The sequence below is a fragment of the Triticum aestivum genome, chromosome 6A (genome assembly GCF_018294505.1).
Source record: "Triticum aestivum cultivar Chinese Spring chromosome 6A, IWGSC CS RefSeq v2.1, whole genome shotgun sequence".
Taxonomy (NCBI): Eukaryota; Viridiplantae; Streptophyta; class Magnoliopsida; order Poales; family Poaceae; genus Triticum; species Triticum aestivum.
Genome location: NC_057809.1, coordinates 280688100 through 280760188, shown reverse-complemented (window position 1 = coordinate 280760188; position 72089 = coordinate 280688100).

Sequence of the window (72089 nt, the reverse complement as noted above, 5' to 3'; positions counted from 1 at the left end):
TTTTAAATATTATAGGATGAACGGAAGTGTTCTTACTTGGAGTGGGTTGATCAAGAGTGGCCACAGTCTTTGAAGATGTGCCTAGCAAAGCTTTGGAGCATGTATGAGGAGGAGAACAGAGAAAGGGTTGTCAACGCTGAAGAATATCTGACGATGCGGGATAAAAAGAGGAAGGTGGAGAATGAGCTCAGATTTTTTAAATCAGACTTCTCTAAGATGGTGTTGGCAAAGGACGAGGCACATCCCAGTTGGCTAGTGCGAAACAGGTTCTTACCGAACCGAAAGCAGAGGTGGATAAGACGAGCCTGGATGATCTTGATTAGGGAAATGAAAATATTGTTCGAATATTGTTCTTATGAAGTTGAACTAGCTATATGTTGTACTGTGTTGTTTTCATGTAGCTATCATACTGTGATGTTATAATATATTTATGTGCATGCTATGAAATTGTCAATTAGCTGTTCGATATGAAATGTGAATTTGTGTAATACTGAAATTACTAATTGTAAACTAATAAACCTGCTAAATGTGTCATGGAACTTTGCAAACAGTTTTAGCGGTAAAAGCGCTTGTGATGGATAGCCTAATGCCACACAATTTTCTTCATCAAATTGTGTGTGATGTAGTTGATAAAAGCAAACGGTTAACCAAGGCAGAGCGTGTGTGATTGTTACACCTTTCACACACGAGCCTACACATAAAACTGTGTGGGATGTACATACGAATGGAAACGTTTTCCCTGGATTGACTGTGTGGGATGTACATAAGAACGGAAACGTATTCCTTGGATTGACTGTGTGTGATATACATACCTACGGAAATGTTTTTCTAGGATTCACTATGTGGGATGTACATACCTATGGAAATGATTTGGTTTTGATGCCTCACTCGATAGCACACGAGCTCATTTGGTGTCCCAGGAGGGCCTATTCCCAATGATTTCTGGATCGTGTGGGAAGGACCCCCCTATCGCCCACACTCACTTGGCGACGATTCCAAATGCCGTCGCAGAAAGGGGTTAAAAACCATTTGTATAGCATAGACGAGTACCAGTCAACTCTTAATGTAATATGTAATTATCTCTAGTTGTGCAAACAGGAATCTTCTTTGAAGATAACATATATTTTAGTGGAACTGCACAAGAAGATGTTGGAAACTTTAAAATAACCGAGGAGTATATAGTAAGCATGGCAACCATAGTACATAACAACAAATGGTTCCCGAGAAGTTCTTCATCTGTATGCTCTACACAATAAGCCTCCTAACAAAGGTTGGTACCGGCCCACATATTTCATCCATATGATTGAGCTTTGTCATCTCTATTGATGTTGTGCTACTGTTTAGCTACTGTCATGAGAAAGCGGTATTGTCTTGGAGAAGTGCTTCATCTGTGTTGTTTTAAATATTTCCTTTCCTTTTTTGAGCAAACAGGGATGCTAGCATTTAGTTGTTCTATTGTGTTTGCACAACAGGATCATCCTTTTCATATCAGAAGGAACCAGTTGAAGGATGGTTACATTACTGCCCACAAGAACAAACTAACTTCAGCTCAGAAGGACTCATGGATCTCCATCTTTGTTGCTGTGATGGCTAGTACAATGTTATTTTAGGATTCTTTCCGCTGAATTCCATTTTTTAAATGTGTGCTTACAGATCATGCATGTTGCCTATTTAAACTGTCAATTCATAGTACAGTTTTCTTTATACTAATCACTTTTTTTGTATCTATGCAAACAAGGATGCTCAGCTTGATTTCAATGAGAACTGCAACAAAATGTTCTGATGGTTCGTGCCCTCCATTATACTTCATGCATAATAGATCGAATGTTCTCGAATTATTCATTTTCACCTCCAGCCACAAAATTAGCTACAAAAAAGGAGGTGTAGATATGTTCAAGGTGTTGCAACATATAAAGGCGAAATCATACAAGCTACGCACGAAGTTGGTTGATTTTAGTGGAACTGCACAAAAAGAACAGCTGGTTTATTTAGCACGAGGTGACATGTCAATACCCGAACTGATGGCAAATCCCGCCCATTCCACAATCATAGGCCTTTGATATTTTGGAATGGGGAAACCTTGTCAAAGTTTGCTTATTGATGTACGCAAAGACACATATTTGATATTTTGGAATGGGACAACCTTGTCAAATTTTGCCCATTGATGTTAGCAAGAAGACATGCGGTTGATATTTAAGAATGGGACGCCCTTTGCTGTCAGCAGCTGCTCGGTCGATTTTTCTTTATTCTTTAGTTGTGAAGTAAATATTGGCTCTGACATGTGAATCACTGAGATGCGTAATCATTGATTGTTATGAATGTTCTCTATGAATTTCCAGGCCTGTGAGTTTGATTGCAATGTGCAGGCACACTAAAAAGCTGCTCAAACTTTTTGTACATGTGAAACTGCTACCAACGAGGTGATCACCGTGCGTCCTGGGAATAATGCTAGTACATATTGTTTGGCATGTTCATCCAATGCCAGTGATACAAGAATTCAAACTAATCGAACTAAATTCGTTCATACACATCTGGATTTCATATAAACATGCGGGATTTCATTACATGTCATACATTCTTCAACTAAAAAGGGGTGTGCTAGAGGAATAATTAATTAACCTAATATATGATCTCCGGCTCCCATTTCCCGTGTTGGGCTGAGCCAAACAGATGCTTATTATCCAGCACACCTCTCCTACTCCATGTCGCCACCAAGTAGCTAATCGGCCGTCAATGCTCAAACCGCCAAGATTCGCTTCAACTGGAGGGTAGCGGTGGTGGCATTACTTGGAGCCTTACGGCGGCGACCTACCGTGTTCTACTCTTCCTCGTTTTTTGTGTCGCCTAGCCTCGTTGACAGCGGGGCGGGGCCTCGACGGAGCCAGCGATGTCCTCTCTCTCGTTGCTAGCGGGGCAGCGCCTATGAGGAGGAGGGGAAATCCTCCCCTTCGTTGCTGGCAGGGCGGGGCCTCGGCGGAGCCGGCGATGTCCTCTACCCTTTTGTTGGCGGGGCGGGGCCTCGACAGAGCAGGGCCTTGACGAAGCCGGCGAAGTCCTCCGCCTCGATGCCGGCGGGGCGAGGCCTCGCTGGAGCCAGTGATATCCTTTGCCTCGATGTTGGCAGGGTGGGGCCCCGGTGGAGCAGGGCCTCCCCCAAGCCGGCAAAGTCCTCCGCCTTGGTGCTGGAGGGGCGGGGCCTCGGCGGAGTCGGCATTGTCCTCCGCCTCGTCATCGGTCTCACCATACAATGCCTCGCCGACTTTGTTACCCTTTTTGTAGGCGGTCACAACCTCCTCCACCCGCATGCGGTACCGCCAGCACACGAGGCAGCTCTCGCGGGCGGAGCGGCATGACTCGAGCAGTGCCTCCTACTCTGCCCGCTCCACGGTGATCTGCTCCTCCGCCTGCAGGTGATCCTGGAGGACATGGTCGTTGTAGGCGGCGTCAACCTGTGCCTCCTGAAAGTACTCCTCACGCTTCTGCCTCACCATGTCCATGTATTGGTCATGGGACTCATCGATGGTCATGGAGCAATGCACCAGTGAGGATGGCACGGAGAAGGGAGTTGGCTCCGGATCGTCAACTACCACATTCTCCATTGGGACGTCGTCGTCCTCCGGCTGCCTGCTGGCCGACCAGTCGGCAGCAATGGCGACCATCTCCTTCTGGTCCGTCGTACGACCACCCCGAAGAGCGCTGGAGTGTGAGGAAGCCATGCTGGGAGTGGTGTGGAAAGGAGAAAGGGAACGAAGGCGAATGACTGCGGCTATCACCGTCGCAGCAGTTTATATAGCAATGGTGGGCAACAAAGGGACAGACGGGTGGCGCCGGAGTAGCCTCCTCGACAACCGCCTATCATTAATGTGGGTGGCAGACGGAAGAACGGCACTTGTGTCGTTTGAACGCGGAGCAAGCGCCTGCACCGGGAAGCGGCGTGGGCGGCACTGACCGTTTCGGGCAAAAAGCGCGCGCATGCGAGGTAGGGGTCTAGGTGGGCCAGCGCGGTCAGACTCGTGCTTGGCAGCGGTCTGTTCCAGCAGCCGGATATGTTGGCTCGCCAGCGAGCTTGCCGAGCTCAGTGAGGACAATCAGATGATGGACGTAGCTTCCGACAAGGAGCTGGCGCCACCACCCAAGCCGGTTCATGCCGTGGTCACCATAAAGCAGGTGCGGCTGCACTTCGACGCCCTAATGGTGGAAGAGTACGAGTGCAGGACCTGTACTGCAACCTCTGTCTCCTCAACGAGCACCGGCTCGCAAAAGGACGAATCGCCAGCGAACAAGCGAACGACTATGCCATCGTGAACATGTGGCCCTATGACACAGTAAATGGGCTGAGTAAATTCCATTAGAATTAAAAATGGGCTATACATTATAACAAATCGCAAATGGGCTATATGTTCTCTGCCACAGATGTGATGGTCACTTGTGGGCCTACTAAGTTGACGCGTACGCAAGGCTTTGTCAACTTATAGTCAACACACGATTCTAGTAGCAGTGGTCGTTGGATGTCCATCTAACGTCTGTAGTGCTTCTTCAATCTCGAATATTCATGCTTCAGCCGCCCAAACCACCGCCGGCGGTACTGCCTCCCGTGGCCGGCTGTATTGCCGCGCGGGCCTCACCAGCCCACCCTACTCTCATCGCCGTCCAGGCCATTCCACTACTCACCAACACCTCATGTTATTGTCCGGCGACGACAGCCTCACACCGCAGCCGAACCAGTGACCCTTGTACTCCGCTCCGCGTGGGCATCCACTGTTGTGTCTTCACCGGCTCCGGGTCATTCCTTTCCTAGGCCTCGCCATCGTCCACCGCACTGGTTCTCTCGGCACGGTGTGGTCAACTTTGTCACAAAACGACAGCCATCGGAAGAGGCATGAACCTGGTGTGACTGACAGTAGGGACCCGCATGATTTCTCCCCCTGGCAGGTTTGAGCCACTAGCTACATCTTCGCACGTAGGGAAGTGTTTCCTTTATTACATGGAAAAAAGTTACCTCTCCCTGATAGCTAGGACCCACCAGCTTTATTAGGTCCATTTCACGAAAATATAGATTGTACCAAAGATGCTGAATTGTTTTATTTTTAATCTAACTCGAAAAGAAGAAATTAAAAAAACCCAGAAAACATCTTCGCGCGCAAGGAAGTGCCACCTTATTATGAGCAAATAAATGATTCCCCCTGCTAGCTGGGACCCACCAGATTTGGAGGCTGACTTGTGGGCCAACTAAGTTGATGCGTACGGGCTTTGTTAACTTAGTCAAAACAATTCTAGCTGCACCGACCGTTGAATGTTAAATGAATGGCCATGCTGCGTCTTCAACCTCTGGCCATGTTGCCCCAGCCGCCCAAACCAGGCCCGCCGTACTGCCTGCACCAGCCTCCCGTGGCTAGCTGTGCTGTCACGTGGGCCTCACGGACCGACCATACTACGACTGGCTAGACCATCCCTCAACTCACCCTCACCCCCTATTACTCTCCAACTACGGTGGTCTTACGCCGTAGCCGAACTAGTGAACCATCGTATGCCCCTCTGCATGGGCATCCACCTGCCTTGTCTTCTCTGGCTCCTTATCATTCCCTTCCTAGTCCTCGCCGTTGTCCACCGCCTTGATGCTCTCGGTGCCTTGTGATCAATAAACGACAGCCATCGAAAGTGGAATTTAGGCCGTGAGGCTGATAGCTGGACCCACCAGCTACATCCTCGAACACAAGGAAGTGCCTCATTATTACTCGCAAAATAAAAATGATTCCTCCCCCTGACAGCCGGGACCCACCAGCTATATCTTCACACGCAAGGAAGTGCATCCTTATCCTCCCTGACAGCTATGACCCACCCGGTCGAACCATACGTAGCGTTGTCGCTAACGTGTATGTACATATTGGTTGATCGGTCTCACTACAACGATGAACCGTGGACGAGCAAGTAGCGACACTTGTAGTAGTTGAGCCCCGGACGTAGCAGTTCAGGCAGTACCTTCTAAACTGTGTATACGTGCATACAGCCAGATGCCAAAAAATACGGCCATGTACGTACATACGGGCAGGGTATCAAACGCCTACTCACGCATATGTATGGCCAGGGCTCGTGTACAAGGAGAGGCCGTGGACAGCAGCAATGACATCGTGTTCATCGGGAGCCAATCGGCTTGGATGAAAAAGCCGAAACGAGGTCTAGTGTACCGCGGAACAGAGGAAACAACTTTCTGTTCGACCGCGTACGGTCGATATGGGGTCCTGTTCATCGGGAAGGGTCTGGCGTACCGCAAAACGGAGGAAATGCACTTCTGTTCGAGTGATTATGGTCGAAACGGGGTCATGTTGATCGGGAAAGGTGTGGCATACCGCAAAACAGAGGAATCGAACTTCTGTTGGAGCGCCTAAGGTCAAAATGGGGTCATGTTCATCTACCATCTACTGCCTCGCTCCAGCTTCCATGGGCTACTGTTTATCCACCACTGACTTCCTCCAGCCTCCGCGGGCTACTGTTCATCCTGCCTCCACCGGCTACTGTTCATCTAGCCTCCACGGGGTCCTATTCATACACCCCCAATAGGCTGGGGTGCGACGGCCTCCTCAGGGTCCTATCCATCTAGCGGTAACGGCCTACTACCATGGGGTCCTGTTCAGCAAACTCCCACCAGGAACTATTCATCCACAGCCAACCAACCAGCTTGACTCACCACGTCTCGACTCATTCTACGTACCACGCAGACGGTAGCAATGGTAACTGTTCATCGAGAGGCAACCCAACAACGGCTGGCTACGTCTCGCATAGGGTCTTGATTGGCTTTAGTAAACAGCAGCAATGATCGATTGCTCGGGTTCAGTTAGCAGTAGCAGCGAATGAATCGCTCGGGTTTAGTTAGCAGCGAATGAATTACTCGGGTTTAGTTAACAGCCAAGGGATCGATTGCTCGGGTTCATTAACGTACGATCTCTTAGGTTCAGTTAGCCAACGCCTCACACACACGCGCGTACATGAGAGAAACACGCAAACCTCTGTGCATCGCTCGGCCCTGACAACCCACCGTAACCGGGAACTCCTCGATATTTTCCTCACCCTCGCTTCTACCATGATTTTTTCTATCATGGACGGCCCAAAGAATGTCATGGAGCTGTGTCACCGGCCCGCCCACGACGAAAACCCCATTTTCTGTCATGTTTTTTGGCATAGAAGTAGGAGCCCACCACATGTATGATGATACGTGTTTTTGTCACAATTATCATCATAAAAGTGTCATAAGCATGCCAGAAAAAATTCATTCGACCCAAAATGTCATGGATGTGTCTTGTTTTTGTAGTGAAATGATAAGTACACCTCGTTTACAAGTCCTTACATGCACTTTCAGGGTTTGACGATGGAAGATCCTGTGACGATAGCAATATGCCTACGCTTTCATGGTTTGAAGATGGAAGATCTTGTGACAACAACAATATGGTTGCGCTTTCATGGTCTGAAGACAGAAAATCCTGGGACGACAGGAGCGCCTCCTGCATCTAGGGGCCAGAGGAAATTGATAGAATTAAATCATCATCCTCAGATGGCACTTCCTCCACACTAGACACATCGGCATCTTCCAATGCATCATCGTTGTCAAGCCCTCCAGGCGGGCAATTTTTTGGTAGCAAATCTTCAGAATCAGAACCACTATCATTCTCGGTAATACCGACACCAGAAGATTTGGCATCAAGTATGCTGGCAGCACCAACATCCTCATCAGTAACTTTTCTAGCAACATCACAACCACTGCTAAATGGAATAGCACAAGCCTCTGCTCCAACAGTAACGGCGGCCTCGCGCTCAACATCAGCCATCTGAAAAAACAAAAATTCAGACCGTGAAGAAAATGAGCAAAACTAACAACCCACAAGAGCTGCACAGGCTAACGTTTATAGCTACATGAAACAACAACGAAAGCGGCATATAAATTTAATGCAAGCACACAAAATAAACCTTAGCAGCATCAACAACAACATCATGCAAAAAGGATGGCGCTTCCACCCACCCACCCCTAAACCATAGTCCTCTAGCGATCTCCATAATTCACCAGTAACTTGGTGATCTTTTCCGATCATCTTCTCCAATGCCTCAAGATCTCCATCCTCATACCGTTCGTGATGGGGTCTTCTTCTGGATATAGTCTTGGCATGAAACAATCAATTTTGTCGACACTGGAATGCAAGGATGGTGCTCCCACCCACCCCTAAACCATAGTCCTCCGACGATCTCCAGAATTCACCTGTAACTTGGTGATCTGTTCCGATCATCTTCTCTGACGCCTGAAGATCTCCATCCTCATACCCTTCTTGATGGAGTCTTCTTCTGGATCTTCTCTTGGCTTGGATTTCTCCAAGGGTAGAGTTTTTTCTGATGAGATCTACAAGGCTTCAGGACTCCCCGTTCATCCTACGGAAAATAGGGGAGCCTTCACTCTGGTAGTCTCGTTCAACAGGCATGAGTTTTGGCTCACAGAGGATTCTGTGGCCGCAGCGCTTGAATTTGTGTTGGGAGGTTCTACCATTGACCTCCGGGTTTCATATATTGGTGACAAGGTATCCAGCTTTAATGTCTCATGCAAGGATGTTGGTTTTTATATTGTTGATACTAGATCTTTCTCTTGTCCTCAATTCAAATGTTACTTCCATTTGTGGGGTAATGGGGGACCGAATTGGTATCGGGCGTTCAAAATTTGGAAGAAAGAATGTGATGCTGAATGGATTTTGGTCAGCACTTCCAAGCATAGAGCAGCTTTTGGTCTTTTAGCAATGCATAACCCACCTGTCAAGTTGGCTCTTAAGTCTAGATCTAATCTTCAAAAGAAGTTATCTTTTTGCTACATTTCAAAATTATGATGTTTGCAAAGGGTATAGATATCATGCTTCGGCCGAATGTATTGTTGCCACAAAGAGTGCTGGATATGTGATCCTAGACAGGGAACGTGTTGTCATTCATCCACCTCTACCTTTTGATCTTAATTGGACTATGACCTCGCCGCCGATTGTCTTCGGCACGGTGAGCTCGTTGGTGATCCAACAACATCTTGTTTTGGAGGGTCCTTCCTCGGATCATGTGCCATCACATTCGGGCGGGAATTTAGGATCTTCAAATCCAGCTCTTTTGGGCCCAGATGATAACGGCCAACTGTGTCGGGGATACCAGTTACGGTGCCCGGCCCATCTGAGGCAGCAACTTCTTTTGATAAAATGGTGAATGATATGGTCGATGAAATTGTTACGTGCCAGCTATGCTTAAAGAAGGTTCATCTTTGTTCTTCGTACACGTCAACTTTAAAGTGCTTGGGCTGTTCTCGTGTTGGCCATAGAAGGAGAGACTGTGCCCGTTTATCTAAGAGATCGGGCTTGGTTTGGAAACCAAAGCCCGCTAATGTTGCCGCTTCCGAGGTTCAAGCTACATGGAGCGAGAATATCTCTCTGAAAGGTTCGTTAGCAAACTTGGACTCCTCGGTTTTGATTGCACCGACCACCTCACCCAGTTCCATCAACCATGGCCCTAGAAATCCTTCCAGCACCCTACTGGTGACTCTGCCATCGCCTCCAGAGCCCTCCTCACCGGCCGTGGCTAATTTTTCCCTCGACCCAATACAATATGTCCCTGTGGGGCATCACATCATTGATGGAGGGGATGCAAGGTGGCCACGGACTTTCGTGATGCCGCACGTCCCCATAGTGCGCCGTCATGAGGATTACATGCTAGCTAAGGTGATGCCAGTGCCGCCCGCGAATCATATTGGGGCTGCTAGAGAGGAAATGGTTGATTGTCTTGAAGCCCATGGATATCAGGTTCGTTCTGTGCGACCATGGATTGATGCAGTTGGTCTGTTCCAAGTAAGAGATCTGCCAGTGTGATTTTCCCTACTCCAACTACCTCCTCAAGCTCTTGGGAATGATCGGTTTGTCCATTTTATGAAGCATGATGAGGGTGAGGGTTTTCATGGGGCTCAGGGTTTTCTCCAAGGGATGCTAATGTTTCTGGGTATCCCTTTAGATCTACGCAACACTGAAAATATAAGGGCTGCAGTGAAAACTTTTGGTATATTTCATCATTCGAATAGTGAAGATCCATATCTTGTCAGGTCACTAGTTTTTTCTTCTTTGCCAGAGGATATTCTGGTCCCTAGGGATGTGGTTTTTCAATGATTATGCTGCTTGGGGAGGGGCAAGAGTTTCATGGACTACTCCTATTTATATACTTGGAGCAAATTTTTTTGAAATAAATGCCACAGGATGAGGACTGGATGCCGATCTATGGAAATCTGTCGGATTTCGGGTTCCGACAGACCCTTGAGGTTCGAACACTGGGGTGCGCGCGGAGATTTCGCCTCCTACCTACCTGCACCCCTCCGCCTTGCTAGGATCTGAACTATGGAAAGAACAACACGAGAGACACAGGGTTTTATACTGGTTCGGGCCACCGTTGTGGTGTAATACCCTACTCCAGTGTGTGGTGTGGTGGATTGCCTCTTGGGCTGATGATGATGAACAATACAAGGAAGAACAGCCTCGCAAGGGTCTGTTCTTGGCTGGGGCGATGAACTACTGGGAGGAGCTCAGTCACCTTTCTCTCTCTCTCTCTTCTCTATCCTTCCATCCCTCTCTTTTCTTCCAACCTCCTAGCCCCCTTTGCTCTGTGGGTGGCTGGTCCTATTTATAGAGGCCCTGGTCCTCTTCCCAAATATCGAGCGGGAAGGGAGCCAACAATGGCGGGCTAATTTGAAGGGGGACAGCTAGTATCAGCTATCCTGACAAAAGTAGTCTTCACCTGCACAAAGCTCTGGTGATGACGCCGTCTTGGGCTCCACGGTGACCTCCTTCTCGTAGTCCTCCTGGTCTTGGTCTCGTTGCACCGAAATGGCAACCTTTGCCTGACGCCTCGGTACTCCGCGGCTGCGCTTGCCCCCTTTGCACCAAAGAGGAAGGGAGAACACTGCGCGGGCTGGCACCCGCCTGGCGCCCCTGGTTGTCATGGCTTGCATCACGGGCAACTCGTGAGGTACCCCGCCTTGATCTCTCCGCCTCCTCGTGAGCCAGCCTGACGAGGCCGCGCCTGAGGAAGCTCCGCGTCGTCCGCCCCGCGAGGCTTGGCCCCTCGCGAGGGTCTTGGGTTTGTGTTGGTGAAGATGGGCCGCGCTGGGCCCCCCTTTGAGCCACGCCGCAGGCCGCAGGCAGGCAAGTCTGGGGACCCCCGTTCCCAGAACGACGAAAGTAGCCCCCGGGCCCAAGGCTCGCCCGAACTTGGCCGTGCAGGGAGGCGGAAGGGCAAGAGTGAAGCGCCGCGGGCCCTTACAGCCTGCGGCCTTGGGCGCCATGTGGCGGTTGATTTGACGTGGGCGCCTCCACTTCCCCATGGCGCCTCGGCAACTGCACGGATTGGACAAGTCCCTGCATGCAAAGTGGGTCATGATTACCTGCAATCGTGGAGGTAGGCAGTTGTCCTTCGCCGGCCATAAGTACGGAATAGCGCGCGCCCTTCCAGTCCATCCCTCCTTGCTTCTCTTTCTTCCCGATCCTTGCTCCGTCTTGCCGCGATGGCTTTGATCCGCCGGTTCTCGACGGCAGAGAAGGGAAAGGCTCCCCGAGGGGAACCAGACCCTCTCCCGCCGAATAAACGGCTTGCCCCTCGTGGCCCGGACGAGGGGGCCCTTTAGGTGGTGTCGAGGCGTTGGTGCGAGCGGGTGCCGCCGGGGTTCCCGCTGCCATTGTACGCCCACGTCGAGGCCCCCGAAGGAGCTGATGCTGACCGCCATGGGCGGCGCCGCCGTCGGCGCCGATGGGTCACGAAGGTGTGGGTCGTCCCCCCTGGGGTCCACACCAAGGGCTCCTCCCAAGAGTTCGTGCTCCACATCGCCATTCCTCTGCAGTCTTGGATCCGCCTTCCTCCCTTCTTCGCCTCCATCGTCCCGCAGGGGGACCCATGCGCAAGCATCGTGCCGTTTGGGAGCAGCTTCGTTAGTTGGCGTCAGCTGAGCAGGCAACTAGGTAAAACACATTAGCCGCGAAGGAGTGAATTCGTTCAAATAGATGCTGGGAATGCGGACATCACTGGGTCAGGCCCGAGCGACTTGGGGGGTCATGCAGCCCGAGGGGCGCCCCCAACAAGGTAAGCTAACAACATGGAATAAAAAAGGGATACACGCCGCAGGGACGGACCCACACGGCCTAGGGATAATGCAGCCCTGGGGGGCGCTCCCAGCTGGAAATAAAACTCGAAAGATGTCACCTGATGATGTTGAGGACGAAGGAGCGTTGGTGTAGCAGGCTCGGTGTGCTGCGGGAGCCGATCCTCACGAGCCCCCAGGCCCATGGGCCTCGGGAGGCTCCGGAGGCGCTGGCGGCTCCTAACGGGCCATCTCCATCCCTGCCAGGGCTGCGGAACGCCCTGCCTCTCGTGCTTCCATGATGCCCCTCATGAGGCGCTGGTACGTGTCAGCCGCGTTCAGCAAGCCGTAAGGCATGCGAACGCAGCTGTGGGGTGGACCTCCGCAGCGCCCCACTCGCGAGGGCCAGAGGCGCTCCAGAGAGCTGACTCGGTTGAGCCCTGGTATATCGATGCAAACGCGTAGCCCACCATCCTCGCCTGGATGGGAGCCACTGCTGGTAGGCGGCGGCCGCCTTTCATGACTCTTGACTCCTGTAGCTCCTGAATGGCCTTGCTGACGAACTCCTGAGGGTCTGGGTCTCCTTTCCTTGCTCCTTCTTGAGGGAAACGTGCTTGGAAACACGCCTCCATGTGGTGCCCAAGCGCCTCCCTCATGACCCTAGCTAGGTCGGTGGCCCTCCAGGGGAGAGCCCCTGAGCCCTGCCTGAGGAGGGCGCCGGGCGCGCTTTCCTATGCGATGGAAGGAGGTTCCCCCTGGGCAGGCGCGGGCCCAGAGGGGCCTGCCTCCTGAGTGGTCGGGCCGGACGATGTCTTCTTCTTCTTAGGGGCGGTCTCGGGAGGCCTCCTGCTTCCACGATCCGGGTCTTCCAGTGACGCGGCCTGAAAGGCTCGTTCCAGGGAACACACCGCTTCCTTCTCTTCATAGGGCACCGTGATGACTCCGCCACTTCCTGGCATCTTGAGGACATTGTAGCCGTGGTGAGTTACGGCCATGAACTTGGCCAGCGCTGGGTACCCAAGGATGGCGTTGTACGGCAAGCGAATGTGAGCGACGTCGAAGTCGATGAGCTCGGTGCGGTAGTTGCCGCGTGCCCCGAAGATGACAGGGAGGCGGACCTGCCCAATCGGGACCGTGGAGCCGTCGGTGATACCGGAGAAAGGCTTGGTTGGCTGAAGCTGGCTGTAGGGAACTTGGAGGTTGTTGAATGTCTCTACGAACAGGACGTTGAGCCCTGTCCCGCCATCGATGAGGGTCTTGGTGACCACCACGTTGCTGATGATTGGGGAACAAAGCATCGGGAGGACTCCGGCTGTAGCCGCACACTTGAGCTGAACGTGATGGCGCACGCCGACCACCTGAGAGGGCGCGTGGCTTCGAGCCTGGGGAGGACTGCGCTCACTTCGTGGCGAACTACTTGAAGATGCGCTGAGAGGCTGGGGCTTGTGCCCCGCCCAGGATGCAGGCGATCGCGCGCGGCTCCTGGAAGCCCCTAGCCCCCTCGTCCTGGTGGCGGTCCTCGTTTCTCCTTGGCTGCGGCGGCAGCGGTGGGAGGCCTGCGTTGCCTTACGGGTGATCCTCGCGAGGTTGATCCCTCCAGTCTCCCTCGCGAGGCTGATCTCTCCAGCCTCCCTCGCGAGGCGGGCCTTGCCAGCGATCCTCGCGAGGTTGATCGCGCCACCCTTGGCGTGGGCCACGGTCTTCCCAGCGTCCTGCGTTCCTTCCTCCTCCTCGACCGTAGCCCCGGTCACTACGGTCAGGGCGACGGCCGATCCTTCCTTCTCGCACGGCTCAGAGCTCTTGGCATTCGTTGGTGTTGTGGGTGTGGAGGTCATGGTACACACAGTACCGGCTGCCCTTGGAAGGTTCGGGCTGATCCCTGCCCTACTTGGTGTCTGGTTCTGCCGCGAACATGGCAGCCCCCTTGCGCTTCACATCCTTGGCCTTGGGCTTCTTCTCTTCTGGGTCTGCGGCAGGCAGCTCGAGGAGGGAGAGACGCCCTTCCTCGACCCTGGCGCACTTGGTTGCCAGGTTGAACAGTTCCAAGGAAGTGCACAAGTCTTCATGCATCGCCAGCTCCTCCTTCATCTTGACATCACGCACGCCGTCGGAGAAGGCCGAGATGATGGCCTCCTCAGTCACCTTGGGAATCTTGAGGCGCGCGTTGTTGAAGCACTAGATGTACTTCTGCAGGGTCTCCTCGGGCTCTTGCTTGATGCGGCGCATGTCGCTCACGGCGGGTGGCCGGTCGCGAGTGCCTTGGAAGTTGGCGATGAAGCGGGTGCGCATCTCGTCCCAGGAGGAGATTGTGCCTGGAGCCAGGTTCACGAGCCAGGTGCGGGCCCCGTCCTTGAGTGCCATGGGGAACCAGTTCGCCATGACCTTCTCGTCTCCGTTGGCAGCTTCGATGCCCAGCTCGTAGAGCTGGAGGAACTCCGCAGGGTCAGCCGTGCCGTCGTAGCGAGGAGGCATGTCTGGCTTGAACTTGCCGGGCCACGCGACGTTGCGTAGCTCGGCTGTGAAGGCGCGGTAGCCTGTTGTGGCCACGGGAGGCCTTAGATGACGGGGAACTTGGTCTTGCATGTCCCCACGCGCTGCAGCTGGGAGCAGCACGGGGTCTTGACGCGTGGGAGCAGGAGCATGGTCGCGACGTGCTGGAGCAGGGAGCGCCCGGGCAGCTTCTTGCGGGCGAGGGACTTCTTGACAGCTTTGCTCTTGCTGCGCTGGCGCCTGACGGAGCGGGTTCCGCCCAGGGGCCACGCGCCTTGGAGCCATGGTGCCTTCTTGAGGAGGAGGCGGCCGGGGCGCCGCCGGATCTTCATTGCCCGCGCGGGGCGGGGTGCGGTGCAGCGAAACGGACAGCTCAGGAGAGCCCCCTGCGGCGCGGACGAGCTCGGCGACGCGGTCGAGCCATTCTTCATAGACATCGTCGACGGGACGGTAGCGCAGGAGCTCGTTCGCCGCGATGAGTGCAGCCCGAGCATCCATGGGCGCGCGGAGCGCGCGGGACAAAGAACCAGGTGTGGTGAGCGAGGGAGTTGCGGTGCGGCCGTCTTGCCGCACGGACGGATGCTGGGACGATGCTTGCTGCTCATCCCCTGCCGGGCCGGTGGCGACATTGACGGCAGGTGACGGGGAACGGCGAGGACGCCCGCCAACAGGGGCCGTCTGGGCGACGTGGGAAGCGAGCGCGGACCGGCGCTCAGCGCGGGCCCGACGAGCATCAGACATGGGCGTGATGGTCGGAGGAGAACGGGGTGGTGGAAGACGAATCCCGGCGCACCCCTACCTGGTGCGCCAAATGTTGGATTTCGGGTTCCGGCAGACCCTTGAGGTTCGAACACTGGGGTGCGCGTGGAGATTTCGCCTCCTACCTACCTGCACCCCTCTGCCTTGCTAGGATCTGAACTATGGAAAGAACAACACGAGAGACACAGGGTTTATACTGGTTCAGGCCACCGTTGTGGTGTAATACCCTACTCCAGTGTGTGGTGTGGTGGATTTCCTCTTGGGATGATGATGATGAACAATACAAGGAAGAACAGCCTCGCAAGGGTCTGTTCTTGGCTGGGGCGATGAACTGCTGGGAGGAGCTCAGTCACCTTTCTCTCTCTCTCTCTCTCTCTTCTCTATCCTTCCATCCCTCTCTTTTCTTCCAACCTCCCAGCCCCCTTTGCTCTATGGGTGGCTGGTCCTATTTATAAAGGCCTTGGTCCTCTTCCCAAATATCGAGCGGGAAGGGAGCCAACAATGGCGGGCTAATTTTAAGGGGGACAGCTAGTATCAGCTATCCTGACAAAAATAGTCTTCGCCTGCACAAAGCTCTGGTGATGACGCCGTCTTGGGCTCCACGGTGACCTCCGTCTCGTAGTCCTCCTGGTCTTGGTCTCGTTGCACCGAAATGGCAACCTTTGCCTAACGCCTCGGTACTCCGCGGCTGCGCTTGCCCCCTTTGCACCAAAGAGGAAGGGAGGACACTGCGCAGGCTGGCACCCGCCTGGCGCCCCCGGTCGTCATGGCTTGCGTCACGGGCACCTCGTGAGGTACCCCGCCTTGATCTCTCCGCCTCCTCGTGAGCCAGCCTGACGAGGCCGTGCCTGAGGAAGCTCCGCGTCGTCCGCCCCGCGAGGGTCTTGGGTTTGTGTTGGTGAAGATGGGCCACGCTGGGCCCCCCTTTGAGCCATGCCGCAGGCCGCAGGCCGCAGGCAGGCAAGTCTGGGGACCCCCGTTCCCAGAACGCCGACAAAATCCCCACCCTCTGCCTTGTGTGCCCTTTCCTGAGCTCCCCTAGTTCATACTACCTCAATACCCTGCTGTGACGCCCCAAGACCGACACTCCAGAAGACTTCCATATTTTCGTGACCTCCGTGTGTTTCATTTGTGCTTGCTCTATTTACTTTTGCATTGCATCATGTCATCATGCCATCATGTCATTTAATTTTTTAAACTCAACTAAGTAAATTGCATGGATCTTCAGTCCATTTAAACCGAGGGAATTCACACGGTGATTCTCTTTATAACAAATACTCCCATTATTATTAGGGAGCTAAAATAAATATTCCGTTCGTATGGAATCAACCCAAACAAACTTGCATTTTAAATATCTTTTGGTCCTTATCTCATCTAGAGTCCTTATCTCATCTCTTTTGGTCTCCATTTAAATTGCTTCCAAATTCAAAAAGTTTGAGTGTTATTCAAACTTATTTGAATTTGTATATTCTAAACTCTCTCTGACCTTTTTTTTCATTAATTCTCGATATTTTTCTATCTCGGGGAAAATATGTCACATGTGGGAATTCCACTCCTACCCTTCCATTCTTTTCTTCTAAGTTTTTCCTATTCTAAAAAAATTAAAAAAGGAAAGAATTTCGAGGGAGAGAGAGCAGCACAGCCAGTCCCCCTACTCCCCTCAGCCTCCAGGCCGGCCCATTCTTTTTCCTCCTAAGGCCCAAGGCCCATTCAGCCAACAGGCCCACCTAATCCTAACCTAACCCTCTCCCCTGCCCGATCCCATCTCTCCCTCTACCTCGTCTCCACCCCGCCGCCAGAGAGCGCCATGATCGATTCCCATCTCCCTTGCTCCAGCCACCCCGCAACAGAGCACCAGCGCCGCCCCTACCGTGAGCCCTTTCGTGTCACCTCCTCACCCCCACCTTGCCTCTGCCCCGCCGGCCTACACCGCCGCCGCCAAGCTCCACTAGGACTATGCCGGCCTCTCCTCCTTCTTCACCGTGCGTCTGCCTCCGGCCGCTGCCAGCGAGCAGCTCCCCTACTTCGTCCATGGCCTGCACCACCCCATGAGCTCCAGCCTCACCCGAACTTTGCCGACCTCCTACGATGCCCTCGCCTGAACCGCCGCCATTAGCCTCACGGAGCCCGGCACCTCTGCCTCTCCTCTCCTACCGCCTGCACACCTTCACCTTGCTACATCGCCAGACCTTCCCGCTGCCAGCACCACCGAGCCCCTCCACGTTGTGCCGTCCCCGTCGTCCACGAAAACAAGAAGCTCTAGCTTCCACTCGGTCCTCCTCGAGCTCCTCGGCTCCCTGCATCGGAGCGTCCAACTCCGGCTACCTCCTTTGCCTCGCACCTGCTCGAGCAGGAACGGCGTGCCCTACTTCGCATCCACCTAGGGACGAGCGCGTGTGGCGTTGACCATACTTGGGTCTGCCTCTACCCGTCCAGTGCGCACGGCCGAGCAGCCCCTGCCTCGATGTACGACTACATGATGACGCACCAAGTTCCCCTCCGACCGTATACAACTACTCACGCTGAAGACCGTGTGTACCACTACTGTTGCCAAGTACCTCTCAAATCCGACAAGTACCCCGATGACATGTGTACCACAACGCCCGAAGACCTTGGATGCACCAAATTCCACTACGATATGTACCTCTATGATCATCGAAGACCCGTGTAGCGCAAGCGTCAAGTTCCACTACAGATGACTCGAACGGCTACAAAACGTGTACCACTACCGTCGAGGACCGATAGTACCACTACTTCTACCGTCGTCGCCGTGAACATCTACTTCCACTACCGTCGTCGGGATCGCGAGAACCTCTACCGATGACCACGGAACATGTACGACGACCGTTGTCGAAGACTTGTACCTTTGCCGCTTCCCGAACATGTACCACGACTCCCACGACTTCCGTGAACCGCTACTTCCACGACAGCTGTGAACGACTACTTCCCTTGATGAACTCGATACACTTTGAAAACGCACGCTTTGCAGGTATAACCCCGAGACGACCGTCCGAGAACAATTGCTTGTGTTCTATGAGATGCACCATTTGTCTACACCGTGTCCGTAGTGTCTCTCGCTTCCATGCCATCGACTCGTGGGAACCCGGTAACCGGGATTACCCCACCATCTATTACATGCTCCCGCCACACTTCCTTTTGCACCGCTATCTCCTTGAGCTACCGGAACCTTCCCTCGCACCTTAATGCTGTCACAGGTACATGTCCATGGGAGAATCCCTTGGTTCTCATAGTTTGCATTCATTTGCAGAATTCTTACAGCATCATATAAATTCTCCCGAAGCCAGTTCCTGTTTGACCAGCAAGCGGAAGCCTTTGAAACCTTTAAACGTATTGAAGCCATTCAGTTTGAAGTTCATGGCTACAAAGAAATCAGCAAGGAAGGGTGGCAGACAGCATCGAGGGGGAACATCAAAAGATCTGCCTCATGACCTCTCAGAGCTGTACAAGACAGATCCAGAAGAGGATTACAATCAGCGCAAGACACGAATCCAATGGATTCAAAGATACTGGGCCGAGCAATGGTTCAAGTACAAAGTTGTGACCCAGGAATATGCTGAGAAGAATGCCATCAAGCGACCATGGGGAGACATCCTATACAGAAATCTTCAACCCAAGTCCAGAGATGAAGCCATTGAACAAGGCTTCTATCCCTGCATGGTCCGTGGACCACAGCCTGCGGATGCAGACCCATCGTCATTGCTATGGTGTCATGACGACAATCTGTTCAAGCGCAACTTCCAGTTTGCCAAGAATTCGGCTAAACAAAACAAGAAGTCATTGGGACTAGACTTCAACCCTGGTCCTTCTGCTCCCCGTGCCGATGGCACCCGCGAAGCTGAACCCAATCTTGTTGGACCCTTCTACAACCTGGAAGGTCTCTGTAGGATCGAAAGTATGTCTAGAGGGGGGGTGATTAGACTACTTGACCAAATAAAAACTTAACCTTTTCCCAATTTTAGTTCTTGGCAGATTTTAGCTAATTTAGGACAAGTCAAGCAATCATCACATAATTCAAGCAAGCATGCAAAGAGTATATAGGCAGCGGAAAGTAAAGCATGCAACTTGCAAGAATGTAAAGGGAAGGGTTTGGAGAATTCAAATGCTATTGGAGACACGGATGTTTTTCCCGTGGTTCGGATAGGTGGTGCTATCCTACATCCAAGGGCAACGTTGATGGAGACTTCAACCCACGAAGGGTAACGGTTGCGCGAGTCCACACAGGGCTCCACCCAAGGGCAACGGTTGCGCGAGTCCACACAGGGCTCCACCCACGAAGGGTCCACGAAGAAGCAACCACCCACAAAGGGTCCACGAAGAAGCAACCTTGTCTATCCCACCATGGCCATCGCCCACGAAGGACTTGCCTCACTAGCGATAGATCTTCACGAAGTAGGCGATCTCCTTGCCCTTACAAACTCCTTGGTTCAACTCCACAATCTTGTCGGAGGCTCCCAAGTGACACCTAGCCAATCTAGGTGTAACATCCCAAATTTCAATTTGAAATGTTATACGTTAGATAATCATGCATATCTTATTTTCTTGCTTTTTGGTCGATCCTAGAAATTTCACGCAACTCAAGGACCTTTGGAGAGAGTTGGAGATTTCGTTATTTTCTTATTTGAGAGTTTTCTCGAATTGGAAAAGAGGATCATTTGATTTTTTTATTTCATCTTAAATTATTTTTCCGACGTCAAAAAATATAAGAGAGGGAATAATATGACTTTCCCAAAATATAGGGAAAATGGAGATTTAATAAATAGATCAAATTTTGTTTTCCGGTGTTTGTTTGTTTTTCTTTGGATAGGAAAAAATGCGCGTTTTTGAAAATTGCATTTTAGGTCCGGAGAAAAGTTCATTTTGTTCGACTCATTTTTAGGAGTCGGGGAAAATTTACTTTAGTAATTTTGGAGCCCGTTTAGATTTTCTTTTCTGAGTTTTTCTGCGTGTGAAATCTGTTAAAAAATCCTCAGCGCCTTGGGCCAAAGGCCCAAGCCGCCGGCGGCCAAGGCCAGGAGGCCATCGCGCGAGCGCCCAGGCTCCAGGGAGCCGCCGCCGTTGCCTTTTCGAAGTCCTAGTAGGACTTTTGTCCTACTCCCGTTTATTCCGTTTCTTTTTCTAGATCTTTCCTACTCCTATTCCAATTCCTTGATCCCTCCTCCAAGTAAACCCTCCCCTCCCCAATATAAATACCCAAGCACCCCCCCTCTAAATCATCAAACCCAAAGCCTAGAGCTCCACCACACCCCGCGCCGCGCCACCCCTCACCCGCGCGCCGCCCTAAGCTGCCGCCCGCACCCTGCGTCACCGCCGCCGCCGCCGCACCTTGCCGCCGCCGCCGGAGCCCCTCGCCGGAGACCTCGCCGGAGGTAGCCCCGCGCCGCATCTCTTCTTTTCATCAGATCGTTTTCTTCTAATCGTTCCGATTCTTTTCTTCTCTTCTGATTCGTTTTCTAGATCGGTTTTTCGTTTCGGTTTTCTTCTCCGAAACCCTAGATCAGATTCGTTTTCTTTTCTGATTTAGTTGCCTTTGGACCGTTCGCCGGACCGTTCGTCCTAACGAACGTGATCACCGGATTCTTCCCGGTTAACGACGCCCGTTCGTTTAACCGTTCTTCTTTTTCTTCTCGTCGGATTTATTCCGCGATCGCGATCTCAGATCCGATCATCGTTCTAGTTTATCTTCTCGCTCGTTTATCGGAATCAGGTGATTCAAGCGCCTGGAGTTTCGTCTCGAAACCGCCGTTCCGTCTAATCAACTTGAACAAGTTTTTGCTACTGTAAAATTTTGACCTAGTTTCAACTTGCTAGAACCGAGTTGTTTTCTTCCGTCGTTTGTTTTCCGTCGTTTGTTCGGTTCGTTCTTTCTTTGCAACCGGAGTTCTTAAGTTGAACTATCTGGTTCATTCTCTTATTCGAGTTTTACCTATGCATTAGATGAGTACTTATTGTGTGGTTACTATTGTTTGCTTACGATAGATTGACCGGAGTGTGACGAGTAGATCTATCACGAGTTTTGAGTGCGAATCATCTTCATCAACATTGCAGGCAAGTTCACACTTTGACCATACCTTTTCTACAACCCAGTTTTATTGCATTAGATCAATCCTCACACATTGCATGATTAGGATCTAATTAAACTGTGGGATGGGAAGTAGATGAGGTAGTACCTATTACCTGTATTATTATGAAACCTTTGGGAGTTACTTCTACGTTTGCTTATTATGCCATGCTATGCTAGTAGACGTGGATTGGGTGAGTGATATCCATGACAGATGTGAGTTGATAATTTTAATGGTTTATCTAAGGTGGCAACTTAAACACACATCTGGGTGGATTGAGGCACCTGATGTCTATCAGGACTTGCCTGTTTTTTTTCGGACCGCCACCCAGGCTCAAAGGGATCATAAGATCTTTCATGCTAGAAACTTCCGTGTGCAGCCACATGCTACTATGGGCTCTGGCGTAGTTGACTAAGTTGTGCGAACTCTTACGGGGTGGACTAGCAGATGTAGGGGTTGTAGGTGGTACGGTCTACCCCACATGTAAGGTGCTAGCGCTTCTGAAAGACTATGTCTCGGTCATCCGTTTCTCAAACACCATGTAGTGCGAGAAAACAAACGGAGGCGATCGAGTCATGTGGGGAAAAGTGCGCAAACCTCTGCAGAGTGTACAAACTAATCATGATTAGCCGTGTCCCCGGTTATGGACAACTTGAGTATCTAGTACTTGAATATCATGTGAATCTCATCACGTTACTTCTAATTAATGTTGTTGGGTTTTAATTATTTTTAATTGGGATTGAGAATGCTGTCAACCATTCTCAATGTTTAACAACCACCATGATAGTAAAAAAATTTATTCCTTTGCAGTAGGGAAAAATTGGCTTTACGCAAAAACCTTATAACCATAGAGCTTTTCCACCAGCCAAATATGCATGTAGTGATAGCCTTTGTTCATCATTCTCTATGGTGTGAATTTGCCAGTACATTCAATGTACTGACCCGTTTCGGGCTGCAACGTCTTATGTTGCAGGTTTCTTACGACGAGTAAGTGATACGTTAGGGTTACGATTTCTACACTCAACTTTGTCGTTGGTGTTGATGGGAATCCACAACCTTGTTGCTTCCGCTTTTGGATTGAGGTAATAGTATTTACGTTATTTTATACATGTGATTTACCTCTGTTATAAATCCTTCGAGTACTATGTGTGTCAGCATACCGATCCAGGGATGACACGTAAGCATAGAGACTTGACCCATTCGGGTCGGGTCGCTACAAGATGGTATCAGAGCACATGTTGACTGTAGGACATGACCCTAGAAACTGGCAAGCCCATAGCAAAGATTTTTCTCTACAACTTTACCTTTCAAAAAGATCTTTTACCTCTCTTCTTTTCTGAGCTTATTCAAAAATTCCCTTCAGTGAGACCATATCCCTTTCCCCTTTTGATCACACAAGGATTCGACCGAAGAGATCACTCCAAGAAGTACAAGATATCGGACAACTAAGACCACTTCGAAATGAAGAGTATTTTCCGTGCATCTGAATAATGGAAACTACAATGGTTGAAGACCGAAGACAAGTAGAATTTGAAGGCTCTGAAGAATTCCCAGATTTGTATGACCTAGGAATGGCTACCCTTTTGGAACTTGGCAGACTATGGAAGTTGTCAATGCCCGAGATCAAGGTGTGTTGGAGAAAGACCGGAGCATGTAGAGTTAAGAACTCAAAGTTTTGTCAAGAAAACCCTAAGGTAGGAGATATCAACTATGGAAGATAGCTCATGGAAATGACAAGAGCAGAAACACGGTTATCCGTGATGTCATCACCCGCTAATGCTATTGTCACCGTGCTGAGTTAAGGATGCATGTCATCAAAATGGAATTGATGGAAGAAGGCTGATGGAGCACCTATCATAAGATGAAGTTTTAGCCCTAGCCGGTGTATTACCAGGATCTGGAGTAGTACATCAAGAAGTTTAAGATGGAGCTCCAGGAAGTCGTATTAGATAAGGAAGTATTTCGTGAAGAACTCAGGACCCAAAAGTTGAAAGTAGCCAAGCTAGAGTAGAAAAACCTCGAGATACCGAAGATTCGTTAGGAACGGAAGGACAGTAGTACCATGGTTCATGTGAAGGATGTTGAAACCAGAAGTTTGAAATGCAACTCTGGAATATTAAAGGATGTCACGAGAGACTTCGCGTCAACAGAGATGATCTAGCCAAAGGAGTTGAGAAATACAAGCATGATCAAAAGAAGCCATTGGAGGCATGAACAAGACTTGAAGAGTTTGGCAACGTTGACCTTAGCAGACCAAACCCCTGTTTTATACCTACATTAGATGCGACGTTTGTGAGCTGTCATTTGTCTGATGTTTTCGATAGCCATAATAAAATTTGTCTTTTCAAAACTGTTGTTTGCATTGTGTGTATACCTCTTGATCTCTCTTAACTCACCCCAAACCCATGGACCCAATAGAGGATGAATGGAGATGAGCTTGTATTTTCTGGACCGATGAGTCAGTTGGAGACGGACCGATGGATTCAGAACATGGAGGATCACATGGAGAATAACCCTATAGTTGGACAGGATATGGCCCAACATGCTCTTCAATGCTTTGAAAGAGGTGCTGCTACTTGGTGGAGGATATACCAAACCATGAATGGATGGCAAGGAGTAACCACTTGGAGAGAAGTAAGTTGACTCTGCAAAGATATCACCTTGTGTCCCAGAAGTTGAAGTCTTATGGAAAGGATATAAGGAAACCTTGTGCATGCAAGATTTGTGGAGAAATAGGCTACACCCATAAAGCAGACAAGGATGAATGCATTAACTGTGAAGGAAGTCAGCCAGTTGAAGAATGCCCAACTAGGAAGATTACTTGTTTCTTGTGTGAAGGGACTACCCACTATCCTGCTCAGTGTCACATTTACCCCATGGTACAACGAACCATCCAGCAGAAGGAAGAAGCAATGAAAGGAGCCCTCATGGAAGGTTTAGAAGAACCTGTGATGAAGGAAGAGATGGAGAACACACCTAAGGAGGGCCGAAGTAAACCCTGCACTAAGTCTTGTTATTCATGTGGAGAAGAAGGACACATCTCCCAAAATTGTATAAAGGGGGGATCTAGTAGAATTCCCGACGGAGGAAGTAGAATATGACCCACAGGAAATAGAAGCCCTGATTGGAATGGAAAAGTCCAGAAAGAGAAGTAGATTGGATTCCAGGAAGGATCTGAGTCATGTCACCTGTTATGGGTGCAAGGAGTCAGGGCACTACCACAACAATTGCCCAAAAAGGAAGCCAAGGACCCAAGTAGGCTAAATAACCACAAGGAAACCTCGAATCTTCCCAGAAGTAATATGTTTCCGTTGTAATGAAGCAGGGCACTTTGCCAGAGAATGCCCCAAGGAGAAGGAAACCTGTGCTAGGTAGTTGAGTTTGCAACAGAAGTAATGGAGTAGTAGAAGTGAGAACACTTTCTTTTATATTGAGGTGTTGAGTTGAGACATGTAATGGAAAAGCGAGAGGTTGTAATCATTTGAGAATGAATAAAGTAGCATCGTTGGTACTGGTATGGATTTTATGAGCTGTTACTCTATGAAGAAGGATTTTGACCATTTTGAGGATATGAGAAATATGGTCTATGAAATATTGGAGCATTTTAAGGGTGATAGTACCCTGTAAGAACCGTTGACCCCTGGAAAAGATAAGCATACTCCACTGAGTGGATTTCGGACATAATGAATACGAGTTTTGTCTTGATATGTGTGATACCCCAAGAGTATGTGAGATGAAGTTGGAGGCCGTCAGTTGTTTGGACCAAATGTGAGCAAGGAGTCAGAAGAGAATGTTAAGTTTATTCGAGATCGACTGAAGGTAGCTCAGTCCAGGCAGAAGAGTTATGTAGACTCAAAAAAAACTCAAGGAGGTAGTCTACGAAATTGGAGACAGAGCATTTCTTCATGTGTTCCCTCTGCGAGGAGATAAACGGATTGGAGTTAAGGTAAAAGTTAGCCCCGAGATTTGTAGGACCATACCGAGTTATGGAGCGTATGGGAGAAGTGGCCAACAAGTTGGAGTCATCCGAAGGACTCTTAGGAGTTCAAGATGTGTTTCATGTTTCCCAGTTGAAGAAGTGCCATGCAGAGATGGCCAATATTCCCCTGTAAGGACGTTTGACCGCGGAAAGGATAATGATGTTCCACGAAGTGGAATATGGACTTCATAAGTATAAGTTTTTATCTCGGTATGAGGGATATCCCGCGAGGATGAAGAGATGAATTACTATTGGATATAAAGGAGGTATGATGTTGGAAATATGGATCAATAGAAATTCCATGATGAGTTTGAGTAATCACGTTTTAGTTTGGTGCCAATAGAAGGAAGGAAGACAGTACAATTGGATGGATTTAAGAATACTAGGAAGTTGGAACAATGATCAGTTGCCCGATGATAAGTTCAAGGACTACAAGTGATGAGATGGGCCATAACCCACAGGCCCCAGGACCTGCCAAGAAGCAAACACATTCTTGCTGAAGGAAAAACCCTGGAAGAGGATATGCCCTTATCGACAGACGATCTTATAGGAGTTACGTAAAACCTGAGAGTTGTGAAGGAACGATAGATGGTTGTCTGGCTTGCGGAATCTATGGATTTATCCGAACTTGGTTCGTCGACAAGAGAAATTCTGCAATGCTTGTGAGGATGACCGAGTGTTAGAATGCGAGATTCGCTAAACTATATACATGGTAATGATTTGGGTGCGGGATGGATTGATCACCATACCTACTTACTCTTATTATTCGCCTTGCTATATGGAATGGTAAATCTGAGTGACTTACCTATAGTAGAGAGACGACGATATTAAACCTTGTTAAACCTTAGAATGGTATAGGTATTTTTCCCTTGTACACGACAGCTTTTGCCAACCGTAGGTTATACGGTGAGGATCAACCCAGACCCATTTCCTGCAGGAGAAACCATAAATTGTTGACCACCATGAGATATCGATAGTTGTTTAGTTTTGGCGCCCGACCCATCAGCTAAGAAGACCCAATCTCGGAATAACCTTACCAAGAGGAAAGGACAGAAGAAATGAGAAAAAGGTTATGCCACTACTGGAAGAGCCCAGAGAAGGAATTTTCTCGAAGATCTAAGAAGACCGACACTGTTAACAATATGGATGAAGTATATGAGTTTCGGTGGAACAGTAACCATGCTTCTAAGGGTGGTAGCACCCCAGACCCCTATGATGATCAATGGATTTTGAGGAGACCCCCAAACCCTAACCTTTTCTTGCTAGCCTCTCCGAATCTCGAGGACGAGATTCATTTTAAGGGTGGTAGGTTTGTAACATCCCAAATTTTCAATTTGGAATGTTATACGTTAGATAATCATGCATATCTTATTTTCTTGCTTTTTGGTCGATCCTAGAAATTTCACACAACTCAAGGACCTTCGGAGAGAGTTGGAGATTTCGTTATTTTCTTATTTGAGAGTTTTCTCGAATTGGAAAAGAGGATCATTTGATTTATTTATTTCATCTTCAATTATTTTTCCGACGTCAAAAAAATATAAGAGAGGGAATAATATGACTTTCCCAAAATATAGGGAAAATGAAGATTTAATAAATAGATCAAATTTCGTTTTCTGGTGTTTGTTTGTTTTTCTTTGGATAGGGAAAAATGCGCGTTTTCGAAAATTGCATTTTAGGTCCGGAGAAAAGTTCATTTTGTTCGACTCATTTTTAGGAGTCGGGGAAAATTTACTTTAGTAATTTTGGAGCCCGTTTAGATTTTCTTTTCTGAGTTTTTCTGCGCGCGAAATCTGTTAAAAAAAATCCTCAGCGCCTTGGGCCAAAGGCCCAAGCCGCCGCCGGCCAAGGCCAGGAGGCCATCGCGCGAGCGCCCAGGCTCCAGGGAGCCGCCGCCGTTGTCTTTTGGAAGTCCTAGTAGGACTTTTGTCCTACTCCCGTTTATTCCATTTCTTTTTCTAGATCTTTCCTACTCCTATTCCAATTCCTTGATCCCTCCTCCAAGTAAACCCTCCCCTCCCCAATATAAATACCCAAGCACCCCCCTCTAAATCATCAAACCCAAAGCCTAGAGCTCCACCACACCCCACGCCGCGCCACCCCTCACCCGCGCGCCGCCCTAAGCCGCCGCACGCACCCTGCGTCACTGCCGCCGCCGCCGCACCTTGCCGCTGCCGCCGGAGCCCCTCGCCGGAGACCTCGTCGGAGGTAGCCCCGCGCCGCATCTCTTCTTTCATCAGATCGTTTTCTTCTAATCGTTCCGATTCTTTTCTTCTCTTCTGATTCTTTTTCTAGATCGGTTTTTCGTTTCGGTTTTCTTCTCTGAAACCCTAGATCGGATTCGTTTTATTTTCCGATTTAGTTGCCTTTGGACCGTTCGCCGGACCGTTCGTCCTAACGAACGTGATCACCGGATTCTTCCCGGTTAACGACGCCCGTTCATTTAACCGTTCTTCTTTTTCTTCTCGTCGGATTTATTCCGCGATCGCGATCTCAGATCCGATCATCGTTCTAGTTTATCTTCTCGCTCGTTTATCGAAATCAGGTGATTCAAGCGCCTGGAGTTTTGTCTCGAAACCGCCGTTCCGTCTAATCAACTTGAACAAGTTTTTGCTACTGTAAAATTTTGACCTAGTTTCAACTTGCTAGAACCGAGTTGTTTTCTTCCGCCGTTTGTTTTCCGTCGTTTGTTCGGTTCGTTCTTTCTTTGCAACCGGAGTTCTTAAGTTAAACTATCTCGTTCGTTCTCTTGTTTGAGTTTTACCTATGCATTAGATGAGTACTTATTGTGTGGTTACTATTGTTTGCTTACGATAGATTGACCGGAGTGTGACGAGTAGATCTATCACGAGTTTTGAGTGCGAATCATCTTCATCAACATTGCAGGCAAGTTCACACTTTGACCATACCTTTTCTACAACCCAGTTTTATTGCATTAGATCAATCCTCACACATTGCATGATTATGATCTAATTAAACTGTGGGATGGGAAGTAGATGAGGTAGTACCTATTACCTGTATTATTATGAAACCTTTGGGAGTTACTTCTACATTTGCTTATTATGCCATGCTATGCTAGTAGACGTGGATTGGGTGAGTGATATCCATGACAGATGTGAGTTGATAATTTTAATGGTTTATCTAAGGTGGCAACTTAAACACACATCTGGGTGGATTGAGGCACCTGATGTCTATCAGGACTTGCCTGTTTTTTTTTCGGACCGCCACCCAGGCTCAAAGGGATCATAAGATCTTTCATGCTAGAAACTTCCGTGTGCAGCCACATGCTACTATGGGCTCTGGCGTAGTTGACTAAGTTGTGCGAACTCTTACGGGGTGGACTAGCAGATGTAGGGGTTGTAGGTGGTATGGTCTACCCCACATGTAAGGTGCTAGCGCTTCTGAAAGACTATGTCTCGGTCATCCGTTTCTCAAACACCATGTAGTGCGAGAAAACAAACGGAGGCGATTGAGTCATGTGGGGAAAAGTGTGCAAACCTCTGCAGAGTGTACAAACTAATCATGATTAGCCGTGTCCCTGGTTATGGACAACTTGAGTATCTAGTACTTGAATATCATGTGAATCTCATCACGTTACTTCTAATTAATGTTGTTGGGTTTTAATTATTTTTAATTGGGATTGAGAATGCTGTCAACCATTCTCAATGTTTAACAACCACCATGGTAGTAAAAAAATTTATTCCTTTGCAGTAGGGAAAAATTGGCTTTACGCAAAAACCTTATAACCATAGAGCTTTTCCACCAGCCAAATATGCATGTAGTGATAGCCTTTGTTCATCATTCTCTATGGTGTGAATTTGCCAGTACATTCAATGTACTGACCCGTTTCGGGCTGCAACGTCTTATGTTACAGGTTTCTTACGACGAGTAAGTGATACGTTAGGGTTACGATTTCTACACTCAACTTTGCCGTTGGTGTTGATGGGAATCCACAACCTTGTTGCTTCCGCTTTTGGATTGAGGTAATAGTATTTAGGTTATTTTATACATGTGATTTACCTCTGTTATAAATCCTTCGAGTACTGTGTGTGTCAGCATACCGATCCAGGGATGACACATAAGCACAGAGACTTGACCCATTCGGGTCGGGTCGCTACACTAGGAGACACCACTGTCCAAGAAGTAACAAATGGTGTGTAGGTAATGAACTCCTTGCTCTTGTGCTTCAAATGATAGTCTCCCCAACACTCAACTCTCTCTCATAGGATTTGGATTTGGCGGAAAGAAGATTTGAGTGGAAAGCAACTTGGGAAGGCTAGATATCAAGATTCATATGGTAGGAATGGAATGTCTTGGTCTCAAAGAATGAGTAGGTGGTTCTCTCTCAGAACATATGAGTAGGAATGGTGTGTGTGTGTTCTGATGGCTCTCTCATCGAATGAGAAGGAGGTGGAGGGGTATATATAGCCTCCACACAAAATCCAACCATTACACAGTTTTCCAATCTCGGTGTGACTAAATCAATAAACTCGGTCTGACCGAAGTAGTAAACCTAGTGACCGTTAGGAATTTCGGTGGGACTGACATGCAACTCGGTAGGACCGATTCAGTTAGGGTTTGGGCATAACGTAATCTCGGTGAGCCCGATTACACAAACTCGGTGAGACCGAATTTGGTAATTAGCTAACCAGAGAGTTTGTCAGGCAAACTCGGTGGGACCGATTTGCTCTTTCGGTGAGACCGAGTGGAACTCGGTGAGACCGAAAAGTTACAAAGGGGAAACACTGAGTTTACATTGCAATCTCGGTGGGACCGATTCGCTCTTTCGGTGAGACCAAAAAGTTACGAAAGGGAAACAGAGAGTTTGCAACCCCATCTCGGTGAGACCGAGATCCTTATTGGTAGAACCGAATTGCTAGGGTTTGGCAGTGGCTAATGACAAGTGAAACTTGGTGGCGCCGGATAGGAAGAATCGGTAGGACCGAGTTTGGCTTAGGGTTTAGGTCATATGTGGATATGGGAAAGTAGTTGAGGATTTTGGAGCATATCATTAAGCACATGAAGCAAGAGGCTCATTAAGAAACACCTCATCCCTCCTTGATAGTATTGGCTTTTCCTAAAGACTCAATGTGATCTTGGATCACTAAAATATAAAATGAAGAGTCTTGAGCTTTTGAGCTTGAGCCAATCCTTTGTCCTTAGCATTTTGAGGGTTCCACTTTCACATACATGCCATGCCAATCATTGAGCTTTCCTGAAATAATCATCTTGGAATAGCATTAGCTCAATGAGCTATATGTTGTTATGAATTACCAAAACCACCTAGGGATAGTTGCACTTTCAGTCTCATCACTCATATCATGGTTCAAGGGACAGCCGTGGATGAGCATGCAGATGACGCTGAATCTGATGAAGCGCCTGCTCCGCCATAGCCAACGAAGCTGAAGAAGCCTAAAGCTTCAAAGTCTGCCTCAGCACCAAAAATCTTACGGGCGAAGCCACTGGGTACTGCACCTCCTGAAGATAGTGTGCAGTCTGAAGATCTATCGCGTATCTCCAAGAAGACTGAGATGAGAAAGAATACTGATCAGACACTGACTGCTGCTGCTATTCTGCGCAATGACGCCATTGATCTGTCCAGCGATGAAGATCTTGCAGATGACGCTCTTGAGCAACTGATCAAGAGCAAGGAAGAAGCAGAGATCTTCAATGATTTGCCTCTCTTTGATGTGGCAATCCTCCATAACTTCATTGATGAGTGGTTTGACATGCCCAACCTCAGCTTTGAAGATCTGCAACTTCCAATTGGCCTTAGTGTCGCCTTCCATGGCGCCATTGCTTCTGACCTATCTCTAGCTCAGCGCATCGTTGAACTGAAGCAAAAGATCAACTATGAGAAAGCTCAGTTCAAGAAGCACATGGCCAAGCTCAGCGTGCAAGATGTGAAAAACTTCAAGATTATGCTGCACGAGCTCAAGGAAGCCTTTCTCAAGAAGTGTGAAGAAGCTCAAGGTTCTCGTGAGCGCATGAAGAGCCTGGCTGACAAGTGTGTGCAAGCCTACAATGAGGCTGAGAAGCGCAAGGCTCTTGGTCGTCCTGGCATCGACCCAAGAATGGCTGCAAAGAAGAAGAAGCCCTCAACTGACCAATCTGCACTTTCAAGGCAGGAAGAACCTCGCATAGTCTTCCCAAGCAGCATGACTGGCTCCAAGCCAAAGGTCAGGTCAACCGCTTCAGAACTGAAGAAGACGAGGACTGCCGAGGCTGAAGCCAGAAAAAGGAAAAATCCTGAAGCTTCTGATGTTGCTCCCTCTAAGAAGAAGCGCAAAACAAAGAAGGATTGGGCTTCTCCCACAGAGCCCTTAGTTGTTGAACCTATCTCAATGGTTCGCCTTGCATCTGAACACCACGAGCACCAACTAATTGTTCATGAGCCTGTTTCCACAGAGGCTCCTGAAGCTGAAGACATTCCAGCAGTTGACCCCACCGCTGCTGAAGACATTGGTCACCATGACAATGTTGAAGATGATGAAGTCCTTCCTCAGATCGAGCACCAACAGGTATCATCGCCTGTGCTTATGCACAGCGAACTCATCAGCATTGGTCGTCCTCTGACGCCAACTGCTCAGGATGCATTGTGGGCTTATCACCCACAGAGACAAGACACTCCAAGCTCTCGCCAAGCAACCCCATCAGTGCAAGAAGAAGACGATTTTGACGCCCAGCCAACTCCATCTCCACAGGCGTCGCCACTGCTACGCAGGCTTTGCAAAGGACCAAGGTCTCAAGTCCCTCTTCCGAGCGTTCCAGAAGGAGATGTGCACCACCAATCTGTTGCACGTCAGGTGTTTCCAGTTGCCACTCCTACTATGACTGTCTCTGAGTCTGAAGCCAAAAGTGCTGAAGACAATCCGGCTACATCAGCCAATGACAAACAAGAATAAGATCGCGTCCCTACACCCCCAAACTCTGAAGAAGCTATTCCTGAAGTGAACGTGTCTGTGCCCGACCCTCCAGCTCATCAAGTGGAGGTTGAGAATCTTGAGGCTGCCACCACCAACACAGATGAAGCCAATGACGTAGTCATGGCTGAAGCAAATGTGGAGCCTGCACCAACCAATGTGCCAGAGGCCAATGAAGCCAATGATGCACCTGCAACAGATGTGCAGCCTGACGCCTCTGTTGATGCCACTGCGCCTGTTCTGCCACCAAGGCCACACACTATCGAGCAAGCTTTCAATGATGGCCAACTTATCAATGTCAAATGGCCTATTCTGACTCCTCCGCCTGCTGCTAGTCCTCAGTTTGACTATCACGTTGAGCACAGGCCTCAGGTTCAGAAGCCAATGCCAAGGTTGCCCAGGTTTCCAAGTACTGCATCTGCACCCGGATCTTTTAATATCAGTGGCTTCAAGGCACACAACACCTTCTTTGATAGCGCCAAGAACCCCTACACCAAGGCAAGAATATCTTCTGATCGGTTCTGGAGCTATCAGCAGCGCAGTTATTACTCATGCATTCTATACAATCAAGGTCGCATTTTCCCACATATGCGTCTTGACACTGAAGCCATAACTGGTCTGCCCTGTTTGGAAGAAGCTCTCGATTGCTTTAGAGAGTCTGGCTTGCTGCAGTTCATCACTGATAAAGAGCACTGAAATGAAGAATTGCTGCTCCAATTATATGCCACTCTTCATATATGTGGCTACAACAGGGATCCGAAGACTTGGTTCCTTGAGTGGATGACAGGCAATGTTCATCATGAAGCCAAAACCTTTGATATCATTGAGCTTACTGGCCTGCCCACTACAGGAGATCTGTATGAACCTGGTTGTCAGCTTCACAGTGTTGCTATGGAAAGCATCTTCCACAAGCCTGAGCCCAATATGAGTCAGATTCTTAGAATGATGAAGCCTTTGCCTCCAGATGTTGAATATCCTAAGGAGTTCTTTGTTGAAGACCTTGAGTATCTGCTGCATACTATCTATCACATCATAAGGCGAACTCTCTAGCCCATCAAAGGACATTCTCCACATGCCAAGCTAGAAGGCGCAATGAAGACGTTGGTCTTTCATATTCTTCATGGCAAAAGCTTCAATGCACAAGACTTCTTTATTCGTCAACTTGCTGCATCAGGATCTGACATTTTTGGTCTGAAGTTCTATGCTCCCTGGATTATGCGGCTAATCAAATTACACTCAGCTGTCACCTATCAGCCCTCTGCTCGCAATCATCGGATCTTTCTGCCTGACATCGATATGTCAATTGAAGCCATCTATCCAGAGCTTGCCAAGGAACCCCTTAGTCTTCAAAATGCTAAGAATCAAAGCTTCTCTCAAAACATTGAAGGAGTTCAAGCAGTCACTCGTGTTTATCCTCTAGCTGGTACTACACGTGCACCTCATCATGCCCTCACTGAAGCCACTGAAAGCACCATTTCCCAACGGCCCAAGAAGCGATCTCGTGTTCTCAACGACCGAGAACTTCTGGTTGCCCTTCATCAGAAACAGGATAAGCATCATGACTGACTGAAGCGCCAAATGCAAAGCCTCTTGGTGGACGTAAAAAGGATTCGCAACCTTGCCACCAAGAATGCCTTTGTTGCCCATGAAACCTGTCGGCGTACATGGAAAGGGCTGACGTTTATGTGTGCTGAAGATGATCTTCAAGAGGATGGCTTCTCTGAACACTTCAAGTTTGACTCAACACCTCCAAGAAGGACTGTGCTGCGGCGTACTCCGTCTCTTGAAGACTCTGAGTTCTCCTCCTCTGCGGCAACTGTGAATGCCAGAGTGATCGATGATGAAGACGATGCTACTTCACCGCCCCTACTTCTGCACGCGTCGACACTGCCCCGAGTTCGTCTGTACCGCCTAACAACACCGACGACCCTGCTGCTTCACCTACTCCTCATGGGAACGAGTAGATGCTCCATGTCTTCAAACCTTTTTGGTCCTTACTGACAAAAGGGGGAGAAGCATATGAGTTTGATAGTCTTCAAGCGGGTTCATATGGGCGGTAGCTTTATATTTTTCCTAGTGTTTACAACTCTCGTTTTGATACATTTGGTTCTTTGAGTTGTAACACTTAAACTCGATGGTCGTCTGCTACTTATTTGCTATTCTGTGATGCAATGATAAATTCCGCATGTGCGACGATAAATTCCGCACTTAGATCATTTTGCAGATGTCCATTTTTCATTATGCATGTCATTATCTTCACATACTTTTCATGCATGATAAATTGTCATCATAAGTTGAAGAGGATCTCCACAAGTACAGCCTGCCATGTGCATTTGCATACCAAAAGCAAATTACTTATATGCACATCTTCAGGGGGAGCCTTTGCCACTTATGAAGACAATAACCTATCCTTTACAATTTCACATATTTTATTCCCCGTTGAAAACTTCAACTAGTTTGTCATCAATCACCAAAAAGGGGGAGATTGTAAGTGCATCTAGTGCCACCCCTAGTTGGTTTTGGAGTATTGACGACAAACCTAGTTGAGGGACTAATGTGTTTGTGAGAATTGCAGGATAACACAGGTAGAAGTCCCTCATTGATTCGGTTTTCCTACCAGAGATGACCCCTAAAAATGTATGAAGAATTGAAGTCAGAGGTGGTATGTGAAGACATTCACATTGAAGACTATGATAAGAGAAGACATCACGTGAAGACTATGGAGTGCGAAGACTTAGCAGTTTCGTCGTTCTGTGTTTTTCTTTGATGAGTCATAGGAACCACCGTACTGTTAAGTGGGCTCCAAGAGAACTAGTCAGAATGACTGAAGTGATGCTTAACCAAAAATCATATGTCTTCGAGTGAAGACTATGAGAGCAAATCTTGTCCAGAGTTGGATAAGTCAGCTTTGCTTGTAGCCCAAGTAAAGTTGTCGTGTGTGTTTGAAATCTGATCATTGGAACACGTGTCAGTTCCTTAGTGACCAAGGGTCATTTCGGACAAATCAGGTCGGGTTGCCTAGTGGCTATAAATAGCCCACCCCCTACAACCATAAACGGTTGGCTGCTCAGAGTTAGAGTACGGCTTTTGTCGTTTGAGAGCAACCCACCTCGAAGCCTTTGAGAGAGAATTCCTTGCGAGGATAAAGCCCTAAACACCCAGAGCCAAAGAGTGTTAGGCATCACTTAAGTCTTCCTGTCTGTGTGATCTGAAGACTTATTACACTTGAGGACTGTGAATCCTCCAGCCGGTTAGGCGTCGCGTTCTGAGCAATCCAAGAGTCATTGTGGATCACCGGTGAACGAAGTCTGTGAAGGTTTGGAAGTCTACCTTGAAGACTTACCATAGTGATTGGGCGAGGACTGGGTGTCCTTAGCTCAAGGGGAATAAGGTGAAGACGAGGTCTTCTGAGTTGAATCTCAGCCTCCCTAACCAGACGTATAGTTGTCACAGCAACTGGGACTGGTCCAACAAATCATTGTCTTCAACGAGTCACTGGTTTCATCCTTCCCTTCCCTTTACTTACTGTTGGTCCTTGTGAAGTCATTGTATGATTGCATTATCTTTTGTCTTCACTGAGTGAGTGCTTGTTCTGATTGGCTTCACAATATCTTCCTACCTGATCTTTACTGCCTAGCTGCTATTAGTCATTGTGCTTTCACTTCATTGAATACTTGACTATGGTTTGCCTAGTGTAGTCTACCTTCTGCTGCATGGTAATAGGTTTATTTCTATCGTTTGTCTTCGAAACTTCCATGTTTTGAAGACTTTCATAAAAATCGCCTATTCACCCCCCTCTAGTCGATCACTAGCACTTTCAGGTTATTTATTGTTTCCGGCCTCACTTAAAATTGCCTAAGATGTGTAGTTTACTTTTGCCTCACCTCTTTTCATGTTAAGAACATTTAACCTTGTTGGGTGCTTAAACAAGAGCAAACTAAATAAAAAGGATGTGGTATTTCATCGATATGCAACTCGTTGCATATTGAGCTCCACTTAACTTATATTTTTGTTTGTGCACTTTGCCATGCCATCCCTCATTAAATCGGACATGCATCATACTTGATTGTGCATCATGCCATGTTCACGTGATGGTTGTTTACTGTGTTGCTTGCTTCTTTCCGGGTTGCTACTCTCGTTAGCTTCGGTTTAGTTCCGGAGTTGTGAGGATTCGTTCGACTACCTCCGTTTGTCTTCTTCATGGACTCGCTCTCCTTCCTTGCGGGATCTCATGCAAGATGACCATACCCTCGAAATCACTTCTATCTTTGCTTGCTAGTTTTTCATTCTATCGCTATGTCGCACTACCTACCACTTGTTATATCATGCCTTCCATATTGCCATGTCAAGCCTCTAACCCACCATCCTAGCAAACCATTTGTTTGGCCATGTTACCGCTTTTGCTCAGCTCCTCTTATAGCGTTGCTAGTTGTAGGTGAAGTTAAAGTTGGAACATGGATATGTTGGGATATCACAATATCTCTTATTTAATTAATGCATCTATATACTTGGTAAAGGGTGGAAGGCTCGGCCTTATGCCTGGTGTTTTGTTCCACTCTTGCTGCCCTAGTTTTTGTCATACCGGTGTTATGTTCCTTGATTTTGCGTCCCTTACGCGGTTGGGAGAATGGGACCCCCTTGACAGTTCGCTTTGAATAAAACTCCTCTAGCAAGGCCCAACCTTGGTTTTAACCAATGTTGGGGATATCGCTTATCGGAAACTTATCGGCCGACCCATGATAAGGGGTAAATCGGACAATTTATCGACAAATCGACCAATTTATCGCCATATCAGATGATTTATCGGCCAATTTATCTTATTGATCAGACACCGGTAAGCGATAAATCGACAGATTTATCGAAATATCGGAAGATATCTTGAACCGTGGTTTTAACATTTGCAACGCACGTCAAATGTTGACGAATAAGATTGCACGTGCAACGCACGTCAAATGTTGACGAATAAGATTGGCACCAGTATAAAATAAAATAAATGAATTCAAAATAAATAAATAAAATTGATAGACAAGGTTGTGATGCTACCACTCAAGTTGTTTTCCAAAAGTGGGATATCATTGTGGTCATGTTGTTGCATATATATTGTTTAATTTGTTTGGTGTTTTGATAGGTTGTAAGCGAATAGGAAAGTTAGTTATTATTGAAAAGCAACCAAACAATTGGTCTTAATATCATTGTGTAAGCAATAGATAACTAAAATCTGAGAAAAAGGATCAAGAGATAGTTAGATAAATGGAGAATTCATTGATGAGGTTGCTAATGAAATGCTTATGTAAATCTACAAATGGCCCTAATAAGGTATTATGAAATTTTTGGTACTCAATCACATGTTGCAAATACACATAACTCACACTTGAATGACTACAAAAATGAGAAACACATATCTCACATTAAATATCAATAGCATTTATCCAGTGGCTACATGAATGGAGTAGGCTGGTAACAGTGGCTGCTGGCAATTTGATATTTTACAGTATTTTGAGCGGTAGATGGGACAGTGGCTCCCTAGTGGCTACATGAATGAAGTGGCGATGCTGATGATAACAAATTATCCATGTAGCTATTTGCAGAAAGCCAAAATCCTATAAGAGTTGCTCACCTGCAGATCATTCAATAGTGACGTCAACGTACCAAATAACGTCTTGGTCCCCACATAGTCCAACTCACAAGAAGATAATAGAATATGATACCTTTAGTACATGGCAAGGGTTTCACACTATAATTTCATTTAAAAATAGTTTATCATTTTATTTGATGAGAACTGTTACAGTGATCATTTCAGTCTATCAATTTGAAGTTTGGTAATATACATGCCTAATGAATTGTTTTTAACTATATGACTAATGATTTTGTAGCGCAACAAAGCTTGCCTGGAGCATTTCACCACAATACTATTTTAAGAAAAGATGATAATAAAACTAATAGCCACATTCAAGATGCTTTGCTGAGGGATGAAACACAATACAATAGGATTGCATGGACAGAAGAATGACAACAATCTCTTCCTTCCTCAATCAGGGTGAAAGACTTCAGTTTTTGAATTCTGCTCTGTCATCCATGCCCATTTTTTATCTTGGCAGTCTGCTAGTCCCTCCTGGGATTTTAAACCAATTGGAGAGAATCCAAAGGCAATGTTTATGGAGAAAGCATAGAGATGAGCCCTCCCCATATTTGGTAGCCTGGGACCTAATTTGTAGGCCCAAAAGCAAAGAGGGATTGGGCATTTTGAATCTGGGTGTCCAGAATATTGCCCTCTTACTCAAACACATGCACAAATTTTTCAATAGGATGGATCTGCCATGGGTCTCTCTTATTTGGGATACATATTATCATGCTAGAGTTCCTCGAGGTATAGCAAGCTGTAGTTCTTTTTGGTGGAAGGATATATGCAAATTGCTTGATCATTTTAGGAACACAACATGGGTACAAATTAACTCTCGGGATTCAGCTATGTTCTGGTCTGATAAATGGAAGATTGGTGATTCTGTGATCCCTCTCCAATCAGGGTTTCCAAGGTTATTTTCTTATTTGAGAGACCCTTGGATAACAGTGTCTGAAGCCTTCCAATACAGGATATTGCTCAGATGTTTCACCTACCTTCGTCTGAACTCACATATCAGGAATATATGACAATCCAGAATCTGATGACCAACTGCATAGAGATGTGTGTGCAAATCATATCCGGTATTTGAAAGGGACATGCAATGCTTTCAAACCCAAGTTGTTTTATTCTTCATTGCATTCTAACCTGTCTTTCAACCCTCTGCTGTTATGGATATGGAAATCATCCTGCACAATGATAATTAAAGTGTTTTCCTGGATGTTAATCATGGATAAGCTTAACACTAAGGATATGGTTGAAAGAAGGCACTGGCATTTGGATGATGGAGTGAATTGTGTGCTTTGTCCACTGCTGACAAGAGAGACCAGGGATCACTTATTTTCCCACTGTAATTTTAGTGTGAGAGTATGGAATTATCTTCCGATCTCATGGTCTCATGGGGATGATATGACCACCATTGTGATGCACGCTAGACAAGACTTTGCAAAACCTTTTTTCACTAAGGTGGTCTTTGTTTCTTGCTGGAACATATGGATAATCAGGAATGCAAAGGTTTTTAGGCACTGGTATAGCGAGGTGCTATACAAACGGTTTTTAACCCCTTTCCGTGACGACATTTGGAACCGTCGCCAAGTGAGTGTGGGTGATAGGGGGGTCCTTCCCACACGACCCAGAAACCATCAGGGATATGCCCTTATGGCACACATGCTCGGCAAAATGAGGTCGTGTGCAACCGGCGAGCGCTTAAATACAGAAATACGTATAGTAGAGCTAAAAATTACAATTATACAAGCGAAATTGTTTCCGGTCGCAAGTACATCCCACACAGTCAGTCCCCGCTAAACATTTCCGTTAGTATGTACATCCCACATAGTCGCTCGAAGGAAAACGTTTCTGTTCACAAGTACATCACACACAATTTTCCCCGTTAAATCATTTGTGATAGCGTTGGCATTGCACACGATATTGACAATTTTATCGTTTGCGTTATTGAATGCATCACACACGGTGCATAGAATAAAGTGTGTGGCAAAGGTTGTCCATCACACATAGTTTTTATCTGGTAAATGTTTGCGTGAGGTGGCCTAACGCAAACAAATTTCAAGAGAAGGTCATGTGTGATAGGTCATTGATCCAACATGGTTTATTCCTAGAAACTGGGTGCGTTGCCTGAGGTCATCGCCCATGGTATTTTCTCCATAACTGTTTGCAATAGCAAAACCCAATTAGCAGGCTAATTACCCTATTATTAATAATCCATTTATTAATCCAATTGACATTCTTATTAAGCACAAAATATATTTCATTCCAATATTAAGGAAGCAGGATTTCATAATTGAAATACATCAGAGTAGAACATAATATAGCTTCACCCCTCAGCTTGTCAGGACCCCGATTCTAAGTCACACCGATCTAGCCTGTAACATCTCATACCACTTTGCGGCCTCACGCATGGTATTCCCACAGGTGTCGCCTTACCATGGCCCGGGACCATTTGCGCCTTTTGGCTCACATATATGATAGTGCCGCTAGCATCCATATGACAGAGAACCAGGGCCGACATGACTAGTCGTGAACCCAAAGTGGCACTAACTTACGGGGACAGGCAGACATGAATCAACATCGAGCATGTCGGTCAGCAGCATGTGAACCCGGGCTGTAGCAACTGGGCTAACAGGACTCCGGGAACCCGGGCTGTAGTAGGCTAGGCAGGACTCCGGATATCACCCCGTGCATTTCCCCGAAGGGACAGACACAGGAACGAAGTGAATCACATGCCGGCCAGTCAAGTGTTCGGGAGCAGTAGTGTTGGGCTAGCAGGACTCCGGTGAACCGGGCTATAGCGGACTACTATGGCTCATGGAAGCACAAGACTACATTTCCCTATAAGAGAGGCTACCAAGGATAAACAACTAGGTTGTCGGATCCCACACATACCAAGCATTTCAATCATACACACAATATGCTCGACATGTGTAAGTACAACATGGCATCACAACATAACTATACGACTCAAAGTATTTATTCATTAGGCTCCGAGGAGCAAGATATTACAAACATGGGTCTCATGACCCAACATACAGAGCATACAAGCAACAAGCACATGCGGAAGCTTAACTTGTCTGAGTATAGACAACTACAAATGAAGAAGGCTGAGAAGCCTGACTATCTACAAGACCCTCCCAAGGGTACAAGATCGTAGCTGAGGTAACAAGCTAAACGTCTAAGTCCACGTGGAACTACTAGCGAGACTGAAGTCTCTCCGCAAAACATAAATTAAGCAAACGTGAGTACAAATGTACCCAACAAGACTTACATTAGAACTAACTACATATGCATTGGTATCATCAAAGGGGTGGTGGAGTTTAACTGTAGCAAGCCAGCTTTGACTCAGTGGCTAACCTATACTACGAGTATTAGAAACTTCTTTGAGGTGAGGAGACGCGCACGAGTCCACAAATTCACCATACCAATACACCATTATGGATCCGCTCCTGTCTCCCTGCGAGAACGCCATCCATAGCACTCACACTTATCTTGCGCATTTTAGAGTATCCACTTTCACTTGTCTATGAACTATGCAAGGGGTCCAAGTTCCCATATCTGAGGAATCCGGCTATTCGAATAGATAATGATAACCCTGCAGGGGTGTACTTCTTCACACACGCTCTCGCCACTTACCACCATGTACACGTCATGTATCTCGGCAACCTTCAAGCGGAAGCCTGGTGAGGGAGTCGGCCATGACCTGACTAATCACACAAGTCTCTCGTCTAGGTTTATCACCTATTCGGGTTCCATCCGCAAGGAGATCCGGCCGGGGTGTCGCTCACGGCACCAAATGATGTGAGCAAGGTTCCCAAGCCCACCACTCGGGTGCCACTTGGCACACCGTGCCACTGTGCCTAGTCTGTCCCAAGCCCACTTGTACCGAGTGCCACTTGGTAGACTACTAACACTACCTACAAACACCAGAAACTAGTTGCAACTCCTGGACAGAGATCAGGTAGATTAATAAGTCGAGAGGGGCACTTAAGCATTCCAATGCCTGGTAGTAACTGTTCATGGATCACAAACACATAACTCAGTTCCTGAGGACGGCTGCAATGAGACAACCCACCATGTACTCCTACATGGCCTCTCACCACTACCTTTACCAAATCGTGTTCACACACTTAGCTCTCAACAGTAGGACATGTTCACCACATTCCAATTCATCCCCGATGAATCAGACCTGACTCAACTCTAAGCAGTAGCAGGCATGACAACAAGCATGAATGAGTAGGCACATAAGGGCTCAAACAACTCCTACTCATGCTAGTGGGTTTCATCTATTTACTGTGGCAATGACAGGTCATGCAGAGGAAAGGGGTTCAACTACCGCAGCATGTAACGGTTGAATCGTTGTTGTCCTAATGTAGTAAAAGAGAGCAGGAGCGAGAGAGTGGGATTGTATCGGAATGAACAAGGGGGTTTTGCTTGCCTGGCACTTCTGAAGATAGTATATCTCTTCATCGGTGTCATCGAACTCATCGTCCGAACATACGTCTACCGAGGGGGAACAACCACCGGCAAACAAGAGGGAACAAAATCAATGTAATGCAACAATATGCTGCATGATCATGACATGGCAATATTATGTTGATTGGCCTAATGCAACTAGCAACAGGTTAAATGGAGTTGGTTTGAACACTAGGTTCAAAATCAAACTCCATATGTGCTTTCTTAAATGCCATTTAATTGAACTGTCCTAAACAGAGGATATAAGTTGCTCTAACATTCATGAAAATGCCATAAACAGATTCTTTGGATTTTTCTGATCATTTTTCATATATAAATTATTTCATTTGGAGTTACGGTTTATTTTCTATGATTTTAGAAGTTTAGGGTATTTTCTGAAAATAAATAAATCATTTCTGATTTATTTAGAATCCCAGAAACATATACTGCGTCAGCATGACATCGGGCTGAGGTTAGCAGGTCAACGTGGTCAGCCAAGTCAAACCTGACGTGTGGGGTCCACACGTCAGTGATACAACTAACTAACTCTGTTAGTTAGTGCTAAGTTAAATACTAACCTAACTTAATTAGGGCATGGGCCCACATGTCAGTGATACAGAGTTTAGTTAGCGAGGTGATTAACCTCTAATAGTGGTAATTAGCACTAACTAAAACCTAAACTAACTCTGTTCAGACGCCGGCCCCACATGTCATCGACACAGGGGGCAGTCGTCGTCAAAGTGGGTTAAACCCACTGGCGTTCTGCCGCCGGCGATGCCAGATGCGGCGGCGGGCTTCGGATTTGGTCCTCCATCGACCAAATTGACGGCGGAGAAGCACTACGTGCAGCTAGGCATGGGCCGCATCCAAAGGTGCTAGTGGCTGGACGCGGGGAGGCCGGAAACGACGCCGGCAACGACCTTGGCGGCTGCCGGAGCTCGGGTGAGCTCGGGGTCATCGCTGTGACGCCCGTGGTGGCTCGTGCGGGGCACCTACGTGCACTATGCAGCGCCGGGAGGAATTTGGGCACAATGGCCGGACCATTAGATGGCTGGAGACACGTCGGCGGCGAGCACAGGCGGCGGTGCGTGCGGGCGAGCTCGAGGTGGCGCGTACGGTGCATGAGAGCGAGAACGGGGAGGGGGAGAAGGGTCAGTGGCTCATTGCGAGTGCAGGGGAGCGAATGGCGTGCTCGGGGAGGGACAGGTGACGACGGGAGGTCGCCGGCGATCTCGGTTGTCCGCGGTTGAAAACGACGACGGCGAATTCGAAGCAGGGCGTCCCCGGTTGCGTGGCTTGACGATGACGAAGCAGGGGACGGGACGGAGCACTAGGACACATCAGCGAGGCGAGGGGAGCACGATGGCTGCGACTACGGCGAATGGCAGCGTCGGCTGTGCTCGGTGAGGTGGGGATCAGCAAGGGATAGAGCAGGGGGAGAGTGAGAGAGGTCGGGCGGATCGGGACGACACCGCGGCGTTCACTCACGCGTCAAGAGGCTCGGCGGTAAGCAGGAGGTGGCCGGGCGTGTGGCTGCGCGCGCCGGGCACGCGCCCTCACCTACTGGCGCGAGGAGGAAGGCGACAGGGAGCCCGGGTGGGCTGGGCCAGCGAGCTGGGCCGCCAGGTGAGTAGGCCCATGTTGGCCTCTCTCTCTCTCTCTATTGTGTTTTTGTTTTTCCATTTTTTTGCAGTTTGTCTGTTATTTAGTTTTAACACCAAATCAACTTTAAACTTCATGAAAATAATTGTGATAGCTAAGTGGACTTAACCAAAGCCACACAACAATTTTAAGAATTATTGAACATATATTTATTATATAATAATTATATATCCAATTCAAATAGTTATTGAATTAATTTCAAATGCCCAAAATAAATATTTTCGAGACTCCAAAAATATTGGTTTGAATTTTACCTCTTGCCAATATTTTTACAGAATAACAGGAACATTTCCTTGGACTCATTTGAAAAGATTTTTAATGTTGATTATTTTTGAAGTGATTTCTGAGGGTTTTAACTAACCTCAATTCAACTTTCAGAATTTAGACATGATTCATGGATGCTCTCTTATGCAACTATTGCAAACAATTCTAGGGCTGTGACAACTCACCCCCACTAAACAAGTATCTCGTCCCGAGATTCAAGACGTGAGGTAAGAAGACAGAGGGGACACAAAGCCGACACAATCTTCATGATCCAATTGCTCTTCCTGAATATGTTGATCCATTCATCATCTAGTCTTGACATCTTGCTCCGAGAATTCCATCCAATCATGACAATGAGAAGGAAGGGAAACCCTAAAGAGTTGATCTTCTCGAAGATCGAGCAACTTATGATCAATTCACGGAGTGAGACATAGAAACATCTCGCGAACTGAGACACAAAAGACATATCAAGAGGGATGTAGAGGGACACATGACGAAGGTCCAAATTGGTAGGCAACAATCCCTTGCTTAGGTGAGAAGGTGAGTGAGTGTCAAAGTAGCGAGGAGATAAGTTGCCATGATTACCTAATGGGGCAGCTCAGGGAAGGTGACTCATAGAGCTATTCCCTTAAGTGGTAAAAAGAATTACTTTTGATATAATGATCATTGAAACTCTTTATGCCAGCCTAAGACAATCACAAACGATCGTTCAAGGAGGTTCAAAAGAATGGCATGTATCGACTAGAATGGATGATGTGGACTACCTTGTTGAAGACAACGCAATGGATGATTTTTGCTTATCATCGGAAATGGATGGGACCCATGGTAGGACCACTTTTGTTGATGATCCTGGAAGCAACTGCTAAGAAGGGCAGCCCATGGAAAATTGGCATGATGGGGTGCAAGCTGGGAACAAAATGCAAATGTTGGGAATGTTCCAACCATCATATCTGCCTGAGATTCAGATCTGGTTAGAAACGGGACACTTCAGACTCACATGTATGAAAAGAAGAGTTGCAACACAAATCGACGAGATAATGTTGCAAGACTCTCAGGAGATGAACTACGATAGCAAGCTCCAAAACATGAGTTGGTTCTACTACATACATGTGAACGCGTTGTCCAGACAAGCATGACCACATAGTAGTCTTACAACAAAACACTATCGAGTTCCTGAGGGGAACCATGAATGAGGGTAGCAAAGTCCTAACATGAGTCATGATTCTTAGGAAGGAACTTCTTCACCTTGAACAAATCAATTAGTGGCTTGGTGTGCTAGGAACACATATGTAGTGGAGGTAATTAATCTACCAAACCATAGAGTATTTCGCACGTATGCATGACTGATTTGGGATGATTCCAAGGGAAACAAAACAAACCTTTCTAAAATACATGGCGGCAACTTACACCTAAAGCACGTGAACTTGGAGAAAGTCACTTCTTTCATCCAACCATAAGCTTCATGAACGGAACACGAAGGCATTGCTTACAAAGTTTTCAACACTAGGTTGATGTTCAACATGAATCATGGGGGAGACAAAATGCTGCTGATGGGTTCAACATCAACTCATCAGAATTTCCATATCACTGGACTTCCACCATCATGTGAACACGGTGATAGCATTGGTCAGACCAAAAGATGTAATGGTGTATGCTCGAGGGATTAAGCACTAGTAAGACAACATTACGAACATTGTTGGTTCTGATTTGACTTGACGATAGCGCATACTCAAGTCAAAGTTTTGACAAGACAAATAGATCCAGCAACTGATCATGCGGACCAATCGATGAAGATATCATCTTTCTTCAACACACACACAACACACAAGGATATCCCTTGGGAGATGAACTAAGCGGGACAAGCTTTCATCTTCCAACTCTCCAAGTTGTTCTCTAGCTCAACCAACTAGCTCAGGGATATCCTACATAGGTTCTTGGAGAAGGGTGGTTTATAAGAAAACCAACTTGATCACGAGGTCAACATAACAGTCGGGGGGAAACCTGGTGATACTTCCGAGAAGATAATCGGAAAATCACGAACCACCGATATGTTACTAAGCTCGAGAAAAATCTTGTTTTTTAGACAAGACGATATGATCAAAAGAGCAAGGAATTCAATCCTAACTCAAAGATCAAAGAGTGCACCAGAAATAGGAACAAGGTAGCACGATCAATCCTAGAATAGTGTTTCGATAACCAACACACTAAGAATGATATTAGTGTCCATTAACTACCAAGCAACACGGTTGCTAGGAGTATTGATTTCACACATCATGGTTCATTTGTCGGCATTCCGGTTGCGGCAACACGGGACCAAGGAATGAAAAATGAAGGCAAGAAGTATCACCACGTCAAGAATTCATGAGAGATGGTGCAATTCTCATGACAATCTTGACATAAAGGGGGTAATACTCCAGGGTAGAATAGAGCAAAAGCTAGATTGGCATTTCATCTGCAGAACACAACTACTTTGACCCAATCCTGGATATGGATGAGGTACTGGAGTTTGTTTCTCCTAGTCATTCTGAAATAGAATGGCTTAACGGACCACAAGAATAATAAGCATCGATAACACAGATGCACAATTACTCCTGACTATCAATTGATAGGCGATGGTCGGAATACAAATGAAGAGGGACAACTCAAGAGGACATATATCTTTCTGAGTTGTGGATGCATAGATTAATATGTCGAACCAAGTTCAATAGGTTTCTTCCAGATAACCCATGCAGAAAGGTAGAACTGGCAGATTCACAATGTAAAATGGAGAAATCATCAAGAACACTCTGGTTGTGATCTTTTGGTTCAAAAGAACTTCTGCCATAAGCAGTTCATGGTATTTGGAAGAAGGAAATACCATGGACCTCGAGGACTATCGCAAAGGTTACTAATATCCTAAAGGTACGAGCAACACTATCAACACGAGGTAAGTAGAGTGAATCTTGGGTCAGGAACCCAGGAGTAGAAAACCTACTACTAAATAGCATCGCGGGATGCTCTCGAGAATGGTGGCCAGAATCATCACACTGGGAATATAAAGCATGGCTAGATTATGGGTGGTTCTCTAAGATGTCTAGGGTCATAATAATGGCTCCAACATATATGTCGAGGCAATAAAGTACCTCAACTCACCGATTAGTGTGGTTGAACTGGCCCAAAGGGACATCAGGAACGAAAAGAAGGGATTTGCAAATGCATCAGACTATTTAGAAACTTGGGATGACTTGGACAGCATAACGGTTGTACATGCTCAAAATTATTTGAGACATCCTGCAAAAATGGTGGCATAACCACTCAACATCACAATATCTAGGTTCTGAGGCTAGCTATGAACATATGGAAGTAGTAGGAACTAAACTAAGGCTTTGAACTCAACAATCCTAGGCAACTACGGTTTAGTAACACGTCATCTTGAGAGATAGAAGAGAAGCCTAGTTCTTAACCCCCGTATAAAAGAAGAGGTTGACTCAGAGCAGAAGGGCATAAGGTAAAGGAGTAAAAAGAGCCTTACATTCCCATCCACAATCAATTCCCTTATATAACTAAAGCCTTTCTAGACTCAACTTCGTCCAGCTTGGCTTCGTAATCCTACAGGCAGTCAGGCTCTGATACCAAAGCTGTCAGGACCCCGATTCTAAGTCACACCGATCTAGCCTGTAACATCAAATATCACTTTGCGGCCTCACGCATGGTATTCCCACGGGTGTCGCCTTACCATGGCCCGGGACCGTTTGCGCCTTTTGGCTCACATATATGATAATGTCGCTAGCATCCATATGACAGAGAACCCGGGCCGACATGACTAGTCGTGAACCCAAAGTGGCACTAACTTACGGGGACAAGCATACATGAATCAACATCGAGCATGTCGGCCAACAGCATGTGAATCCAGGCTGCAGCAATTGGGCTAACAGGACTCCGGGAACCTGGGCTGTAGCAGGCTAGGTAGGACTCCGGATGTCACCGCGTGACATTTCCACGAAGGGATAGACACAGGAACGAAGTGAATCACATGCCGGCCAGTCAAGTGTTCCGGAGCAGTAGTGCTAGGCTAGCAGGACTCCGGTGAACCGGGCTATAGTGGACTACTATTTCTCATGGAAGCACAAGACTACATTTCCCCATAAGAGAGGCTACCAAGGATAAACAACTAGGTTGTCGGATCCCACACATACCAAGCATTTCAATCATACACACAATATGCTCGATATGTGTAAATACAACATGGCATCACAACATAACTCTACGACTCAAAGTATTTATTCATTAGGCTCCGAGGAGCGAGATATTACAAACATGGGTCTCATGACCCAACACACAGAGCATACAAGCAACAAGCACATGCGGAAGCTTAACTTGTCTGAGTACAGACAACTACAAATGAAGAAGGCTGAGAAGCCTGACTATCTACAAGACCCTCCCAAGGGTACAAGATCATAGCTGAGGTAACGAGCTAAACGTCGAAGTCCACATGGAACTACTAGCGAGACTGAAGTCTGTCTACAAAACATAAATTAAGCAAACGTGAGTACAAATGTACCGAGCAAGACTTACATTAGAACTAACTACATATGCATTGGTATCATCAAAGGGGTGGTGGAGTTTAACTGCAGCAAGCCAGCTTTGACTCAGTGGCTAACCTATACTACGAGTATCAGAAACTTCTTTGAGGTAAGGAGACGCACACGAGTCCACAAATTCACCATACCAATACACCACTATGGATCCGCTCCCGTCTCCCTACGAGAACGCCATCCATAGCACTCACACTTATCTTGCACATTTTAGAGTATCCACTTTCACTTGTCTATGAACTATGCAAGGGGTCCAAGTTTCCATATCCAAGGAATCCGGCTATTCGAATAGATAATGATAACCCTGCAGGGGTGTAATTCTTCACACACGCTCTCGCCACTTACCACCATGTACACGTCGTGTATCTCGACAACCTTCAAGCGGAAGCCTGGTGAGGGAGTCGGCCATGACCTAACTAATCACATAAGTCTCTCGTCCAGGTTTATCGCCTATTCGGGTTCCATCCGCAAGGAGATCCGGCCGGGGTGTCGCTCACGGCCCCAAACGATGTGAGCAGGGTTCCCAAGCCCACCATCCGGGTGCCACTTGGTACATCGTGCCGCTGTGCCTAGTCTGTCCCAAGCCCACTTGTACTGGGTGCCACTTGGTAGACTACTAACACTACCTACAAGCACCAGAAACTAGTTGCAACTCCTGGACAGAGATCTAGTAGATTAATAAGTCTAGAGGGGCAAGCATTCCAATGCGTGGTAGTAACTGTTAATGGATCACAAACACAGAACTCAGTTCCTGAGGACGGCTGCAATGAGACAACCCACCATGTACTCCTACATGGCCTCTCACCACTACCTTTACCAAATCGTGTTCACACACTTAGCTCTCAACAGTAGGACATGTTCACCACATTCCAATTCATCCCCGATGAATCGGACCTGACTCAACTCTAAGCAGTAGCAGGCATGACAACAAGCATAAATGAGTAGGCACATCAGGGCTCAAACAACTCCTACTCATGCTAGTGGGTTTCATCTATTTACTGTGGCAATGACAGGTCATGCAGAGGAAAGGGGTTCAACTACCGCAGCATGTAACGGTTGAATCGTTGTTGTCCTAATGTAGTAAAAGAGAGCAGGAGCGAGAGAGTGGGATTGTATCGGAATGAACAAGGGGGTTTTGCTTGCCTGGCACTTCTGAAGATAGTATATCTCTTCATCGGTGTCATCGAACTCATCATCGGAACATACGACTACCGAGGGGGAACAACCACCGGCGAACAAGAGGGAACAAACTCAATTTAATGCAACAATATGATGCATGATCATGACATGGCAATATGATGTTGATTGGCCTAATGCAACTAGTAACAAGTTAAATGGAGTTGGTTTGAACACTAGGTTCTAAATCAAACTCCATATGTGCTTTCTTAAATGCCATTTAATTGAATTGTCCTAAACAGAGGATAGAAATTGCTCTAACATGCATGAAAATGCCATAAACTGATTCTTTGGATTTTTCTGATCATTTTTCATATATAAATTATTTCATTTGGAGTTACGGTTTATTTTCTATGATTTTTAGAAGTTTAGGGTATTTTCTGAAAATAAATAAATCATTTCTGATTTATTTAAAATCCCAGAAACATATACTACGTCAGCATGACATCGGGCTGAGATCAGCAGGTCAACGGGGTCAGCGAGGTTAAACCTGACGTGCGGGGTCCACACGTGAGTGATACAACTAACTAACTCTGTTAGTTAGTGCTAAGTTGAATACAAACCTAACTTAATTAGGGCATGGGCCCACATGTCACTGATACAGAGTTTAGTTAGTGAGGTGATTAACCTCTAACAGTGGTAATTAGCACTAACTAAAACCTAAACTAACTCTGGTCAGAGGCCGGCCCCACATGTCATTGACACAGGGGGGCCAGTCGTGGTCAAAGTGGGTCAAACCCACCGGCGTTCTGCCACCGGCGAGGCCTTATGCGGCGGGGGGCTTCGGATTTGGTCCTCCGTCGACCAAATCGACGGCAGAGAAGTGCTTCGTGCAGCTAGGCATGCGCCGCATCCAAAGGTGCTAGTGGCTGGACGCGGGGAGGCCGGAAACGACGCCGGCGACGACCTTGGCGGCTGCCGGAGCTCGGGTGAGCTCGGGGTCGTCGCTATGACGGCCGTGGTGGCTCATGCGGGGCACCTACATGCACTACGTAGCGCAGGGAGGAATTTGGGCTCGATGGCCGGACCATTAGATGGCCGAAGACACGTCGGCGGAGAGCACAGGCGGCGGTGCGTGCGGGCGAGCTCGAGGCGGCGCGTATGGTGCACAAGAGCGTGAAAGGGGAGGGCGAGAAGGGTCAGTGGCTCACTACGAGTGCAGGGGAGCGAATGGCGAGCTCGGGGAGGGACTGGTGACGACAGGAGGTCGCCGGCGATCTCGGTCATCCGCAGTTGAAAACGACAACGGCGAAGTCAAAGGAGAGCATCCCCGGTAGTGTGGCTTGACGACGATGAAGCAGGGGACGGGATGGAGCACTAGGACACATCAGCGAGGCGAGGGGAGCATGGTGGCTATGGCTACGGCGAACGGCAGCGTCGGCTGCGCTTGGTGAGGTGGGGATCAGCGAGGGAGAGAGCAGGGGGAGAGTGAGAGAGGTCGGGCGGATCGGGATGACACCGGGGCGTTCACCCACGCGTCCAGAGGCTCGGCGGTAAGCAGGAGGTGGCCGAGTGTGTGGCTGCACGCGTCGGGCACGCGCCCTCGCCTACTGGCGCGAGGAGGAAGGCGACACGGAGCCCGGGTGGGCTGGGCCGGCGAGCTGGGCCGCCAGGTGAGTAGGCCCAGGTTGGCTTTTCTCTCTCTCTCTCTCTCTCTCTTTATTTTGTTTTTGTTTTTCTATTTTTTTGCAGTTTGTTTGCGATTTAGTTTTAACACCAAATCGGCTTTAAACTTCATGAAAATAATTGTGATAGCTAAGTGGACTTATCCAAAGCCACACAACAATTTTCAGAATTATTGAACATATATTTATTATATAATAATTATATATCCAATTCAAATAGTTATTGAATTAATTTCAAATGCCCAAAATAAATATTTCTGAGCCTCCAAAAATATTGGTTTGAATTTTACCTCTTGCCAATATTTTTACAGAATAACAGGAACATTTCCTTAGACTCATTTGAAAAGATTTTATTGTTGATTATTTCTGAAGTCATTTTTGAGGGTTTTAACTAACCTCAATTCAACTTTCAGAATTTAGACATGATGCATGGATGCTCTCTTATGCAACTATTTCAAACAATTCTAGGGCTATAACACAGCTACCCCATTACACAACTGCGCCAGCAGCAAGTTTTACATGCAACATGTAGAACCTTTTGAAATTAGCATCATAGACGGTATATAGATAGATGCATCTCATTTGGAAAACTGCTTAAGCGGAAGGCGAATATTGAGCCTTCATTCATGTTGAAGGTCTTTGCAACTTTAGGCCACTGCCTGTGGATGATTGACCATCCATTCTTCGTCCTCTTCAGGAACACTTAAATATTGAACCGTGGGTGTTATATGAATACCTTCCTCGCCTCCTGGCCATAGAGGTGGTTTGAGAGGTAATCATCAGTGAACTGCTTTGGAAAGGCCCGAAAACCAGGATGTGCATAAATATCTTCTCTATATTGGAAATGGGGCAAAGGCTGACAGCCAGATCTCCGGGGGCTCGGGAGAGGCCGGACGTCCGGGATGTCGCGGCGGGATGTCCGGAGCCTGTAGCTTCTGGCGGTTGTGCTGCTGTAGTGGATGATGCTCCAGGGGTCAGATGTTCGGGGCTTGGGAGATGTTCTTGGCTCCTTCCATTGGTTCTCCTCATCCATGGACTTGGGGACTTGTACATGTTCATGTGCATCTTCGGGAGGGCCCTCTTGGTGCCTAATCATGCACAACACCTCGGACTTAGGTAGTAGCCATGTCTCATGCATAGAAAGTGGAAGTTCAGAGAGTAGTGAGTTCACCTTATCTTCGATAGCCTTGGCTCGGGCTCGTGTCATTGGTCCAAGTGGTGTCGTTGGAGGTGTAGGTGTGTCCATGGGGATGATCTTGGGATGCTCCGCATCACAATAGTCTTCATCATAAAAGAGCCACCACAAGAAGTATCGAGCATGGTGCAATTGTTATCAGAAAGCCGATCATATAAATTTTGAATAGTTATTTCACTTGGAAGCTCATGATTGGGGCATGAATATAACATTGATTTAAGCCTCCCCCAAGCTTGAGGGATGCTTTCTCCTTCGCGAGGCCAAAAATTATATATATAATTGCGATCACGATGAACAAGATGCATGGGATAAAACTTCTGATGAAATTCCAATTTCAATCGTTTGTAGTTCCATGATCCCATATCATCACATAGCCTATACCATGTCAATGCATCTCCCTTCAAAGATAAAGGGAAGAGCTTCTTCTTAATAACATCATCGGGCACACCTGCAAGCTTAAATAATCCACAAACTTCATCCACATATATTAGGTGCTCATCAGGATGCATTGTTCCTTCTCTTGCAAAAGGATTAGCTAGCAGTTTTTCTATCATACCCGAAGGAATCTCAAAGTAGACATTTTCATTTTCAGTAGGTTCAATAGGTTGAGGAGCAACTCTTTGCTCTACTGGTCGGGGTGAAGATACCCCGAACAAGCCCCTCAGAGGATTACTTTCCATAGTAACAAGTGACAGTAAATTTCAGCACACTATATAAATTTTTCCTTACCAAATTCCACCTACCAAAGGCACTTCACTCCCCGTCAACGGTGACAGAAAAGAGTCTTGATGTCCCACAAGTATAGGGGATCTATCATAGTCCTTTCGATAAGTAAGAGTGTCGAACCCAACAAGGAGCAGAAGGAAATGATAAGCGGTTTTCACCAAGGTATTCTCTGCCAGCACTGAAATTATAGGTTACAGATAGTTTTGTGATAAGATAATTTGTAACGAGCAACAAGTAGCAAAAGTAAAAAAGTGCAGCAAGGTGGCCCAATCCTTTTTTTAGCAAAGTACAAGCCTGGAAAAATTCTTATATAGAGAAAAGCGCTCCCGAGGACACATGGGAATTATCGTCAAGCTAGTTTTCATCACGTTCATATGATTCACGTTCGGTACTTTGGTAATTTGCTAAGTGGGTGGACCGGTGCTTGGGTACTGCCCTTACTTGAGCATCCCACTTATGATTAACCTCTATTGCAAGCATCCGCAACTACAACAAAAGTATTAACGTAAACCTAACCATAGCATGAAACATATGGATCCATATCAGCCCCTTACGAAGCAACGCATAAACTAGGGTTTAAGCTTCTGTCATTCTAGCAACCCATCATCTACTTATTACTTCCCAATGCCTTCCTCTAGGCCCAAATAATGGTGAAGTGTCATGTAGTCGACGTTCACATAACCCCACTAGAGGAGAGACAACATACATCTCATCAAAATATCGAACGAATACCAAATTCACATGACTACTAATAGCAAGACTTCTCCCATGTCCTCAGGAACAAATGTAACTACTCACAAAACATATTCATGTTCATAATCAGAGGAGTATTAATATGCATGTAGGATCTGAACATATGATCTTCCACCAAATAAACCAACTAGCATCAACTACAAGGAGTAATCAACACTACTAACAACCTAGAGGTAGCAATCCCGGACTTAGAGACAAGAATTGGATACAAGATATGAACTATGGTTTGAGAGGAGATGGTGCTGGTGAAGATGTTGATGGAGATTAACCCCCTCCCGAAGAGAGGATCGTTGGTGATGACGATGGCGATGATTTCCCCCTCCCGAAGGGAAGTTTCCCCGGTAGAACAGCTCCGCCGAAGCCCTAGATTGATTCCACCAAGGTTCTGCATCATGGCGGCGGAGTCTCGTCCTGAAAGATGGCTTAGGATTTTTTTTTCTCATCAAAAGACTCCATATAGCAGAAGATGGGCATCGGAGGGCCACCAGGGGTCCCACGAGGTAGGGGGGCGTGCCTAGGGGGTAGGGCGCGCCCCCACCCTCATTGGCAGGGTGTGGCCCCCCTCCGGAACTTCTTGCGCTCAGTATTTTTTATATATTCTGAAAATGACTTCCGTGAAGTTCAGCACTTTTGCAGCTCTGCAGAATAGGTCTCTAATATTTGCTCCTTTTCCAGCCCAGAATCCCAGCTGCCGGCATTCTCCCTCTTCATGCAACCTTGTAAAATAAGAGAGAATAGGCATAGGTATTGTGACATAATGTGTAATAACATCCCATAATGCAATAAATATCGATATAAAAGCATGACACAAAATGGACGTATCGGTGACCTTCGCTAATGCGGGGGCGTCGAACTCTCTAACGAAAGCACTGCAACATGCTTCCATCATGGAGGAGCACCACACCCTGATGGGTGCGGTGGTAGAGAAGGTTCGGTGTGCTAAGTGGGGACTGAACGAAGCCTTCCATAGCCTACTGACATGCTTTGTGGTATGCGACGTAATGTCCTAAAACATGTTTTGTTTTGTATAGAGGAATATACCTATATATAGATAGTAGCCCCTGAGCCTTTGTCTGGTTTGAAAAGCCGGACAGAGGGTCGAGATAGTATTCGGTATAGTTGACATACTGTCATGTTGTTGTAATAGGCTTCCCTGGTGGCGGCGACTGCCAAGGCTGTGGAAGTGTCTGAACTCAATTGGAAGCTTTAGTTAGCCGATGAAGAGATCAACTGCGTGAACAAGCGGTTTGATGAAACGCAAGGTATGCACATAGTGTTAAAAGTGTAGCTATATCTCATTAGTAATAGCCATATGCAGAGCCTAACTCATGTAATGCTTCGATTATGAGCATATTCAGGGAAGCCGAGGTCAAGACCCTCAAAGGTGCCCTTGCTAGAGCCCAACAAGAGGCGAAGTCTAGCAAGGCAGCCACTGAAAAAGCAGGTGTAGAGCTGAAAAACGAGCAGGCACCCGCCGCCAACACAAAGCTCGGGTGGCCGAAGTCGAGCAGGAGCTAAAGGACGCCATCCTCCAATTCGAGGAACTAGAGGAGAAGACTTCGGCTCAATCGACTGAACTCGCCAAGGCTCTTGAGGAGGCTATGGAGGCGCAGGTTGAGTCCCGGAGTGCTCGCTAGGAGATCCGGCAAGTGAAGCAGATAGTGGCTGGTAAGGCCTTTCTTTTGCAAAGTATATTCGTAGGTTAAAGATATGCTTTGCTCACTCTGGTGTGGAGTTCTCCAGATGCGTTTGCGGATCTGGCGAGGAGTGCTGCCGATGCCACATAGTTCTTCCGTGCCCGGGAGGGGAACTCGACCGAGAAGTTGTTCTGATCGCAGTTTCTTCTGCTGGAGCATCCGATGCCCTTGAATGATCAGATGAAGCAGTTGATGGAGCTACATAGGGTGGCCGGCTTGGCCATGAAGGATTTAATAGTCCAGCTATGGCCATCCGAACCCGTTCCGAGTAGCGGTTTGGTGAGGCAGCTCGTTGACGTGCTGCCTCGGGTTGATACTGTGAAGCGCTAGGCATGCAAGGGGGAGCTCGGATGGCCATTGCCTGCGTCAAGATGCATTGGGAAAAGATGAAGGCAACCAACATGGCGACCACGGGCCATCCCGAAGGTAAGGACCACCGCAAGCCGGAGAGAAACTTTGAAGACGTCCTGGCAGGTGCCCGAATAGTAGAGGGCCAATGCTCAAAGGACGTTATTTTTGAGTAGATGTATCCGGGTTATAGAAACTGTGTTTGTGAGCCCAGGCTTGTAATATATTGAAGCCTTTGATCTTAAGTTATTTTCCTCCTGTGCGACCGGTTTAATTTTGGAAGTTTGCCAGTCGTCGGCTTTAGCCCCATATGGATACTATGGGGTGTTCGGTATAGCGGGTTACCACACTTTATCCAACGTCTTGGTCCGTGAAGGAGGTGTTCGCGAAGTGAACCAGGCAATCAGACTATGCAGCTTTATTACTTTCACTTAGCCATAGGAGTTTGACGGTGGGGCTAAGTACTAGCCCCTTGTGCGTGTGCAGCAATCCGTAGTAAGTTGCCGTTTCCACGCGGCTGGGTGAAGACCAGCCCCTCGTATAAAATAAATCACCAATGATTTGTAGTATAAGATTAAGTCACCGAATCACTGACCAGGTCTCGCCTTATCATGACAGTCAGTTTTCGGCTTTCTCTACTGAGGTATTTGACCGGACGAACCAGAAATACAATCACAGTAGTTGTCCCTTTACGACCTTAGCCGAATGAGCGGAACGTAAGGTGGTAACCATAGGATCCGGGCAACCCAACTATAGACCAAAGACATGATTCGGAGCCGATGCATATAGAGCAATATTCAGGATGCTGAAGAGTACCCTATAGGTGTTCGAACTTGAGAACGCGCGGAGCCGAATACAGCCCCCGGTGTTTATGGCCGGACTAAAGCATGTGTGGAAATCTAAAGTGAGGAAGGGATACAGATGACAAAACAAATTAATACCAAACAAAAGTGGTAATCAACTATTTCCTTTATATCCTGTATAATACGTCGAGACGTGCTATTACAGATAATTCCATGAATATTAAGGCTATGTTACATGCTGAAATCTTGTACAAGGGGAAGTTTTACACAAGGCCAAAAAGGCAGTGGTCTTTGAAGATCCCAGTGGTGCCCTGCCGCACGTCTGCGCCATTTCTCCTTGGCGAGAAATCCTTTAAGAGGCAAAGTCGATGGTCATCTATAGGAAGAGGAGCCCAGAAAGAGCTCTTGGATGACCATGGGGTAGGTAGGTTTTTAATGAACCTGTAGTAAAAAAAGGAAAAGGGAAAAAGAAAGTTAAGGTCCAAATAGGGTCAAGCCGTACTATAGACCTTTTCCGGACTATGCCTCCGGCACTGCCCACGGTATTTTAAGTATGTAACTATGCACACGCGGTACGTGTATTGCAACCTTATGGGGCGATCGGTGAGGGCCAAATTTCTATTCAAGCACTAGTTCCACTGAGGTGCCCTCCTACAGCATAGACCGAACTCGCTTGGCAGTGTGAGGGGTCTTGATGATCGTTGAGTTGTTTGGCTTGATGAGGCCGTTCTATACCTCGACTATGAGGGCCACAGTGTGCTCCTAGTATGGAGAGAGCGCTCCATGTTTCGATTGACTGTGATGACATCACACGGTCCAGGCATTTTGAGCTTTAAATAAGCATAATGTGGGGCCACATTGAAGCGGGCAAATGCAGTTCGTCCGAGCAGTGCGTGATAACCACTACGGAAAGGGACGATATCGAAGATTATGTCTTTGCTTCGTAAGTTGTCCTGAGAACCAAAGACTACTTCCAACGTTAAGTAGCCCGTTGTTGTACGGGCCTCCACACCGGGTATCACTCCTTTAAAGGTAGTGTTTCTTGGTTTGATTCTTGACGGGTCAATACCCATGTTACGAATAGTGTGTTGATAAATCAGGTTGAGGCTGCCGCCGCCGTCCATAAGGACTCTAGTGAGATGGTATCCATCGATGATGGGATCGAGTACCAGGGCCGCCGAACCTCCATGATGGATACTAGTTGGGTGGTCCATGTGATCAAAGGTGATCGGACAAGCCGACCATGGGTTGAAGTTTGGGGCGACAGGCTCTACGGCATAGACGTCCCTTAGTGCACATTTGCGCTCCCTCTTTGGGATGTGTGTAACATATATCATGTTCACTGTTATCACCTCGGGTGGAAACTTCTTTTGTTCCCCTGTGTTTGGAGGGCGGGGCTCGTCATCGTCCTCGCTTTGAGGCCCTATCCCCTTGTGTTTGGTATTTAATTTACCGGCCTATTTAAAAACCCAACAGTTTCTGTTGGAGTGGTTGGCAAGCTTGTTAGGGGTGCCATGAATCTGGCAAGGCCTATCTAGTATTTTGTCCAGGTTGGATGGATCGTCTCTATTTCCTTTGAATGGCTTCTTCCGCTGACCGGGTCTGGAGCCACTGAATCTGGCGTTTACCATTGTATCCTCGGTTTTTTCGTTGTCGTTCCGACGCTTGTTTTTGTTACATCATGGCCTTCCATTGCCATCCCCTAGCCTTAGAGGTGTCGGGGTCGCTGGTGTTATTGCCTCTATGAGCCAACTAGTTGTCTTCTCCCGCACAAAAGCAGGTCATAAGTGCAGTAAGAGCTGCCATAGTTTTTGGCTTTTCCTGTCCGAGGTGTCGGTCGAGCCATTCCTCATGGACGGTGTGCTTAAAGGCCGCTAAGGCCTCGGCGCCCGGACAGTCAACAATTTGGTTCTTTTTAATTAAGAACCGAGTCCAGAGTTTGCGGGCTGACTCTCCGGGTTGTTGGACTTTGTGACTAAGGTCGTCAGCGTCCGGTGGTCGGACATATGTGCCTTGAAAGTTATCTCGAAAAGCATCCTCTAAGTCCTCCCAACTATCAATGGAGTTCTCTGGGAGGTTGTTCAGCTAGTGTCATGCTGGTCATTTTAGTTTTAGGGTAAGGTATTCGATGGTGTGGAGATCATCGCCACGAGCCATATGAATGTGGAGAAGAAAATCTTCAATCCATACGCCAGGACCTGTAGTTCTGTCGCATGCCTCGATGTTTATGGGTTTAAACCCTTCTGGAAATTGGTGTTGCATTACCTCATCGGTAAAGCACATTGGGTGTGCGGCGCCTCTATATCAGGCCACATCACGATGGAGTTCGGATGATGTCTGTATTTGGTTCTCGGCCCAAACTTGGTGATGATTGTCGTGCCAGGCTTGATGGTCGTTGTCTCGTGTCGGAGCATGTCCCCTTGATCCGTAGATTGATCTGGTATTGCTGGCTCTATTGTCCAGGTCCTGACGTAAGTCATATGTATAACCCTGAGGTGATGCCTCTTTGCCTCTATGACGGGGTGGTGCAGGACGGTATTTTGCATAATTAGCCGTTTTGTCCCGTCCACGTGGTGGTCGGTCTGGTTCATCAGCATGGTGGTATCTTGACGGATTTGGCTCAAGGGCCTCATCGTTGAATTGTGGTAGTAGCCTGCGTTTTGGCTAGCTCTTTGTTGGGTGCTCAAGGTTGTATTCTTCAGCGGCAAGGACCTTGGTCCATCTGTCGTTGAGCGTATCCTGTTCGGCTTGAAGTTGTTGTTGTTGTTTCTTTTTCAAGTTCCTTGCAGTGGTGATAAGTTGTAGCTTGAAGCGTTCTTGTTCGAGGGGTTCCTATGGTATGATGAAATCTTCATTACCGAGGCTAACGTCTTCCTCGGAGGCCGGAAGATAATTGCTATCTTCCGAATCCTCATGGTCAGCAAGTTCGTCGGGGTTAACTTGTCCCTCCTCCCACTCATCCTGCTTAGACGCAGGCTTGACGGGATGGTCGGGGTCTTCGACATCATCCGAGGTGTTGTTATCTCGGGTGCCAGTATTGCTATCCTTTTCACGACAAGATCGTGAGCAGCGTCGCTGATGTCGGTGTTTAGGTGGCGCCTCGACGGGCTTGTCCTTAATCGGATCTTGAGTGCCATCGTCCTCCTTATTTTCGGGCGTATCCACCATGTGCACATCGTAAGTAGAAGTGGTCGTCCAATACCCAGTGATGGGTTGGTTTTGGCCTTGTTAGGCTCTGGCATCGCCGTCCATACCGTCGACGTCTTCGAAGGCGTAGTCTAGCATGTCGGCCAAGTCCTCGATAGTGGCTATTAAGTGGGTGGTGAGTGGGAGCAGTAGTAACTTAGAAAGATCAATATATAGGAAAATTGTACGTATTGGATCGGTGACTTGTTGGACGATATTCATCATGAGACAATTATAACCTAGGGCGATACGACACTAGCTCCAGTTCATAAATATAATGTAGGCATGTGTTCCATGAATAGTCATACATGCATATGGAAAGAACTTGCATGACATCTTTTGTCCTACCCTCCCATGGCAGCGGGGTCCTATTGGAAACTAAGGGATATTAATGCCTCCTATTAATAGAGAACCAGAACAAAGCATTAACACACGTTGAATACATGAACTCCCCAAACTACGGTCATCACCGGGAGTGGTCCCGACTATTGTCACTCTGGGGTTGCCGGATCATAACACGTAGTAGGTGACTATAACTTGCAAGATCGGATTTGGGACATGGATATAATGGTGATAATATAAACGGTTCAGATCTGAAAATCATGGCACCTGGGCCCAGAGTGACAAGCATTAAGCATGGCAAAGTCATAGCAACATCAATCTCAGAACGTAGTGGATACTAGGGATCAGGCCCTAACAAAACTAACTCGATTACATGACGAATCTCATCCAACTCATCACTAACCAGAGAGCCTACGAAGTAATTACTCACTCCCGGTGGGGAGCATCATGGAATTAGCGATGGAGAAGGGTTGGTGATGACGCAGATCGAAGATCCCCCTCTCCGGAGCCCCAGACGAACTCCGGATCTGGCCTCCCGATGAAGAATAGGAGACGGCGGCGGCTTCGTCTGGTGCAACGTGATAATTCTTTCTCCCTCATTTTTCTGGAAAAATAGGATTTTATAGCATTGGTTTCAGCGTCTACATGGCCACCGGGTGGGGACAACCCACCTGGGCGCTCCTGGGGGGCAAGCGCGCCCTGGTGGGTTGTTCCCACCCAGGTGCCACCCTCCAGTTGTTCTTGGCTCTAGAAATTCTCTTTTATTATATAAAAATTCCTTGCAAAGTTTTGTTCCATTCCGACAACTTTTATTTCTGCACAAAAAGAACACCATCGTAGTTCTGCTGAAAACAGCGTCAGTCCGGGTTAGTTTCATTCAAATCATGCAAATTAGAGTCCAAAACAAGAGGAAAAGTAGATATGATGGACACATATCAACTCCCCCAAACTTAAACCTTTGCTTGTCCTCAAGCAATTGAGTTGATAAACTGAAAGTGAAAAAGAAGAACTTTTTCAAACTCTTTTGCTCTTGTTTGCGTAAATAATCTTAAACAACGCCCAGGTTTTCAGCCAATATTATAACTAACCATGCCGACAATAACTCTTAAAAATTATATTAACTCATATTAATGACATAATCAGCTAGCGAGCAATAATAAGATATCTCAGACAGCAACACATTGTCAAAACAACCATGATATAATATGACAATAGTGGTATCTCGCTAGCCCTTTCTGAGACTACAAAACATAAATGCAGAGCACCTCGAAAGTTCAAGAAGCGACTAAACATTGTAATTCATGGTAGAAGAGATCCAGTCATGATGCACCCAACATTAGCTACACACAATGCATAAGCATGACAGAAGTTCTCTCAGGTTCTGGCACTTATTTTTAGAAGGTGATGACACAACATAAAAGTAAATAGATAGTCCCTTCACGGAGGCAAGCAGTGATTTACAGCGGTGCCAGAGCTCAAGTTTTTAAAACATAGGTAATTGATATTTTGAGAAATGCACCTGTGGGAGTCCTGGAATAGGGGGTCTCCAGACAGCCGGACTATCCCCATTGTCCGGACTATTAGACTATGAAGATACAGGATTGAATACTTCGTCTCGTGTCCGGATGGGACTCTACTTGGCGTGGAAGGCAAGCTAGGCAATACGGATATGTGTATCTCCTCCTTTGTAACCAACCTTGTGTAACCCTAACCCTCTCCGGTGTCTATATAAATCGGAGGGTTTTAGTCCATAGGACACAACAACCACAACATACAATCATACCATAGGCTAGCTTCTAGGGTTTAGCCTCTCCGATCTCGTGGTAGATCTACTCTTGTACTACCCATATCATCAATATTAATCAAGCAGGATGTAGGGTTTTACCTCCATCAAGAGGGCCCGAACCTGGGTAAAACATTGTGTCCCCTGCCTCCTATTACCATCCGTCTTAGATGCACAGTTCGGGACCCCCTACCCAAGATCCGCCGGTTTTGACACCGACAGCATCCTTCTTGTGTACTTCGCGACCATCAGTTATCAATATCTTCCATCCTAAACACATTAGTAGCGGTTCCCAAGCGATAAAGTAAAGGTTATGACTCCGCGGGATTTTTTGTTTGATTATTTGTAAGCTCTTTTCTGTTTGCAGTTTGGGACTGGGAATCCCTATTACCACCCATTTCTTGTGCAATGGCGAGTGAATAAACACTCAACCTGAGAATAACCCGCTTAACATGGAAGATACCGACTACCTCCTGTCGTTCTATGAACAATCCAGGCACACAAAAAGGATAATTATTTGAAGTTTTTAGAGATGGCTCATGCAAATTTACTTAGGACGGCAGGGTAATACCGCATATAGGTAGGTATGGTGGATTCATCTGGAATAACTTGGGTTCAAGGTTTTTGATGTATAAGAAGAATTCCCACTTAGTACAGGCAAAGGCTAGCAAATAGGTTGAGAAACGGCCAGCTAGAGAGCAACAACGGTCATGAACATGCGTTATGCATAGGTAACATTGGAAACTAGCATGAGTAGGATATGAACACCATGAACATAAATATCAAAGAGGCTATGTTGGTTTTGATTCAACTACATACATGAACATGAGCCAAGTAAAGCCACTCGAACATTCAAAGGAGGATACCATATCATCATACTACATCAGAATCATCTTAATGCAATGTTGACATCCAAGACAAATCATTATCCACTCCTAGATACTTATGCATGGCATTAGAAACTATAATCTCTAATTGTCATTGCAAACATGTTTAATCATAATGAGCTAAATCATGGATACTAGGTTAAACATATTTACATAAACAAAACAAGTCGAGTTCATACCCGTTTCTCTCTGCCACGGCCAGTTCATCTAATATTGTCATTATTGCTTTTACTTGCACGACCGAACGATATGAAAATAATAATAGTGCAAGAGTGTCGTGGACTAAGCTGGAATCTGCAAACATTTTATTCAACAGGAGAAGACAAGGTAAAATGGGCTTTTGTTAGATCAACAATTATGCAAATGAGAGCCACTCTACATGTTCCTTGTGGTCTTCTCCTTGATATGACTCAATAAAAAGAAAAGAAATACAGAGAAACACACTGAATTATTTTTGGAGTTTTTGGTTTTCTATAAAGAAACCAAATAAAAGGAAAAAGAAAAAAATGAGAAAAACTATTTACACGAGAAAGCTCCCAACTAGCAGAAGAAGAACAAGGAAATCTTTTTGGGTTTTCTTTTTAGTGCTACAACTAACTACTTTAGAAAGAAAAATCAAAAAGAAACAGGAAATATTTTTGGATTTTCTCAAAGTTTTTCAAACACACAAGAAGAAAGGGAGAAAATATATTTAGCATGGATATTACAGTGAAAAAAAGATGACACCGACAAATGGAATGAAATGTGTGAAGATGAATGTAATATTGGTGGAAATCCATACTCCCCCAAGCTTAAGCTTTTGGCCTAACTTGGTAATCAGTAGTCGAAGAAACCATGGGGTCCCATGTTGAAATGCTGAGGAGCAGGCACCTATGGATCCCACTGCTGAGGCTCATCCTGTGTTGTAGCTAGGTTGTTCTGGTATGCAACGATGTTCGCATGAATAATCATGTATCCACCCCTAGCAATAGGATCAAACAAAGCAGGTGCAGGAAATTGGAACAATCACGAGTATTCACACTGAAAACCAGGTTATAAGGAAAAGGAATGTTAGGGTAATCACGTGCAATAAACTGGTGGTGTTCCACGACCGAGCGATCAAGGTAAACCTTGGGCAAAGGATAATCATGCTGATGTATCTGAATGTTAAAGTGACTAGTTGTCGGTGCAACAAACCCTAGGTCTGTTGACCAACAGTGCATAGGCACAAGATCACCAGCTTAAGTATGAGATTGAAGAACCAAGAGATTTGAAAAACCAACATGCAACTCAGAAGGACCAAGATTGAGCCTAAGGAGCAAGATATCGGCAAGAGAAGGGCCTCCCTTGTGGGGCAGGTGAGCCCGGCAAGGGGCGAGGCCAGCACCATAAGCAAGCAACCGAGGCTCCTCGGCAGAGCCTGCTGGGGCTCGAGGTGGCAGAACCGCCCCTCCAACCACTCAAGCACGACTCACATCGTCAATCAGTGCGGTGTCAAGCCGCAAGATGATTAAGTGGAAGCCATTCACCACATGGCAGCCATTTCCTACAAAGAAGCCTACAGATGACACTCGTCCTGCGACGTGTCAAGGGAGCAAGAGCGGAGCCGGCAAGATAGCCCGGCAGGCTTTGCCGGTGCCCAGTGATGTGACACTAAGCGGTGCATTTAATGCACCCTGTCAGCCCGCAGAGTTAGGTATGATAGCACTATTTGCTATCATATCAGTGGATAATGACCACTTTGCCACTGTGGCGACCCCTTAATCTATAAAAGGAGGCCCATGGTACTCGTAGGAGGGGTTAGAAGGATGGAAAGTTGACAATCCTAGGCCACCACATACACGTAGTCTCCGCAGGCAAACCTTGTCAGGCAAGTGTACTACGCTCCACCACATCCATTCCTCCATCAATCCACTAAAGCAGGAGTGGGGTCTGTCGGATTTCGGGTTCCGGCAGACCCTTGAGGTTCTAACACTGGGGTGCGCGTGGAGATTTCGCCTCCTACCTACCTGCACTCCTCCGCCTTGCTAGGATCTAAACTAAGGAAAGAACAACACAAGAGACGCAGGGTTTATACTAGTTCGGGCCACCGTTGTGGTGTAATACCCTACTCCAGTGTGTGGTGTGGTGGATTGCCTCTTGGGCTGATGATGATGAACAATACAAGGGAGAACAGCCTCGCGAGGGTCTGTTCTTGGCTGGGGCGATGAACTGCTGGGAGGAGTTCAGTCACCTTTCTCTCTCTCTCTACCTGATCTTCTCTATCCTTCGATCCCTCTCTTTTCTTCCCACCTCCCAGATCTCTTTGCTCTGTGGGTGGCTAGTCCTATTTATAGAGGCCCTGGTCCTCTTCCCAAATATCGAGCGGGAAGGGAGCCAACAATGGCGGGCTAATTTGAAGGGGGACAACTAGTACTAGCTACCCTGACAAAAGTAGTCTTCGCCTGCACAAAGCTCTGGTGATGACGCCGTCTTGGGATCCACGGTGACCTCCATCTCGTAGTCCTCCTGGTCTTGGTCTTGTTGCACCGAAATGGCAACCTTTGCCTAATGCCTCGGTACTCCGCGGCTGCGCTTGCCCCCTTTGCACCAAATAGGAAGGGAGGACACTGCGTGGGCTGGCACCCGCCTGGCACCCCCGGTCGTCATCACTTGCGTCACGGGCACCTCGTGGGGTACCCCGCCTTGATTTCTCCGCCTCCTCGTGAGCCAGCCTGACGAGGCCGCGCCTGAGGAAGCTCCGTGTCGTCCGCCCCGCGAGGCTTGGCCCCTCGCGAGGGTCTTGGGTTTGTGTTGGTGAAGATGGGCCGCGCTGGGCCCCCCTTTGAGCCACGCCACAGGCCGCAGGTAGGCAAGTCTGGGGACCCCCATTCCCAGAACACCGACAGTAGCCCCCGGGCCCAAGGCGCGCTCGGACTTGGCCGTGCAGGGAGGCGGAAGGGCAAGAGCGAAGCGCCGCGGGCCCTAACAGCCTGCGGCCTTGGGCACCGCGTGGCGGTTGGTTGGACATGGGCGTCTCCACTTCCCCATGGCGCCTTGGCAACTGCACGGATTGGACAAGTCCCTGCATGCAAAGTGGGTCATGATTACCTGTAATCGTGGAGGTAGGCGGTTGGCCTTCGCCGGCCATAAGTACGGAACAGCGCGCGCCCTTCTAGTCCATCCCTCCTTGCTTCTCCTTCTTCCCGATCCTTGCTCCATCTTGCTGCGATGGCTCCGATCCGCCGGTTCTCGACGGCAGAGAAGGGAAAGGCTCCCCAAGGGGAACCAGACCCACTCCCGTCGAAGAAACGGCTCGCCCCCCGTGGTCGGACAAGGGGGCCCTTCAGGTGGTGTCGAGGCGTTGGTGCGAGCGGGTGCCGCCGGGGTTCCCGCTGCCATTGTATGCCCACGTCGAGGGCCCCGAAGGAGCTAATGCTGACCGCCATGGGCGGCGCCACCGTCGGTGCCGACGGGTCACGAAGGTGTGGGTCGTCCCCCCTGGGGTCCACACCGAGGGCTCCTCCCAAGAGTTCGTGCTCCACGTCGCCATTCCTCTTCAGTCTTGGATTTGGATTCCTCCCTTCTTCGCCTCCATCGTCCCGCAAGGGGAGCCCCTGGAGCTCTGGCTGCAGCATACCGGCTGCAGCACCCTCGCGACCGAGGCAGAGGTCGCGGTCGTTGCCCAGGGCAAGGTCTTCATGACTCGGTGCTGGAGAGAGATCGCCCGGGTTTGCAGGGTAAGGGGCGTCTTCGCGGTCCACTTGGATTACGACGGTGCTTCGGTGATGCTCTTCAAGGTCTTCGATGCGGGCGGGCACCGGCTGGAGTGGTGCCCCGGGGAAGGTGGCCAGGACCCTGCCGCAACAAGGAGTGGGCCCGCCAACCGCTCCCTTGGCGGCTCCTCAGGCGGTGGAGGCGTCGGAGGTTCCAGCGACTCCGGCGAGCTCTTCGCGACCCCGGAGACGAGCGACGACAGCTACGAGCCCCCGAGCCGGCGCCACTCCTGGAGCAGGGCGGGCTCGTCAGGACACCGCCGACTCTGATCTGGATGGGGTTGGCGTCGGTGCTTGACGGCCCACTGTTGATGATGGCGTCTTTTGCAGGGTCGCGCATACTTTGTGTCCCTTTAGGATCTGTTCCCTGCGAGGAATCAAAAACGCGTCCCGTGGGGGCTTGTAAGGTGCCTGTGATCCTGTTTGTTAATATAACCCTTGTCGTAGAATTGTGCGAGTTGCTCATTCCGCCTTAGTTCAGTCCTCCCTTTTGAACCTCACGAGGGCTTGGTGCTCTGCGCCGACAGGTCCCAGTCCCAAGGCGGCTTCAGCCGTCGCTGGTATGCCAGGTCGCGATGCCATGGTCAAGGCCAGGAGGTGAGCGATCCGGAGTCCGGTAAGAGCCCTTGAGTCGCGATGCTCAGGAGGTCCCCTTTGGCGCCCAAGCAGCCGTCGTTTGGTGAGAAAGGAGAGCGGCGTCGCTAACACGGGATGGCATTAGGTGCGGGGATGGTGCCACGGCAGCTGGCGCTTCCGGGTGATGACTTATCTCGAGGATCAGGGTCCGCTCTCTGGTGTGTCGCCGGGTCCGTGCATCGGCAGGCGCGAGGTTGCTCGGCGAGGTCCTTGTGTGTCTCTCCCCTCTCGCCTTTGCTCCCCTTTCTGGTTCACGCTCTTGAAGATGTCGCCCTTGGCCTTGGCCCCACGGCCGAGGCCGAGGCGCGTGTCCTGTCTTCTGCAGCACTGACGCGGGTCCTCACCCACATCTACCTTCGCGATCCCGGTGTCGACCTCGACAGCCTGCTGGAGCTAGTGAGCGGCGAGCGTGCCGCTGCCACTGCCGAGGCCGTGAAGGGTCGCGCAGAGGCCCTGCTGGGGAGGTTCCGGGCCTTCAGCACCAAGCCGAAGCAAGGCGCTGCCGACTCCACCACTCCGTGAGGCATACCCAATCCGCTCTGCTCCACCGCCGACAAGTGACTCCGTCGCGGCTCCTGTCCTGCCTTTAATTCCTGCACATGTATCATGCCTCGGGGAGGCGTTTAAACTTGCGTTTGGCATTGAGATAACAGTGTGGACTGTAATATTTGCTTTTGAATTCCTTGAAATTTGCGCCTTTCCTTCCTACTTGATTATGTTCTACGCCGGCAGAGCCCGGGCCCACGCATGCCTCACCCAGTGTTGGTCCCGACCGGAAACCAGGACGGGGCCAAGGAGTGAGGGGCCACGTGACAAGTTAGGCTCCTGAGTCGCGATGCTCAGGAGTCCCCCTTGGCGCACGAACAACAAGTAGGGAGGTGTGATGCGGGTGGATCTACCGTTCTACGTATGCAGAGCCCGGCCGCGCGCGTACTTCACCCAGCGTTGGTCCCGACCGGAAACCAGGACGGGGCCACAGAGTGAGGGGCTACGTGACTAGTTAGGCTCCTGAGTCGCGATGCTCAGGAGTCCCCCTTGACGCTCAAACGGCCTTCGTACCTTGGCTCCGCTCGGGGAGAGACGCGCGACGAACCAGGCCCGGGGGGACCTGGCTGGGCGGCGTGCGTCTGGGTGTGACCCAGGCGCAGCCCCCGTGCCCAGCCCCCTCGCACGGCACTCCCGAGGGGAGGCGTTACGATGAGGCTAGACACTGATCTCTGGGCTCCCTGAGGTTAGTGCGGCCCGGGGGCCACCCTCAGTTGTTTATCACCAGCGCGGAGCATAGCGCTACCGTGTGTGTATGGGCATAGCCGCTCCTCGGCAGTGTCGTCAGCCAGGGTGGAGCATGGTGCTTCCACTGGTACGTGGGAGGGGGCCCCCTCCGGGAGGACCCCCCGGGGCGTGTACAGCCCCGCCCTGACACGTGGCTGGCACGGTAGGGCCTGGCGAGGTGTATCTGGGCACCCGTGAGCCAGCGCGGGACTCACGGGGCCCTACCTCTAGGTGGGTTGCGCCTGGCACTGGGCCTTATCTTGTGATGTGTCCCTGCAAATTTGGTTAGATGTCGGCACTCTACGTCCTCGGGTCCCGGCCCTCGAGTTGGTCTCAGCCGTCGCTGGTATGCCAGGTCGCGATGCCATGGACAAGGCCAGAGGGTGAGGGCTGGAGAGCCAGTAAGAGCCCTGAGTCGCGATGCTCAGGTACCCCCCTTTAACGTGCAAGTGGTCGGCATGGAGAAGAAGAGGTGACGTGGACCGGCATCAAATAATCAAGCATGGTGGGTCTAACGCATAATCAGAAATAAACACAAATGGGATACATGCCGCTGGGCCTGGCCCGAGCGGCTTGGGGATCATGCAGGCCGAGGGGCGCCCCCAACAAGGTAAGCTAACAACATGGAATAAATAGGGGATACACGCCGCAGGGACAGACCCACGTGGCCTGGGAATAATGCAGCCCTGGGGGGCGCTCCCAGCTGGAAATAAAACTTGAAAGATGTCACCTGATGATGTTGAGGACGAAGGAGCGTTGGTGTAGCAGGCTCGGTGGGCTGCGGGAGCCGATCCTCACGAGCCCCCAGGCCCAGGGGCCTCGGGAGGCTCCGGAGGCGCTGGCAGCTCCTCACGGGCCATCTCCATCCCTACCAGGGCTGCGAAACGCCTGGCCTCTCGTGCCTCCGTGATGCCCCTCATGAGGCGCTGGTACGTGTCAGCCGCGTTCGGCAAGCCATAAGGCATGCGAACGTAGCTGTGGGGTGGGCCTCTGCAGCGCCCCACTCGCGAGGGCTAGAGGCGCTCCAGAGAGCTGACTCGGTTGAGCCCTAGTATGTCGATGCAGACGCGCAGCCCACCATCCTCGCCTGGATGGGGAGCCACTGCTGGTAGGCGGCGGCCACCTTTCATGACTCTTGATTCCTGTAGCTCCTGAATGGCCTCGCTGACGAACTCCTGAGGGTCTGGATTTCCTTGCCTTGCTCCTTCTTGAGGGAAATGTGCTTCGAAACACGCCTCCATGTGGTGCCCAAGCGCCTCCCTCGTGACCCTAGCTAGGTCGGTGGCCCTCCAGGGGAGAGCCCCTGAGCCCTGCCTGAGGAGGGCGCCGGGCGCGCTTTCCTATGCGATGGAAGGAGGTTCCTCCTGGGCAGGCGCGGGCCTAGAGGGGCCTGCCTCCTGAGTGGTCGGGCCGGACGATGTCTTCTTCCTCTTAGGGGCGGTCTCGGGAGGCCTCCTGCTTCCACGATCTAGGTCTTCCAGAGACACGGCCTGAAAGGCTCGTTCCAAGGAACACACCGCATCCTTCTCTTCACAGGGCACCGTGATGACTCCGCCGCTTCCTGGCATCTTGAGGACGTTGTAGCCGTGGTGAGTTACGGCCATGAACTTGGCCAGCGCTGGGTACCCAAGGATGGCGTTGTACGGCAGGCGAATGTGAGCGACGTCGAAGTCGATGAGCTCGGTGCGGTAGTTGTCACGTGCCTCGAAGGTGACAGGGAGGCAGACCTGCCCAATCGGGACCATGGAGCCGTCGGTGACACCGGAGAAAGGCTTAGTTGGCTGAAGCTGGCTGTAGGGCACTTGGAGGTTGTTGAATGTTTCCACGGACATGACATTGAGCCCTGTCCCGCCATCGATGAGGGTCTTGGTGACCACCACGTTGCTGATGATTGGGGAACAAAGCATCGGGAGGACTCCGGCTATAGCCGCACAATTGAGCTGATCTGCTGAGCTGAACGTGATGGCGCACGCCGACCACCTGAGAGGGCGCGTGGCTTCGAGCCTGGGGAGGACTGCGTTCACTTCGTGGGCGAACTGCTTGAAGATGCGCTGAGAGGCTGGGGTTTGTACCCCGCCCAGGATGCAGGCGATCGCGTGCGGCTCCTGGAAGCCCCCAGCCCCCTCGTACTGGTGGTGGTCCTCGTTTCTCCTTGGCTGCAGTGGCAGCGGTGGGAGGCCTGCGTTGCCTTGCGGGCGATCCTCGCGAGGCTGATCCCTCCAGTCTCCCTCGCGAGGCTGATCCATCCAGCCTCCCTTGCAAGGCGGGTCTTGCCAGCGATCCTCGCGAGGTTGATCGCGCCACCCTTGGCGCGGGCCACGGTCTTCCAAGCGTCATGCATTCCTTCCTCCTCCTCGGCCGTAGCCCCGGTCACTGCGGTCAGGGCGACGGCCGATCCTTCCTTCTCACACGGCTCGGAGCTCTTGACATTCGTTGGTGCTGTGGGTGTGGAGGTCGTGGTACACACAGTACCGGCTGCCCTTGGAAGGTTCGGGCTGATCTCTGCCCCGCTTGGTCTCTGGTTCTGCCACAAGCACAGCAGCCCCCTTGCGCTTCACATCCTTCGCCTTGGGCTTCTTCTCTTCTGGGTCTGTGGTAGGCAGCTCGAGGAGGGACAGACGCCCTTCCTCGGCCCTGGCACACTTGGTTGCCAGGTTGAACAGTTCCAAGGAAGTGCACATGTCTTCATGCATCGCCAGCTCCTCCTTCATCTTGACGTTGCGCACGCCGTCGGAGAAGGCCGAGATGATGGCCTCCTTAGTCACCTTGGGAATCTTGAGGTGTGCGTTGTTGAAGCGCTGGATGTACTTCTGCAGGGTCTCCCTGGGCTGTTGCTTGATGCGGCGCATGTCGCTCACGACGGGTGGCCGGTCGCGAGTGCCTTGGAAGTTGGCGATGAAGCGGGTGCGCATCTCGTCCCAGGAGGAGATTGTGCCTGCAGCCAGGTTCAGGAGCTAGGTGCGAGCCCCGTCCTTGAGTGCCATGGGGAACCAGTT